Below are 72,089 nucleotides of genomic sequence, written 5' to 3'. Positions count from 1 at the left end.
TTAAGTACTTCCTTGTAGACGGATGGACTGGGATCTGGAAGTACGCGTCCTTCAAATCCAGAGTACACATGAAGTCTTGCGGTCTTACTGCTAGTCTGACCGTGTGCGCCGTCTCCATGCTGAACGGAGTTTGTTTTACAAACCTGTTCAGAGTTGAGAGGTCGATGACTGGTCTCCAGGCTCCAGGCGCCTTCTTTACAAGAAAGTCTACTGAAGCAGCCTGGAGATTCGTTGAGGACCTCTTGGAGAGCGCTCTTCTTCAACAGGGTCTGGACTTCTGCCCGAAGGGCTTGCCCCCTTGCCGATCCCATGGCAAGGGAGCTCAATGACACTGGATTCGTCGTCAGGGGAGGTAGAGATGTTATGAACGGGACGCGATATCCTTGACTGATCATGGAAATCGTCCAGGAATCGGCCCCGAGTTGCTTCCACTCGTATGAGCAACTTTGTAGGCATCCCCCCGTTGGTGGACATGCAGGGGGACTGCCTATCCTAGCGTTTACGGCCTCGGCTGCTCCCTCTAGGATTCTTGCCTCCCCTGGAGGACTTTTTGCCTTTCCTATCCTTGACAGGAAAGGGCTTAGACACCACGGTCTTCGCTGCTGTCGTCGTTTTAGCGGTCTTGGCTGGACGGGACTGCTGGGGTGCTGGAGGCTTATAGGGCTTAGATGGTAAAGCCCTATGAAGGAGGGAGTCTTGATGAGACTTCTTCCACCTCTCAGCGGCCTGTTCCACATCCTTAGGCTCAAACGGGATGGATCCCTCTAAAGAGGAATGTCTGTGCCTATTGATCTCGGTGCTAGGGACCATCTGATGGAATCTCTCACCTACCGCATCCTGAAGTTTCAGGATGGTGTTTGCCCACAACTTCGAGACTTGGTGGGCCAGAAACTCGATCGTGCGAGTACTTAAGAGAAGGAAATTCTCCATAGCTTTCCTAGTACGTTTTTTGGAAAAGTCCTCAGAACGTATCAGGATACCCAAGGTCCCCTACCAGATGTCGAGCCACGAAGTGGCTTGCATAGCACACTTCGCAACTTTCTCCTGGTTAAGGATCTCGGTTGCCGAGAATGAGACCTGCCGGTTGGAGTCTCTCCCTGGTTAGCTCTTCCAACGAGTGGTGAAGCGGAAGAGCTAAACAAGGCTCCTTAAGGATCTCGAAGTACAGTGAACCCTCGCTACTTCGCGGTTCGACCATCGTGGATTCACCACTTCGCAGATTTTTTTCATAACCCATACATATATACATATCGCGGATTTTCCGAAAATTTTGAAAATACCGCGATATCTGAAGACCCCAAATACGATATTTTGTTACCTGTAATTCCATTAATACTGTAATTAGTAATATCTGCTCTTACTGATTGTTCATTGCATTACATATGACATATAATTAAGCACAGAAAGAAATAAAACACAAAAAGAGAATGTGATCATACGATAATTCAATACTGTATACAGTACGTAGTAAAATTAAATCGAACATGAAACGCAAATCAGATGCAGTCATACCATATTAGAATGGTGTAAGGCTGCTGTTGGCTACTACTGTACTACAAATGTAATGGATGTGCTTCTTTTCCATGAATCTTTTGTATGTATACGTACGTAGTACTGCATCCAATAATATTCTTTGTTGCAAAAATCACATTTCGAATAAGCGTACGAGAGAGAGAGAGAGAGAGAGAGAGAGAGAGAGAGAGAGAGAGAGAGAGAGAGAGAGAGAGAGACACACACACACACACATCCTACAACAAAAGCGTAAAAGAGCGTGCGTAAAGCTATTATTATTATTATTAGTTATTATTATTATTAGTATTGTTGTTGTTATTAAAATTATTATTGTTATTATTATTATTATTATCATTATTATTATTATTACTATTATTACAATATCATTATCTATTATTATTATTGTTATTATTATTATTACTGTACAGTATACTGTACGCAGGGTATCTTGTACTTTGAATTGGTAACCTACGTAGCATATAAGACGGGTTGTGATTGGTTCAAGCGCTGATAGATGACGAATCAGAACCCAAGCTTTGTAATCTAGCCTGTGATTGGTGTTTTGACTGCTTCTCCAACCCGCAGCATCTCCCGCCGTATCGCTGTGTAGATGTTGCTAAGTTATTGTGAACTTTAATCTGTGCTGTGCGTGACTGTTTTAAGTTGAACTTTTTGTTGAACTTTCTCTGTTAAACCCTACTGTACAATGGCTCCCATGCGTTCTGCTTCTACTAAGGCTGGTAGTGAGCCTAAACGCCACCGAAGGATAATGACAATTGCTGAGAAGGTGACGCTTCTCGATAGGTTAAAAGACGGTAGAAGTTTTGCGTCCGCAGCCCGCCATTTTGGAATCAATGAATCCACCGTTCGCTATATCAAGAAGGACGAGGCGAACATTAGAAAGACGGCTGCAATCACCTTTAGCAGATCAGCGAAGCGAGTCGTTACCACGCGTAATAAAACGATTGTATGCATGGAAGGTGCTTTAGCTGTGTGGATTGCCGACTGCCAGAAGAAGAACAGTCTTGGATACGAACACCATCCGAACCAAGGCTTTGAGCTTGTATGAGAATTTTGCGGCAAAGGAACCTCAAGACGATGATGGCGACCATGCTGAAGAAGATGATGATGTAGATGAACCTCAACCAGGGACATCCACTGATTCCCAGCGTCAGAATTAACGTTTTTCCGCCAGCAAAGGATGGTTCGCGAAGTTTCAGAAACGCTTCGCCCTGAAAAGCATTTCCCAGCATGGCGAGGCTGCTTCCGCTGACACTGCCGCTGCTGAAACTTACGTGAACCAGACGTTCAAGAATATTATCGCTGAAGGTGGATACAAGCCGGAACAAGTCTTTAATATGGATGAGACCGGCTTGTTTTGGAAGAGAATGCCGTCGCGAACTTTCCTGTTCAAAGAAGAAGCCAAAGCCTCTGGCTTTAAAGCATTCAAGGATCGCGTTACCCTCGTGATGTGTGGCAATGCTGCTGGATTTTTGCTAAAGCCGGGGCTTATTTATAAATCGAAAAATCCTCGCGCTTTGAAAAATAAAAACAAGAATCTCCTTCCCGTGTACTGGATGCATAATCCAAAAGCATGGATTACGAAGATGCTGACCTCCAACTGGTTCCACCAGTGTTTCATCCCGCAAGTCAGCAAATATCTCGTAGAGAAGGGCTTGCCATTCAAGATCCTTCTCCTTATGGATAACGCTGGTGGACACGCAACTGATCTGTCGCATGAGGCCATTCAGGTCGAGTTCCTACCACCCAACACCACGTCATTAATTCAACCGATGGACCAGGGGGTTATCAGGGCGTTCAAGCCCTCTACACGAAGAATACCTTGGCAGACCTCGTTGCGTGTGTGGATGCTGCCCAAGATGATGAGGATGAAGATTTTAACCTGAAGGCGTACTGGCTGCAGTACACCATAGCCACGTGCCTGAAGAATATTCAGAAGGCACTGCAAGAGATGAAACCTGCAACCGTGAATGCGAGCTGGAAGAAGTTGTGGCCCCAGATTGTTTACGACGACGAGGGATTTACACCTGCTGAGATTCAACACTCTGCAATACGGAAATCTGTGCAGTTGGCTGCCATAATTGGAGGTGACGGGTTTGGCGACATGACGACTGAAGACGTCGACGAGTTGTTGGACTGCCATTCCCAGCCGCTAACTGACGCAGACCTAGAAGACCTGACGAAATCAGCAAGTGAAGAAGAGAGTGAAACGCAGGAAGAGACCCAAGAAAATGTCGAAGAAACGGGCTTAACATTAGAACGGCTTGCCAAGGCCTGCTACCATGCGAAGGAGTTGAAAGAAATGTTGCAAGAGTGGGACGAGGATATGGTTCGGTCTATGCAATTCTCCAACAAGGTCGATGACATCATGACTCCCTACAGGATGCTCTTAGAGCGAAAAAAGAAGCAGCGGCAGCAACTTCCGATCACAATGTTCTTCCAGCCTCGCAAAAAAGAGTCGGTTCCTCCTGCTACTACGCCTTCGGAAGAAATTGAAGAAGTGTCTCAGGAAGAAGTTGAAGAGGTGTCCCAGGAAAAGACACTTCCGTCTGAAGAGACGTAAAATACTACTATCATTGGCTGCACAGTAGAAGACATCATCGGCTTCATCATCATCATTTCTACTGTGCAGCAAATTCATCGCCATCATCATTCAAGTTTTTCTTGAACTTTTTTCGTGGTGAGTACAGTAACAATCTTTATTTTTTACTTTAATATTCTAACATTTTAATATTTGTGCCTGTTTTAGTTTAGTACTGTATGCATTAAGTTAAAGGGAAGGTTTTAAAAGTCTGAAGAGTATACATGTTGTAACGTATCATATTTTTTTTGTTTAAAATTTACATTTACGTACGTAAAACAATCTCTCTCTCTCTCTCTCTCTCTCTCTCTCTCTCTCTCTCTCTCTCTCTCTCTCTCTCTCTCTCTCTCTCTCTCTCATAAATTGTTTTCCTGCTTTGCTACGTACAGTATGTACTGTATGATTTTATATAGATACGGTAAATAATATTTGTAATAACATATTTTCTAAAAGCTTTTACTGTAAATATCATTATTTATCACTTTCATCATGTGCGTTAAATGCCTTCTTTGTTCTGAGCGTGGTTGTTTACTGAGCGTACTTTATGACGCCGTCGTTTCAGGCGGCGTCATAAAGAAAAACATTTCATTTGGAAGTCCTAAGAAAAATTAAGTAAAACATTGGTAATAACAAAATCAACATACTGTACTGAATAATCAATATAATCGATGCAAAAATATACATGTTAAATAAATAGGTAAATATGGTGTCACTACTTCGCGGATTTTCACCTATCGCGGCCGGGTCTGGAACCTATCTACCGCGATAAACGAGGGTTCACTGTACCTCCTCTGCTGTACGCGAGGAGGAGGAAGGAGCTTGGTGGCACTGGAACGGTTGGATGACATCTCTGAGAGCTGTACAGCGATCTTGTCCCTGGTACTCTTAACCCCCCTGAGACCAGGGCAGAGCTGCATTGGTCTTGGAGGGTTTCTGAGTACCGAATACACGGTCCAAGGCCGTGTCCTTGCCCTCTCGAGGAGGGATCTCTGGGTCGGAAAACCCGTTGAGAGCCCTCATTAGAGTCAGAACTTGCCAAAACGCATGTTCTGACTCTTTCTGTTCTCCTCCTGACGTAGGACTTGCAGCGATGTCTCCTGTCCCCATAGGCTCTTCTTGGGGAGAGTCGCAGACGTTCTCCGAGTGGCTAGTTGGCTCCGTCCTAGTCCTTATAGAGGACTTTGGTAATGTCTTAGAGTCCTTAGATTCCTTCCTGGGAAGGATGTAGGACTCTAACATTGATGAAGATGGCAAGTTCCTTCCAGTCCCAACCTGAGAAGACACCTCAGCACGAGGAGGGGGTTTCCCCCATTGGTGCGATGGGGGAAAGTCTCACCTTACGCGATTCCTCTGAGGACGGGAAATCTTCGTCCGACAGGGAAGGAGAGATAGTCTGGGGAACAGAAGGAATCTGCCTCGAAGGCTTGCGTGGAGTCAATTTAGCCCTTGGAGAAGTTACCGCGTCTGGAACTCCTCTTTTCCTCTTCAAAGGGGTAGAAACAGCCAAGGATCTGTGACCTAATTCAGAGAAAACAGAGTTGAACGCCTGTGTAACGGCTCTGATTAGTGCACCGAACCAGGGCTGTTGGCTGACAGATGCGCTGTCAGATGTACCCCTTGAAGGGGAAGGAATTGAAGGATCCCTAGGAGGAGTTCTCGTTGGTGGGTTCGCCTGGAAAGGCTTAGGGATCCTGGACCCCTTTAGATGTTTCGCTTCCGTCACAATGCGCGCTATTATGCGCTTGCGGGGAGGGAATGAGGCGATGGCGACCTTGCTGTGCGTAGCTCAGCAGTCTCGCGCGTGGGAGAATATTGACGCTCGCGCGGGGGAGCGTAATGGTGCTCGCGCAAGGGAGAATACCGAGAATCGCGAGCGGGAGACTGTCGATGCGCGCGCATGGGAGACTGTTGGCGCGTGTGCGGGAGACTATTGGGGAGCGCGCACGGGAAAGTATTCGCGAGCGTGTGGGCGCGCAGGATCAGAGCGTTTTATGCGCGTGCGAGAGTTCGCGTGAGCCTGAACCAGTTGTAGGGCGCACACGCGCAGGAGAAACACTCCTGGTGCGCAGTTGAAGCCTGTGCTGCTCGTGGGCGTGGCTCAGAATGAGGGTACGCAACTGCAGGAGAGGATGGGTGAGGGCGCGCGCGCGTATCCTCATGGGTGCGTGCAGGCGATGGCGAGCGCTGGCGCGATGGCGAAAGCTGGTGCGCAGGCGAGCGCTGGCGTGTGGGAGAAGTCAACCTAGTTGACTTCCCAATACCGCCCAGATCAGAAGATCGTGGGCACGCAGGAGAGATGACAGTTGGGAGTGGGCGCTGGAGATTGCTGGCGTGCAGGAGAGCGCTGACACACAGGTGAGGATTGGCATGCAGCTGGGCGTGGGCGTGTCTGCTCAGGCAAATCCTGGCATGCAGGAGAACATAGGCGCGTATGCTCATGAGTGCGAGCATAGCACGTAGAAGAGCTGGGCTCCTGATGGGATGTATGCACGCGTTGGCGCATACGCCATTGATGCCCTGTATTATTGTTTGTTGACGGGGCCTGACGAGCTACACGAGCGTGAAAGTCAGGTTTCGTTGGTGCGTAGCGTGTATCTGGATCCAAGAAGGGTGATGGCAGGTCGGCAGGTCTGTCGGGTGGAAGGTCGACGTGTCCTTTGAAAGGACGACCTTCCACCGAAGCATATCGCGAACGATCCGCAGAAAGGACCAGGACCACAGGAACAGTCGGTGATCGATGACGAGGCTCCTCTGCGGGGGACTGCAACAAAGATGTTGAACCAAAGAGGCGCCTCCTCCCCGCAGGTGAAGGAAGGCCTCTCTGGCGAAGAGGAAGGCGAGCCTTGCGACGAATGCGCCCTCTGGGGGCCATAGGATCAGGAAGCTGACCTTCTGCAGTCCTCCGGAGGAGTCGTCTCTGTAAGTGAACTCCCCCGAGGGGGAGAAACACCAGCAGGAGAGACTGTTGGACTTAGTTTCTCCCTCGTTGGTTGAACACGACCGGGAGAAACTAAGCCGTCAGCTACCGTAGTGTTTGAAGAGGCAGAGGTGATGGGTGATACCGCATTGGATACCTCTGACACCACAACGTCGACAATCGACAGAGGATCAACCTCTGGCGGAGGCGGCGATTGCTTGACAGCGGCAACCAATCGGATGTTGTCAAGTAAGACCTCCTTGGAGGGCGAACCCTCAAGCCCCAAGGAGGACCAAAGCTGAAAAAGAGGGATTCGCGACAAATCTCCTCCGAGGGGAGAGGTGGAGCTGCTTTGCTAGGGGAAGCAACGCCATCTCTCGAACCCCAAGTTTGATAAGCAGTACAACGGCCTACTCTACCACTCGACAGTCTCTCGAAAGAGACCGACCGAGTGGGAGCTTCGGAGGAGGTTTGTGCAATGGAAGAAGAGGCCTTGGGTTTTTCTCCTTTCAAAGAAACCTTCGAAGGAGAAATATCCCGTTTGGACTTCTTCTTCCGTCACCGCGAAAACTTCTCCCACTGGGAGGTAGACCACTCCCTACACTCACTACACCTGTTATCGCTATCACACTGTTGGCCCCTACAGGAAGGACAAAGGGCGTGAGGATCGGTCTCGACCGCCGACATGAAAGTTCCACAGGGGCGGTTGGGAAATCAAGGGCAGGTACGCATAATAGCAGAGGCCAACTTCACATACAACAGTAAAAGAAAAAGAAAAAAACCATTAATGGCTGCTAATGAAGGCGAGGATGAAAGCGGACACGTCCGACTACCATCCGAGCCGAGAGCAAAGTGAGCTCTTGCACAGGTGTGTGTGTGTGTGAGGGGGGGGGGGGGGTAGCAAGCTACCCTCCCTTACCCCCGCTAACTAGCGGTGTGGGTGTGGGTAGTAATCCCTCGTTAAATTTTAATGGCTCGTCATTTCAGCTACGCCGAAAGTAATACCCCTATTATAAATAGCATGGTTTGTATTCCAGTTACGGAACAAATGTTTTTTTATACACACAAACCATAAAGTTTTCTTAGACACAAAACCTTAGGCCTATACAGTATATTGCATTCCCCCCCATTAGCCCTCAAGCCCATCCAAAAAATGCCTCGTAACTGACAGCAACACCCCACACAAACTCTGTACATTCACGTGAAAAAAAAATTTTACCTTGCAAAAAAAATAAACTCGGTAAAAAGGTAGGATGATCAACTAAAGATTTTTTTTTCATCATCCATCCCTTCAGATACATCTCAAATTATATCAATTTACATTGGGTACAATACATTTTTTCATAACGAAAAGCAATAGGAATAGACAAACTAACAGACAATATGGAGACACCGTACTTAAAAACAAAATTTAGACAAACTAACAGACAATATGGAGACACCGTACTTAAAAACAAAATTTAGACAAACTAACAGACAATATGGAGACACAGTACTTAAAAACAAAATTTAGATTATCGTCTATTCCTCCCAACAATACTCCAATAACATACAACATAATCAATTTCATTATTTTTTACCAGACGTTTCGGTATTACAGGAATACATTCAGGATCTATCAAGAAAAAAATTACATTCATTGCAGTCTAAAATCAATTTAAAGCATACAAAACTCATTGATTTTGGACTACAGGTATTACAAGATTATAAAAATTTATTGAATATTATAACTGTCACGGTCAAAGTCAATTTACCGCGATAATTACAGAAACAGTGACTAAATAAAGATTTTCTCACACCACGTGTCCCATTCTCAGCCTTTTATCTACCCCAAGGTGGAAATTAAAACATGACTAATAAGAAAAAAAAATGAAAAATCTATTTTTGGTTGAGATGGTCATGTCGTCCTGAAGGAAGTTCCTAAAGGGTAGCTTCCTTGGGTATATTACAACTACGGCGATATTCCCAGAGAATTTACCTTAAGGTACCCAGAATTCTAACTCCTGGAGCAAATATCCCTAATAAAAGAACCAGGGATATCGCGAAATATCAAAGGACATATTCTTGACACGCCACAAAGCAAGAAAACTAAAAAACGAGAAAGAAAGGAGAGCCGCTCGTAAGGTACCTCTCCTCTCCCGTTTCATAAGCGTGCATTGCGCCGCTCACGGCGCCATCTGTATTCCTTGTAGCGATACACGAGGTGCTACAGATACTGTACGTAGGGAGGGGTCCTACAGCCCTTTTTTAGAGGAAAAAGGAAGGGCGGGTCCATCAGGACGACATGGCCATCTCACCCAAAAATAGAATTTTCGCTTCGCTCAAAATCAGTTTTTTGGGCTCAAGCCATGTCGTCCTGATGGAAGTATACCAGAGCATTACTGTATCTGTGGATTCTCAAAACGTGCCGTACTCCCAGAAGGTATTTCCTGGCCAACTAGACCTAGAGACCTAAGATGTTACAGTCATACATCTTTACATCTAACCATAGACCATGTTAGTGCTTCCTGCCCCCTACAGGGAAGAGTCATACTAGACTCTGGAAAAGTCTCGAAGAGTACATATACTAATGTATGAATAACAGACAAGCCAATATAGTGGTCTCACTCTATGTCATGTAAAGCATAGTTTGTAAAAGAACCACTGAGTCAATATGAAATATCGACCAGTTCCCCGTTCGATTACTGGATTGGACAAAGGTTTATATCCGGGTAGGAGGAAAACTTGCACATTCGCCACCATCCCCTTAGGGCATGGAGTCCTCCCGCTAGGGGGAAGCATAAACCAATGAAAGATGCTTGCATGAAGGAACAATCTATTAGAATTATCCCAGATAAATATACATAGTAAACGTAATGCTAAATCATTTCAAGTAAAATGACACAGGCGAAGGAGACGCAAGGTTCACAAGAACTAGTTTATTGACAATCAATAAAATAAAACAGGTTAAACAACAATTATACATATATAAGAAGAGGATAACCAATAAATAAGCATAAGCATGATAGTAAACAGAAAACTTGTTTATCTGAAAGAAAACATTAGCGCCACTTTTAACATACCGATGTATCGAAATCATAAAAGTCTGTATTACCAATCAGTTCCATTAGCGTTGGAAATGTGCCAAGTCTGCACTTATGCTTGGTTCACCTTTAAATATGGAACAGACAATGTGGGCACCCTTGTGCCCTAACACTTGGTTTGTAGAACAGTTCGTAACTACACACCCACCCCAGAATTAATCGTCCCAATTAAATTCACTGTTCCTCGCAGAGTTAAACAGCAGGTTTAACGACACTACCCACTGCTACCACAGTCCTCTTCAGTTGCTCCACTTGCTTCGCATAGTGACGAAAGAAAACTCTGGAAGACTTCCAGCCAGTGTATGAGCGAAGATGTTCGAAATCCATACTATTGAAGAAATCTAAGGACAAGGCCACTTTCCTCGGATCGTGACCTGCGGGTGTACTGTCTGGATCCGCTCTGCGAATAAAATAGGTGATTTTCGCCCTAAGTTGTTTCAAGGATAAATTTGACCCTGATGTTTCTCCCCTGAATAGTTGACCACCCCTGAAGTCTGAAGTTCTACGAAGATAGACCTTTAGGCATTCCACTGGACATAGAGATGCATATTCTTTCAGAAGGCAGATTCTCCAGGGACCCCACCTATTGGTGGGTAACTCGTTCTTGGCGAGAAATGTAGGATCCGGAAAAAAGTTCAGTTCTCCCCCATCCAAGAACTGAACACGACCTTCCTCTCTCGAGAGGGTTACAATTTCACTAACCCTGGCCCCCGAAGCGAGTGCAAACAGAAAAATTACTTTTTAGGTCAAATCCTTTAAAGCACACTCCTCATTGTTCAACAGCAAAGAGAAATGAAGAACTTTATCCAAAGACCATGAAATGATCTTCGGAGGTGCTGATGGTCAAGGCCTAGCACAGGCTTTCGGAATTCTATTAAAAATATCGTTAGAGAGGTCGACCTGGAAGGCATATAAAATGGGTCTTGTCAAAGCAGATTTACACGTTGATATTGTGTTGGCTGCTAACCCTTGACCATGGAGTTGATGAAGAAAGATAAGCAGAAGTCCGTCGAGATCTTTTGCGGATTCTTCGCCTTGACAAAGGCCACCCATTTTCTCCACGATGACTCATATTGCCTTCTAGTGGATTTGCACTTATATTCCTCTAGGAAGTCTATACTGTCTTTCGAAATCCCGAAACGTTTTCTCACCGCTAGGGAGAGAAAATCATGAGCTGCAGGTTCCGGGTTTTCTGTGATGAAGCGCAGACAGTCGACTTCTGAACTCGCTGGGTCAGAACTGGATCTGGTAACGGTAGACACTTCAGCCATAGTTCCAATGCCAGAGGGAACCACACGCTGTTCGGCCACTTGTGAGCCACTATTGCCGCTACTCCCTTGAAAGATCTCAGTTTGTTGAGGACCCTCAATAGAAGGTTGTGAGGAGGGAACAGGTAAATCCTGGACCATCTGTTCCAGTCGAGGGACATCGCGTTCGCTGCTTCCGCCAAGGGATCCTCGTACGGGGACACGTAAAGGGGTAACTTCTTGTTGTCTTTCATCACAAAGAGGTCTATCTGCACTTCTCGGACTTGACTCAAGATGAAGGAGAATGATCCTGCGTCTAGGGACCATTCCGACTCTATTGGTGTGAACCTGGATAGAGCGTCCGCTGTCACGTTGCGGACTCCTTGAAGGTGAACTGCCGACAGGTACCACTTCTTCTTTTCCGCCAGTCGAAAGATGGCCAACATCACCTGGTTGAGTGGTGGTGACCTCGATCCTTATCGATTCAAGCATCTCACAATCACCTCGCTGTCCAGTACCAACCTTATGTGGATCGAGCGGCGAGGGGAGACTTTCTTCAAGGTAAGGAGTACTGCCATAGCTTCCAGAAAGTTTATGTGAAACGTCTTGAATAGATTGGACCAAGTTCCTTGGGCCTTCTTCCGATGAGAAAGACCTCCCCACCCCTCCTTCGAGGCGTCTGTATGATTAGTCAACGAGGGGGGAGGTGGCTGAAGAAGCACCAACTTCTTTTGTTTCCGGACTCGGGACCAAGGCCTGAGAAGCGTACGTAGACGAAGCGGTACTGGTCTTATCAGATCTCTTCAAGCGTTTGATGCATAACTTCTCCCAAACTCCGGTTGCATCCTTTAGCTGTGCTCTTAGCACAGGGTCTGTTACTGAGGCAAACTGGAGAGAACCCAGCACTCTCTCCTGTTCGCGTCTTGATATTCTTTCGGAATCCAGAAGTCTCTTGACAGAACCAGCTATCTCCTTCCTCTTCTTCGCTGGGATGGAGAGTTGGTGTGACACTAGGTCCCAGTGGATTCCCAACCACTGGAACTTTTGAGATGGAGAAAGTTGAGACTTTTTTCTGTTGATCTTGAAGCCTAGATGCTCTAGGAACTGAATCACTAGTAGGGAAGCTTGAAAACATTTTGTCTTGGATGCTGCCCACACCAGCCAGTCGTCCAGGTAGGCTACCACCTGGATTCCCTTTAGGCGTAATTGTTTGAGAGCTGCGCTCGCAAGCTTCGTGAAGATCCTTGGGGCTATGTTTAGCCCGAATGGCATGGCTCTGAAGGCGTAGAGTCTTCGATGTAGCTTGAACCCTAGGTAGGGGAAGAGTTGGCAATTGATTGGAACGTGCCAATAGGCGTCTGACAAATCTATGGAGACAGTATATGCCCTCTTGGGCAGTAAGGTCCTTATGTGTTGCAGTGTTAGCATCTTGAAATTGCAGTTCACTATGAACTTGTTGAGTGGCAACAAGTCCAGAATGACTCTGAGTTTTTCTAAGTCCTTCTTGGGAACACAAAACAGCCTCCCTTGGAATTTGATGGACTTTACCCTTCGAATTACCTCTTTTCTCCAAGAGTTCTTGAATGTACTCCTCCAGAACGGGGGTGGAGTGTTGGAAAAATCGAGGGCACGGGGGTGGAGTGCTGTACCAGCTCCAACCCAGTCCATTCTTGAGTAGGCTGTGGGCCCAGGGATCGAAGGTCCACCGATCCCGAAAATTCTGAAGTCTCCCTCCTACCGGTATTATCTCACTTTGGCTGCTGTTGCCCTGAGGTCTTGCCTCCTTGACCGCGACCACCCTGAATCCCCTCCCCCTTGAGGGGCATCTAGACGAACCTCTGGCTGCTCCTCTAGGCTTCGCTCGAAAGGTAGTTTACTGCCCTTCGAACGCTGGGTTAAATGCCGGAGACTGCGTAGTCACGGCTTGGGGTACCCACTGGTACGTGGTCGGGGTTTATGCCACCATCAGGGGCACTGTAGGCAAAGGAAGTTGTTGCTGCTGCTATCTGAATGGCTTGGCTGGCCGAGAGGGTAGCCTAGTCTTCTTAGTCTTCCTCTTTGGTTGGGGACCTCATCCGGGGAAGACTTTCTCTTGAGAGATAGGCCCCACTTCTGGAGAAGGTTTCTATTCTCCGTGGCGGCCTTATCTACAACCTCCTTGACCGCTTCACTAGGGAAGAGGTCTTTGCCCCAAATGCTGGAGGAGATTAGTTTCCTTGGCTCGTGCCTCACCGCACCCGAGGCGAACACGAACTCCCTATAAGCCCTCCTAGCTTTAACGAAACTATAAAGGTCCTTCGTCACTGTGGCCAGGTGTGTCTTAGCCACTACCATAAACATTTCATGGACCTCGGGGTCACTTGCCATCGTCTCCAGAGTCGTTTGATGAGACATTGAGGCAGCAAGTCTTTCCTTTGTCTCAAGCTCCCTGCGCAAAAGAAAGTCAGACAGCTTCGGGAGGCTCTCACCGAACTGACGTCCGGCAATATCAGCCTCCAACTTCCCGACTGAGAAGGTAAGATGGACATTCTTCCAGTCTTTCTGGTCCAAGGGTAAGGCCAAAGATAAGAGATTTACACTCCTCCAAAGTGGGGCATGGCTTACCTGCCTCGATCGCTTTCAGCACGGCCGTAAACCCTTTCTCCATAAAGGGGAAGGCTCTAGAAGGAGAGGAAACAAAGGAAGGGTGCTTCTTACTCAAAGCAGGTATATTCGAGTTTGTGAAGCCCCTCTCTTTAATCAAGCTTGACAGTAAAGCTTGAGCCTTAGCGTGGTCCAAAACTATGACCTCCTTCGGCTCCGTTTCTTCCTTTGAGGCTGGTTCCTTCCTTAGACGGACATAACAGTCCGGATACGACTCCTTGCTGGGCCAGAATTCCACCTCCTCAAGGGGGACTGAGCCCAACTTCTCCGAAATGACGATTTTTCCCGTCCTCATGGGCATGTGCTCGGCATACCTACAAGGGTTGGCATCTGAGCACAAGGGAAGGTCTTTCACGCTGAGCTTCTTCTGGGGCCCACGTGATGCTGAAAGTCTCTGCATCTCTAACTTCATTGCAGCAGCCTTCTCATTATTTTCCCTCTGCATCTGTTGTATCATTCCAACGATGGAAGAAAGGGTCTTTCCCAGCTCCTCTGGGAGAGAGGACGATGTTGAGGGAATAGGTTCAGGGGCCTGAACCGGAGTAGCCGACACCTCGTCGAACTCTTCCTCCTCAATGTCTGGAGCCTGCTCCTCTTCCTGGTCTTCTGCCAGAAGATCTTTTTCCAAACACTCGGACACCTCCGACATCCTATCGTCCAACTGGATGTCCTGCAGGGCGTCCGCGACTTCAGCATCCACCGGGATCTGAACCAGCGGTATCTCTGCTTGAGGCTGAGGAATCACTGCCTCTGCTGACGCCTTGGGGAAAAGGTAAGCCCTCATCTTCTCACTTGGAAGATAGGGGCCAGAAGTGTTCTTCTGAAAGCCCCTTACCCAGGTATGAAGCTTCTCCCTTGCTGCGTCCCTTGACTCCGCCGTCTTAGGGGAATCAAAAGCCTCAGTAATCAGGTTTGTGCATACGGTACATACCTGCGGGTCCCAATACCGGAGATCACCTTTGGAGACCGCGCATGCTGCGTGCCTGCTACACAAGTCATGTCCACAGAAGTTCTTGCTGTGGACGTTGCAGAAAACGTTTCCACACTTCGAATGGTCCTCCTGTAAAGAGAAGAAAATTCCATGAGTATCAAGTGAACTACGTATCACTGGATATACATAGCTTAGAATCACTAACCTAGAAAGGAAAGACACACACTTGTATTTCCCGCACAGTCAATTGCTGCAACCTTCCAGATAATAAAATTGTATGGTTATTCTATTCAAGAGTGACCAATAAATAATTTCCAGAGGAAAACAGGTGTAGCTCACACCCAAATAAGTAATTTTAAAATACTGGATAGTAGACAAGAAAGAACTCGCTTCTTTATCTGTATGGTTACACCAAAGGGCTGTGCAAGACAACATGAGTATCAAGTGAACTACGTATCACTGGATATACATAGCTTAGAATCACTAACCTAGAAAGGAAAGACACACACTTGTATTTCCCGCACAGTCAATTGCTGCAACCTTCCAGATAATAAAATCGTATGGTTATTCTATTCAAGAGTGACCAATAAATAATTTCCAGAGGAAAACAGGTGTAGCTCACACCCAAATAAGTAATTTTAAAATACTGGATAGTAGACAAGAAAGAACTCGCTTTCTTTATCTGTATGGTTACACCAAAGGGCTGTGCAAGACAACACAAGCGTGTTAGAAAAACTTAGTGTTCTAACATATACTATACTATAGTTTTCTCCCTGCAGTATATACTATACTGAAAAATACTGGCTACAGTATAGAAGGTAATGTGCCGGCCGGCACACACCTTAACTAGTTCCAAAGCATACTACTTTTAGACTATAAAGCGGAAGAATACTGGTTCCAATGAGTGTTCCGCCGCACAAGATAGCACCCGGCTGCCGGCCGCCAAACGTAGCGGCCGGCAGAACCTCGGTGTGTTCCTATTGCCGGCCGGCAACTAAACAATGATAGCACCCGGCTGCCGGCTACTAATCCTAGCGGCCGGCAGAACTATGGTGTGATATTATAGCCGGCCGGCAAAGGTATAAAACCAATGCCGGCCGGTAGCAAAAGAACTAGAGAACTTCCAACTGCCCGGCTGCCGGCCACTTAGGCCGGCAGCCGGGCAAGGGTACAAACACTAGAAGAAAAACAGAATGGATGCCGGGATAAGAGACTGTACTGCCTCATAGCCCGGCAACCCAAAAGAGTGCACATAAGGAAGGGGAGAATATAACTTCAGGCTTCCTTGACCAATACCATCTGACTCTACAGACAAACATGGATGAGAGACTAAGGGAGGTCCGGGCAGCACTCAAAGCAGAAGACCCTTGCCGGCCGGCACGCACTGCCGGCCGGCAAGGGACTGAGTCAACTCCACATCCTAACCTATGCTAGGTACAGATGTAGAATGACGGACAGGAATGCAATGGCTAGGCCATCACTAAGGAAAAAGGGGGAGAGGGGGTAAGAGGGTCCTGCCAACCTTGCTCTAATAATGAATCACCCGCAGCCAAGAAAACTCATCTTAGCCTTGGGGAGATCCGGGGAGGGAGGCCAGCAGTACTTGCCAACTCCCTCGGAACCAAAGCAAGGAAGGCGTTGCTATTCACAGAAAAGGAGGATCTCATCCTCTACACTGAGAACAACAACACTGGACTAGTCTGCTAGATCACAAAAAGAAGGAATCATCTCGTACAGAAACCTTCGAAAGTGAACTAAGGAGGCTAAGCCTCCTATGACTGCTGTCAGCCTAGCAAGGGAATCTCAACCACAATGCTAGACAGAAACAGACTCAGACTAAGAACTCTGATGTCCTGCCCCTTCCTGAAGCCAGACTTACTGGAAACAGGAAAGAATAGAAACAGAAACACCCTAATATAGTTGTATCTAAAGTCAATTCAGGTAAACCATTAGGGTTAAGCCCAAGGCTTAAGCAGAGGGAAAGGGATTGCACACATTCTCCAAAGAGAAGAGAGCAACCGGGGAGTGTGAAAGTATACTATGGCCCCATAGACAACTAGCCTAGGCGCGAAGAGAATCGATTACCTAAATCACTGAAACTCACTCGTATACTATCTTGGAAGAAAATCAACATAATCTTAAATGTATAAAACTGCCTAAAGCTTCAATAAAATTTTAAAACACTCGGAAATCTGAATATCATGCAGGAAAGTACTAGGGCCAAACGACTAGGCTACAAGGTCTAGTGTAGGCCAGAATCGGCAAATCATTCGCCAAAACGAAAATACAGTACTAAAAGCATCATATAAAGAAATCCTATGTAACGCTGAATAGCTAAAATTATTAAAGCGAAACAGTCGGGAACGTCGCTCTGGCTAACTAAATAACTCATGCATAGCGAGCGACAGCGTCCAGGAGGCCTCCGGTAGGCAACAGCTCTTGTAACAAAGATATCACTATCAAATTATTTTAAAATCACCAAGAGCTTACAATTGTACATAGAGATAATACTCAACTTATCAGAAGCAGAAGAAGTTGGAGAAAGCATTATAATGTTGAAATAAACCAAGAATTGCGAGATAACACAGGGAAAAACACAGTTGTTGAGCTACGCAAAAAGGAATACAGATGGCGCCGTGAGCGGCGCAATGCACGCTTACGAAACGGGAAAGGAGAGGTACCTTACGAGCGGCTCTCCTTTCTTTCTCGTTTTTTCGTTTTCTTGCCAATTGACCCCTTCGAAGTGTTAACTCTGTTCGGGGTGCAGATTGCTATGTGGACGCTGTCGCTCGCTATGCATGAGTTATTTAGTTAGCCAGAGCGACGTTCCCGAATGTTTCGCTTTAATAATTTTAGCTATTCAGCGTTACATAGGATTTCTTTATATGATTTTAGTATTTTCGTTTTGGCGAATGATTTGCCGATTTTGGCCTACGCTAGACCTTGTAGCCTAGTCGTTTGGCCCTAGTATTTTCCTGCATGATATTCAGATTTCCGAGTGTTTTAAAATTTTATTGAAGCTTTAGGCAGTTTTATGAATTTAAGATTATGTTAATTTTCTTCCAAGATAGTACACGAGTGAGTTTTGGTGATTTAGGTAATCGATTCTCTTCGCGCCTAGGCTAGTTGTCTATGAGGCCATAGTATACTTTCTCACTCTCCCCGGTTGCTCTCTTCTCTTCGGAGAATGTGTGCAATCCCTTTCCCTTTGTTTAAGCCTTGGGCTTAACCCTAATGGTTTATCTGAATTGACTTTAGATACAACTATATTAGGGTGTTTCTGTTCTTTCATGTTTCCAGTAAGTCTGGCTTCAGGAAGGGGGAAGGACATCAGGGTTCTTAGTCTGAGTCTGTTTCTGTCTAGCTTTGTGGTTGAAATTCCCTTGCTAGGCTGATAGCAGACATAGGAGGCTTAGCCTCCTTAGTTCACTTTCGAAGGTTTCTGTACGAGATGATTCCTTCTTTTTATGATCTAGCAGACTAGTCCAGTGTTGTTGTTCTGGGTGTGGAGGATGAGATCCTCCTTTTCTGTGAATAACAACGCCTTCCTTGCTTTGGTTCCGAGGGAGTTGGCAAGTATTGCTGGCCTCCCTCCTCGGATCTCCCCTAGGCTAAGATGAGTTTTCTTGGCTGCGGGTGATTCATTATTAGAGCAAGGTTGGCAGGACCCTCTTACCCCCTCTCCCCCTCTTTCCTTAGTGATGGCCTAGCCATTGCATCCCTGTCCATCATTCTACATCTGTACCTAGTATAGGTTAGGATGTGGAGTTGACTTAGTCCCTTGCCGGCCGGCAGTGCGTGCCGGCCGGCAAGGGTCTTCTGCTTTGAGTGCTGCCCGGACCTCCCTTGGTCTCTCATCCATGTTTGTCTGTAGAGCCAGATGGCATTGGTCAAGGAAGCCTGAAGTTATATTCTCCCCTTCCTTAGGTGCACTCTTTCGGGTGTCCGGGCTATGAGGCAGTACAGTCTCTTATCCCGGCATCCATTCTGGTTTTCTTCTAGTGTTTGTACCCTAGCCCGGCTGCCGCGGGCAGTTGGAAGTTCTCTGGTTCTTTTGCTGCCGGCCAGCATTGATTGTATACCTTTGCCGGCCGGCTATAATATCACACCATAGTTCTGCCGGCCGCTACGATTAGTGGCCGGCAGCCGGGTGCTATCGTTGTTTAGTTGCCAGCCGGCAGTCCCTGCCGGCCGGCAATAGAAACACACCGAGGTTCTGCCGGCCGCTACGTTTGGCGGCTGGCAGCCGGGTGCTATCTTGTGTAGTTGCCGGCCGGCACATGCATTTGAACCAGCGTTCTTCCACCTTATAGTCTATAAGTACTATACTTTGGAACTATTAAGGTGTGTGCCGGCCGGCACATTAACTTCTATATTGTAGCCAGTATTTTTCAGTATAGTATATACTGTAGGGAGAAAACTATAGTATAGTATATGTTACAACACTAAGTTTTTCTAACACTCTTGTGTTGTCTTGCACAGCCCTTTGGTGTAACCATACAGATAAAGTAAGTGAGTTCTTTCTTATCTACTATCCAGTATTTTAAAACCACTTATTTGGGTGTGATCTACACCTGTTTTCCTCTGGAAATTTTCTTTGTCACTCTAGAACAGAATAACCATACAATTTTATTATCTGGAAGGTTGCAGCAATTGACTGTGCGGGAAATACAAGTGTGTGTCTTTCCTTTCTAGTTTAGTTATTCTAAGCTATGTATATCCAGTGTTACGTAGTTCACTTGATACTCATGGAATTTTCTTCTCTTTACAGGAGGACCATCCGAAGTGTGAAAGCGTTTTCTGCAACGTCCGCAGCAAGAACTTCTGCGGACATGACTTGTGTAGGAGGCACGCGGCATGCGCAGTCTCCAAAGGTGATCTCCGGTATTGGGACCCGCAGGTATGTACTGTATGCACAAACCTGATTACTGAGGCTTTTGATTCCCCTAAGACGGCGGAGTCAAGGGACGCAGCAAGGGAGAACCTCCGTACCTGGGTAAGGGGCTTTCAGAAGAACACTTCTGGTCCCTATCTTTCAAGTGAGAAGATGAGGGCTTACCTTTTCCCCAAGGCGTCAGCGGAGGCAGTGATTCCTCAACCTCAAGCGGAGATACCGTTGGTGCAGATCCCAGTGGATGCTGAAAGTCGCGAACGCCCTGCAGGACATCCAGTTGGACGACAAGATGTCGGAGGTGTCCGAGTGTTTGGAAAAAGATCTTCTGGCAGAAGACCTGGAAGAGGAGCAGGCTCCAGACAATGAGGAGGAAGAGTTCGACGAGGTGTCGGCTACTCCGGTTCAGGCCCCTGAACCTATTCCCTCAACATCGTCCTCTCTCCCAGATGAGCTGGGAAAGACCCTTTCCTCCATCGTTGGAATGATCCAACAGATGCAGAGGGAAAATAATGAAAAGGCTGCTGCAATGAAGCTGGAGATGCGGAGACTTGCAGCATCATGTGGGCCCCAGAAGAAGCTCAGCGTGAAAGACCTTCCCTTGTGCTCAGATGCCAACACCTTGGAGGTATGCTGAGCACATGCCTATGACAACGGGAAAAATCGTCATTTCGGAGAAGTTGGGCTCAGTCCCCCTTGAGGAGGTGGAATTCTGGCCCAGCAAGGAGTCGTATCCGGACTGTTATGTCCGTCTAAGGAAGGAACCAGCCTCAAAGGAAGAAACGGAGCCGAAGGAGGTCATAGTTTTGGACCACGCTAAGGCTCAAGCTTTACTGTCAAGCTCGATGAAAGAGAATGGCTTCGCAAACTCAAAGGTACCTGCTTTTAGTAAGAAGCACCCTTCCTTTGTGTCCTCTCCTTCTAGAGCATTCCCCTTTATGCAGAAAGGGTTTACGGCTGTGCTGAAAGCGATCGAGGCAGGTAAGCCATGCCCCTCCTTGGAGGAGTGTAAACCTCTGTCTTTGGCCCTACCCATGGACCACAAAGACTGGAAGGACATCCATCTTACCTTCTCAGTCGGGAAGTTGGAGGCTGATATTGCCGGACGTCAGTTCGGTAAGAACCTCCCCAAGCTGTCTGACTTTCTTTTGCGCAGGGAGCTTGAGACAAAAGAAAGACTTGCTGCCTCAATGTCTCATCAAACGACTCTGGAGACAATGGCAAGTGACCTCAAGGTCCATGAAATGTTTATGGTAGTGGCTAAGACACACCTAGCCACAGTGACGAAGGACCTTTATAGCTTCGTCAAAGCTAGGAGGGCTTGTAGAGAGTTCGTGTTCGCCTCGGCTGCGGTGAGGCACGAGCCAAGGAAGCTAATCTCCTCCAGCATTTGGGGCAATGACCTCTTCCCTAGTGAAGTGGTCAAGGAGGTTGTAGATAAGGCCGCCACGGAGAATAGAAACCTTCTCCAGAAGTGGGGCCTATCTCTCGAGAGAAAGTTTTCCCCGGATGAGGGTCCCCAACCAAAGAGGAAGACTAAGAAGACTAGGCTACCCTCTCGGCCAGACAAGCCATTCAGATAGCAGCAGCAACAACTTCTTTTGCCTACAGTGCCCCAGATGGTGGCACAAACCCCGACCACGTACCAGTGGGTACCCCAAGCCGTGTCTACGCAGTCTCCAGCATTTAACCCTGCGTTCTTAGAGCAGTTAACTACCTTTCGAGCGAAGCCTAGAGGAGCAGCCAGAGGTTCGTCTAGATGCCCCTCAAGGGGGAGGGGATTCAGGGTGGTCGCGGTCAAGGAGGCAAGACCTCAGGGCAACAGCAGCCAAAGTGAGATAATACCAGTAGGAGGGAGACTTCAGAATTTTCGGGATCGGTGGACCTTCGATCCCTGGGCCCACAGCCTACTCAAGAATGGACTGGGTTGGAGCTGGTACAGCACTCCACCCCCGTGCCCTCGATTTTTCCAACACTCCACCCCCGTTCTGGAGGAGTACATTCAAGAACTCTTGGAGAAAAGAGTAATCCGAAGGGTTGAGTCCATCAAATTCCAAGGGAGGCTGTTTTGTGTTCCCAAGAAGGACTCAGAAAAACTCAGAGTCATGCTAGACTTGTTGCCACTCAACAAGTTCATAGTGAACTGCAAGTTCAAGATGCTAACACTGCAACACATAAGGACCTTACTACCCAAGAGGGCATATACCGTCTCCATAGATTTGTCAGACGCCTATTGGCACGTTCCAATCAATCGCCAACTCTCCCCCTACCTAGGGTTCAAGCTACATCGAAGATTCTACGCCTTCAGAGCCATGCCATTCGGGCTAAACATAGCCCCAAGGATCTTCACGAAGCTTGTGAGCGCAGCTCTCAAACAATTACGCCTAAAGGGAATCCAGGTGGTAGCCTACCTGGACGACTGGCTGGTGTGGGCAGCATCCAAGACAGAATGTTTGCAAGCTTCCCTACAGGTGATCCAGTTCCTAGAGCATCTAGGCTTCAAGATCAACAGAAAAAAGTCTCGGCTTTCTCCATCTCAAAAGTTCCAGTGGTTGGGAATCCACTGGGACCTAGTGTCACACCAACTCTCCATCCCGGCAAGGAAGAGGAAGGAGATAGCTGGTTTTGTCAAGAGACTTCTGGATTCCGAAAGAATATCAAGACGCGAACAGGAGAGAGTACTGGGTTCTCTCCAGTTTGCTTCAGTAACAGACCCGATGCTAAGAGCACAGCTAAAGGATGCAACTGGAGTTTGGAGAAGTTATGCATCAAACGCGCGAAGAGATCTGATAATATCAATACCGCTTCGTCTACGTACGCTTCTCAGGCCTTGGTCCCAAGTCAGGCAACTAAAGAAGTCGGTGCTTCTTCAGCCACCTCCCCCCTCGTTGACTATTCATACAGACGCCTCGAAGGAGGGGTGGGGAGGTCTTTCTCATTGGAAGAAGGCCCAAGGAACTTGGTCCAATCTATTCAAGACGATTCACATAAACTTAATGGAAGCTATGGCAGTACTCCTTACCTTGAAGAAAGTCTCCCCTCGCCGCTCGATCCACATAAGGTTGGTACTGGACAGCGAGTTGATTGTGAGATGCTTGAATCAACAAGGATCGAGGTCACCACCACTCAACCAGGTGATGTTGGCCATCTTTCGACTGGCGGAAAAGAAGAAGTGGTACCTGTCGGCAGTTCACCTTCAAGGAGTCCGCAACGTGACAGCGGACGCTCTATCCAGGTTCACACCAATAGAGTCGGAATGGTCCCTAGACGCAGGATCATTCTCCTTCATCTTGAGTCAAGTCCCAGAAGTGCAGATAGACCTCTTTGTGATGAAAGACAACAAGAAGTTACCCCTTTACGTGTCCCCGTACGAGGATCCCTTGGCGGAAGCAGTGGACGCGATGTCCCTCGACTGGAACAGATGGTCCAGGATTTACCTGTTCCCTCCTCACAACCTTCTATTGAGGGTCCTCAACAAACTGAGATCTTTCAAGGGAGTAGCGGCAATAGTGGCTCACAAGTGGCCGAACAGCGTGTGGTTCCCTCTGGCATTGGAACTATGGCTGAAGTGTCTACCGTTAATATATCCAGCTCTGACCCAGCGAGTTCAGAAGTCGACTGTCTGCGCTTCATCACAGAAAACCCGGAACCTGCAGCTCATGATTTTCTCTCCCTAGCGGTGAGAAAACGTTTTGGGATTTCGAAAGACAGTATAGACTTCCTAGAGGAATATAAGTGCAAATCCACTAGAAGGCAATATGAGTCATCATGGAGAAAATGGGTGGCCTTTGTCAAGGCGAAGAATACGCAAAAGATCGCGACGGACTTCTGCTTATCTTTCTTCATCCATCTCCATGGTCAAGGGTTGGCAGCCAACAATATATCAACGTGTAAATCTACTTTGACAAGACCCATTTTGTATGCCTTCCAGGTCGACCTCTCATGATATTTTTAATAAAATTCCGAAAGCCTGTGCTAGGCCTTGACCATCAGCACCTCCGAAGCCCATTTCATGGTCTCTGGATAAAGTTCTTCATTTCGCTTCGCTGTTGAACAATGAGGAGTGTGCTTTAAAGGATTTGACCCAAAAAGTAATTTTTCTGTTTGCACTCGCTTCGGGGGCCAGGGTTAGTGAAATTGTAGCCCTCTCGAGAGAGGAAGGTCGTGTTCTGTTCTTGGATGGGGGAGAACCGAACTTGTTTCTGGATCCTACGTTTCTCGCCAAGAACGAGTTACCCACCAATAGGTGGGGTCCCTGGAGAATCTGCCTTCTGAAAGAAGATGCATCTCTATGTCCAGTGGAATGCCTAAAGGTCTATCTTCGTAGAACTTCAGACTTCAGGGGTGGTCAACTATTCAGGGGAGAAACATCAGGGTCAAATTTATCCTTGAAACAACTTAGGGCGAAAATCACCTATTTTATTCGCAGAGCGGATCCAGACAGTACACCCGCAGGTCACGATCCGAGAAAAGTTGCCTCATCCTTAAATATCTTCAATAGTATGGATTTCAAACATCTTCGCTCATACACTGGCTGGAAGTCTTCCAGAGTTTTCTTTCGTCACTATGCGAAGCAAGTGGAGCAACTGAAGAGGACTGTGGTAGCAGTGGGTAGTGTCGTTAAACCTACTGTTTAACTCTGCGAGGAACAGTGAATTTAATTGGGACGATTAATTCCGGGGTGGGTGTGTAGTTACGTACTGTTCTACAAACCAAGTGTTAGGGCACGAGGGTGCCTACATTGTCTGTTCCATATTTAAAGGTGAACCAAGCATAAGTGCAGACATGTGTGCCAAGCGTTTCCAACGCTAATGTAACTGATTGGTAATACAGACTTTTATGATTTTGATACTTCGGTATGTTAAAAGTGGCGCTAATGTTTTCTTTCAGATAAACAAGTTTTCTGTTTACTATCATGCTTATGCTTATTTATTGGTTATCCTCCTCTTATATATGTATAATTGTTGTTTAACCTGTTTTATTTTATTGATTGTCAATAAACTAGTTCTTGTGAACCTTGAGTCTCCTTCACCTGTGTCATTTTCTTGAAATGATTCAGCATAACGTTTACTATGTATATTTATCTGGGATAATTCTAATAGATTGTTCCTTTATGCAAGTATTTTTTCATTGGTTTATGCTTTCCCCTAGCGGAAGGACTCCATGCCCTAAGGGGACGGTGGCGGATGTGCAAGTTTTCCTCCTACCCGGATATAAACCTTTGTCCAATCCAGTAATCGAACGGGAACTGGTCGATATTTTATATTGACTCAGTGGTTCTTTACAAACTATGCTTTACATGATATAGGGTGAGACCACTATATTGGCTTGTCTGTTATTCATACATAAGTATATGTACTCTTGGAGACTTTTCCAGAATCTAGTATTACTCTTCCCTGTAGGGGGCAGGAAGCACTAACATGGTCTATGGTTAGATGAAAAGATGTATGACTGTAACATCTTAGGTCTCTAGGTCTAGTTGGCCGGGAAATACCTTCGGGGAGCATGGCACGTTTTGAGAATCCACAGATACAGTAATGCTCTGGTATACTTCCATCAGGACGACATGGCTTGAGCCCAAAAACCGGATTTTGAGCGAAGCGAAAAATCTATTTCTGGGCTCCGACCTGTGTCGCCCAGTAAAATGCTCCTTTAACATCATTTCTAAGATAAAAACTGCTATGAATTTACCAGAGAAAAATTTGTATAGGAATGCTAGGTTGAACCCAGTTCGCTCACCTTAATAAGGTGTCGGTATAATACTGGGGCACTGAATAAATCACAACCAGAGGCCTCGCACCATTTAGATATCTCCTGTCAACATCCCCGAACAGCGAGGTGCCGTTCAACATCCTACTACTACAGTACTAGCAATCCCACGCCAGTGATGTCACTCCTTTTAATAGCACGTTCTTTCAAACACTTATTTTGCCTTGGTGTGTGAATTTCGCTGGTTTTTCCTGGATTTACCTCAAGATGTCGGACTCTACTGTCACTCCATATAAGTTAAGTACCAGATCTGTGAGTTTTGAGAATTTGGAGGGGGCCTTGCCATTTTTTGCTTATATTATAACAGCTTTATTTTTCACGACCCCGCGTGGGTCTTTCATGGCGCCCGGCTCCCTCCTATCTCTCTCTCGTTTCGTTCTTAACGATTTTCAATGAGTCTTCCATACTGATTGTTTCTCGTTATGAACTTTATGGGTATCCACGGTTCACAAACCGTATTAATTTTTATATTGTCCCGTTATTATGATAACAGTTATTACATATACGTGTGCGTATTATCGGTAGGTTGGCATGCCTGGTAGCCTTTGGGCGTTCCTATTCCACTATATTATTACTTGGATTATTTACGTTCGCACGCCACGGACTTGCTTATCCTTTTAACGTCATTCGTTTGCTTGCATTAGCTCGAGGGGCTTTCCTGAGTCAGATATTACATATTAGTTTGCATTTTGTTAGCACTTCACTGACTCTGTGTTATGTTGGTAGCCCTGCCGCAGCACTGTCAGGCTTGGGTTTCTCCTGTCTCATGTTCGCTCCCTCGTTTGTTTTACGATTTAGTTTGTTTTACGATTGATGTATAGTTAATTTTATTATTATTATCATCCAGCATGCCTTCCTATCTTATTTTACCATGTGTTATGTTTTTTATTGTGTTATTAGTCTTTCCGCGTGATCATATCATCGTGGGTCTGGCAGGTTGGTATACCTGCTATCGCCATACTACTAGCCTCCCTCTCCGCCCAATACCCAACCCCAGGGTTCCCTCCCTCTCTCTCTCCCAATCGAGTTTAAGTCACTTTATGGCGCTATGTTCCCCTCCCGGGGGCATCCACTTTCTTTGCATGGGCGGTTCCCGTTGATCTGTGAGGCTTACTTTTATTATACATTAACGTACATTACTTACTCTTTTCACTACTCTACCCGGTCGTAGTCGTTTTCTTTCCGTCGCTCGTTTGGCCAACGATCAGCGGGAAGTTTTCTGCTCGGTCCGTGGTACCTTGTCATGTTATATTATTTATTAAATTTTGTACGTGCTACTCCCTCGGTCCCGCACGTCACGGACCCATTGAAGATCCCTTCCCCCCATCTAGTGTCACGCACCTCACGGACCTCATATACATACATATATATACATACATATATATATACATACATATATATATATATACATACATATATATATATACATACATATATATATATACATACATATATATATACATACATATATATATACATACATATATATATACATACATATATATACATATATATATATACATATATATATATATACATATATATATATACATATATATATATATATATATATATATATATATATATATATATATATATATATATATATATATATATATATATATATATATATATAGACTTTCATTACGGGATCCCCGGAAGTAGCTTTTATACATTACCATCCGGTCGAGTTGATTAGTTGCGCCTCCGGAGCCAACGTTACTCATTCTTACTTGGATTAACTTTATATATTAGTCACATATATTTATTATATATACGATCCTTGTTCTCGACCTTCCCTTCCCTCTTTTGATATGATCACGGTTACGGTCTGACTTAATTTCAATTCCTTTTACAATCAAAATAGATCTGTTATTTTGATATTGATATTTAAGCACTCCGGACCCCCGGGTCCCGAATTTGCTTACATTCAATATACTTTATGGCTATATATAAAAGATTTTTATCATGATATTGACATATATATATACATAGATATTTAAGCTCCGGGCCCTCCGGGCCCCTTATTTGCTTTCATTTAAGATACTCATGTATCTTTTGTCTTACAGACTGTACGTATATAAAACATTTTTATACATGATATTGATATATAAATCTTCTATCATGATATTGATATCATTTAAGCACCCGGGGCCCCCGAGCCCCTATTTGCTTTCCTTCAAGATTCCTAATGTATGTATAGAAAACATTTTTATCATGATATTGATATATAAATCTTTTATCATTATATTAATATCATTTAAGCACCCGGGGCCCCCAGGCCCCTATTTGCTTTCATTCAGGACTCCTGATGTATATATATATATATATATATATATATATATATATATATATATATATATATATATATATATATATATATATATATATAAAACATTTTTATCATGATATTGATATGTAAATCTTTTATCATGATATTGCTATAATTTAAGCATCCGGGGCCCCGAGCCCCTATATGCTTTCATTCAGGTTTCCTGATGAATATATATAAAACATTTTTATCATGATAGTGATATATATAATTTGCTTTCATTCAGGACTCCTGATTTATATATATATATATATATATATATATATATATATATATATATATATATATATATATATATATATATAACATTTTTATCATGATATTGATATGTAAATCTTTTATCATGCTATTGCTATAATTTAAACATCCGGGGCCCCAGAGCCCCTATTTGCTTTCATTTGCTTTTTATCATGATAGTGATATATATATACAGACGCTCCCCAAGATACGAACATCCGTGTTACGAACATCCGGAAATACGAACACAAATTGACGGAAGTCCAAACATGTTCGTAAACATCCGTAGATTTCATCGCAAGTTTAAATTCTCTCTCTCTCTCTCTCTCTCTCTCTCTCTCTCTCTCTCTCTCTCTCTCTCTCTCTCTCTCTCTCTCTCTCTCTCTCCGTATTTTGATTTTTAATGCAGTTAAATCTTCATATTTCTTTGAAAATTATTAAAAAATTCTTTATATCCTTATTCGATGTTTCAATTATGGGAATAGTAACGGATCGGAAGAAAACCACTTGATTTGCCTCTCGCCTTCCGTCAGAAGAAATATAACGTCATCAGACTTTTGGCATATTTTTTTATTTCTTAACATATTAGAAATATCTTCAAGATGAATATTACTTCAGCACCAATATGTTACAGAAAATCAGTTTCCCTACAGTTCTTATTATTAGGTATCATGCGAAATCGTTGTAGCTCTTTCTGTGTGTGTGTGTGTGTGTGTGTGCTCGCTCTGTTAATCGCATACGGGTAGTTAATTCTAAAGCTTCATACAGTATTCAATTTTTCGTTCAATATTAAGCCTTCATATTTCATTAGACATTATTGTGTTTAATTGTGGTTTATTAAAGCACGTTCATATTTTTTTTTAATTTCTTGAGCATTTCAATAATCAACAATTACTTTTGATTTACTTTTGGTTGGGAGATCAGCTGATCTCGAGGTGACGCTGCAGTATTACGATTATGCGCACATATAGTACGAATAACACTGATTTATATAATTTTCTTGATATTCGAAATCTCTTCATAGTGAATATTACAACAGCGCCAATATATTATAGGGTATCACATTTTCCATACAGTTCGTTGATATTATTATTATTATTACTATCCAAGCTACAACCCTAATTGGAAAAGCAAGATGCTATAAGCCCAGGGGCTCCAATAGGGAAAAATAGCCCAGTGAGGAAAGGAAATAAGGAAATAAATAACTGAAGAGAACAAATTAACAATAACTCATTCTATAAAAAGTAATGTCAAAAGAGATATATCATATATAAACTATTGACAACGTCAACAACAAATATGTTATATATAAACTATAAAAAGACTCGTGTCCGCCTGGTCAACAAAAAAGCATTTGCTCCAACTTTGAACTTTTGAAGTTCTACTGATTCAACAACCCGATTAGGAAGATCATTCCACAACTTGGTAACAGCTGGAATAAAACTTCTAGAGTACTGCGTAGTATTGAGTCTTATGATGGAGAAGGCCTGGGTATTAGAATTAACAGCCTGCCTAGTATTACGAACAGGATAGAATTGTCCAGGGAGATCTGAATGTAAAGGATGGTCAGAGTTATGAAAAATCTTATGCAACATGCATAATGAACTAATTGATCGACGGTGCCAGAGATTAATATCTAGATCAGGAATAAGAAATTTAATAGACCGTAAGTTTCTGTCCAACAAATTAAGATGAGAATCAGCAGCTGAAGACCAGACAGGAGAACAATACTCAAAACAAGGTAGAATAAAAGAATTAAAACACTTCTTCAGAATAGATTGATCACCGAATATCTTAAAAGACTTTCTCAATAAGCCAATTTTTTGTGCAATTGAAGAAGACACAGACCTTATATGTTTCTCAAAAGTAAATTTGCTGTCAAGAATCACGCCTAAAATTTTGAAAGAGTCATACAAATTTAAAGATACATTATCAATACTGAGATCCGGATGTTGAGGAGACACCGTCCTTGACCTACTTACAATCATACTTTGAGTTTTGTTAGGATTCAACTTCATACCCCATAATTTGCACCATGCACTAATTTTAGCTAAATCTCTATTAAGGGATTCACCAACCCCAGATCTACATTCAGGGGATGGAATTGATGCAAAGAGAGTAGCATCATCTGCATATGCAACAAGCTTATTTTCTAGGCCAAACCACATGTCATGTGTATATAGTATGAAAAGTAATGGGCCAAGAACACTACCCTGTGGAACACCGGATATCACATTCCTATACTCACTATGGTGCCCATCAACAACAACTCTTTGAGATCTACTACTTAAAAAATCAGTAATAATGCTAAGAAACGACCCACCCACTCCCAACTGTTTCAGTTTGAAAACAAGGGCCTCATGATTAACACGGTCAAAGGCAGCACTAAAATCAAGGCCAATCATACGAACTTCCCGACCACAATCAAGGGATTTCTGTACTGCATTGGAGATTGTAAGAAGGGCATCACATGCTCCAAGGCCTTTCCGAAAACCAAATTGCAAACTAGGGAATAGATGATTACCTTCAGCAAACCTATTAAGACGTTTTGCCAGAAGACGTTCAAAAACTTTAGATAATATGGGAGTTATGGAAATTGGGCGGTAATCAGTGGGACTTGAGCTACCACAAACACATTTACATAGAGGAGTAACATTACCAATTCTCCAACAAGTGCTAAAAGCTCCTCTTCTTGCTAACTTGCGTAAAATAACAGATAACTTTGGAGCTAAGAAATCTGCTGTCTTTATAAAAAACAAAGGAAAAATACCATTAGGGTCTACACCTCCATAAGCATCAAGGTCCATCAACAGAGCTTTAATCTCACGAGATCGAAAAGCTAAACTAGTTAGTTTAGCCTCAGGAAAACAGGAATGAGGAAGTTCAAGTTTTTCATTACTCTGTTTACTGTCAAAAACATCAGCCAAAAGGGTTGCCTTTTCCTTTGGACAGTGCGTGACTGAGCCATCTGGTTTAAGTAAAGGAGGAACTGTTGCATCTACACCAAAGAGTGCAGATTTAAGGGTAGACCACCATTTATGTTCCTGAGTTGTACCAGAGAGGGTTTCTTTTATGATTAAATTGTACTCCTTTTCAGTTGAGGCATAAACTCTCTGAGCAAAAGCTTGAAGCTGAGTATAGTTGTTCCAGGTCAAATCTGATCTGTTACCCTTCCAAAGGTGATAGGCCTCCTGCTTCTCCAAATAAGCACGTCTACAATCATCATTGAACCACGGTTTGTCCTTCATTCGGTACCTTAGCACACGAGAAGGGATACGCCTATCAATTATGTTGACTAGATTCTCATTCAAAGGGACAACAGGATCTACACTATTATATAATTGTGACCAATTCAAGCACAAAAGATCATGCAGAATCCCATTCCAGTCTGCTTGGGATTTCATATAAATTTTACAAGAATATGATATATCAGGGACAGGCTGCTCAGTCTTCACTAATAATGAAATCAAGGCATGATCAGAAGTCCCGACTGGAGAACCAACCTTACTAGTTATAACGCCAGGGGAGTCAGTGTATACGAGGTCCAAGCAATTACCAGACCTGTGAGTAGCTTCATTTATGATTTGCTCACAGCCTGATTCCGAGGCAAAGTCTAAAGCTCTTAAGCCATGGCGATCGGTAGGAGAGATAGAACTCAACCACTCCCTATGGTGAGCATTAAAATCACCAACAAAGACAAACGAAGCCTTTCTATCATCTTCTTGTATCTTAGCCATAATGGTAAGAAGACAATCGAAGATAGAATCATCCATGTCTGGATTCCGGTAGATTGAACACAAATAAAAGTTGTTATGCCTGCCACAAACTTTTATTACCTGAATCTCATGACATCCACATTGATAGCAGGACTTATGAGAAGCAGGGTACTCGGTCCTAATATACACCGCCATTCCCCTGGCCCTAGGAATGGAATCACGTTTCAGCATTATTGGCTTCTTAAAACCAGTTATAAGGAGCTCAGATGAGTGCCTCATATTAGAAACCAAAGTTTCTGAGCACAAAAGAATATCATACTGTCTGGACGCAACTGTAAGGTCTCGGATATTTGCATGAAGACCACGAATATTGCAATACAGAAGACGACATTGACGAAATCTAGGACGTACTGGTCCCGGATTTCGCTCAATGTCTCCAGACAGCATAAGAATTAATAGAAATAAAAAAAAGACATCATACTTAAAAACTAGATTAACAAGAATTAAAACAAAAACAATATGTACAGAATAATAAAAAAAGTGATTGATGATACCCATAGACTATAGTAAAAAGTCGGAAAAACTGGTCAACATGGAGGAGCCGATACACCATGCAAGGCTAAATACCCTCCAGGATAGCCACTTCAACTGAAGGGAGGACAGTAAGGATGGTTTTGAGAAGAAAAAATCAGAAAAAGGAAAAGACAACCTCTTGATAAACCACCAGGCATCCATGGCCCTTCTATTAAGCCTGCCCAACACACCATTTAAAAAAAACAAGAGGAAGAAAAAAAATAAGATAGAATAGTGTGCCCGAGTGTACCCTCAAGCAAGAGAACTCTAACCCAAGACAGTGGAAGACCATGGTACAGAGGCTATGGCACTACCCAAGACTAGAGGACAATGGTTTAATTTTGGAGTGTCCTTCTCCTAGAAGAGCTGCTTACCATAGCTAAAGAGTCTCTTCTACCCTTACCAAGAGGAAAGTACACTGAACAAATTGCAGTACAGTAATTAACCCCTTGGGTGAAGAAGTGTTAAGTATCTCATTGTTGTCAGATGTATGAGGAAAGACGAGAATATGTAAAGAATAGGCCAGACTATTCTGTGTAAGTGTAGGCAAAGAAAAAATAAGCCGTGACTAGAGAGAGGGGTCCAATGCAATACTGTCTGGCCAGTCAAAGTATCCAATACCTCTCTAGTGGTAGTATCTCAACGGGCGGCTGGTGCCCTGGCCAACCTACTACCATAGACCTTATTATTAGTTATAAACGGAATACGCAACCCCCCCCCCCTCTCTCTCTCTCTCTCTCTCTCTCTCTCTCTCTCTCTCTCTCTCTCTCTCTCTCTCCGTATTTTGATTTTTAAAGCAGTTAAATCTTCATATTTCTTTGAAAATTATTAAAAAATTCTTTACATCTTTATTCGATGTTTCGATTATGGGAATAGTACCGGATCGGAAGAAAATCACTTGATTAAGTTGATTTGCCTCTCGCCTTCCGCCAGAAGAAATATAACATCAGACCTTTTTTTTTCCTTAACTTTACGGTAAGTTGTACTAATCTCATAACTAATGATACAGACCACTAAAACACTTGATATCGTTACTCGGTGTTTCGATTATGGGAATGCTGTAATAAGATTACTCGGCAACATAATGAAAGGAAATCATTCAGTTTGTCAGTGCGCTTCCGCCAAATATATGACGTCACAAGATACGTGACGTATATTCTACAAAGAATGATTCCGTCGGTCAAAATTAAAATAAAACAATTAAGTAAACTAACCTTCTGCATTTTATTTAACATTACCAAAACAACCATGAAGCAGTTAAATGCACAGTACTGTTACATACAGTAAATACAGTACGGTACAAGTCAGCTGATTTGATCAGCGTGAAAAGGTAAACATTACGTACAGTACAGTACATGATGCAAATGACCGCTTGTTTACGTAAGTTTCTAGCAAAAAAAAAATGGGTAATGGAACAATAAAATAGCTCTCAGTACATTTATTTAAAAAAGAATTAATGTACAGTACTGTACTAAATGTACAGTACACTATATTTACTACGATTTTACTTTAAGTCGGCTGATTCAGAAATGCAGTGCATATGTATGGCCGATTGTTTGTGCAAGTTTCTATTATGTAGTGTGCAGTATAGAGTGCTTTCAATGACGTCACTGGGAATCGCCGGCGGCCATGCTGGAGGGCATACAAAGCAAAAACATGGCGGCTGCTACAGCGAATATGGACAATGAGAGCGACTTTGTCAAACAATTGTCAGGTGATGATAAGCAGAAACTCGATCTAATTGATGGCCTAGATCCATACCAGATGCAGAATTCATTCAGTCAAAATATTGAGGATTTTCCCAGTATTTCATACATTGATATGGTGAACTACTTGGTACTTTCGGCCAACCCAGAACATGAGGGGCATACATTTTCATTGAATAATCTGCTTCCAGAATTTGTTGTTTTTCCCTTTAATGCTTTTAAGTCCAAAATTAGATAAACACTGGGCCAATGAAGAGAGTGTTTATAATTATAAAGCTAATATTGATCATTTAGCCTAACCTTGTGCATTATAATTTTTTATTGTCAAAATGTATGTAAAAGTTTTGCATTTTTATGTCAAATCTTTATCAGTTCATGCCTAAACATTGTGTTTGTGTTTGGTTACAAATGCTATAATTTCTTATATACATATAAACACATGATGGGCAAACTCTATTGTAATGCTCTTGGATGATCGTTTTGCTTCCTTGCAATTAAATGTATTAAATGTATAAGTTTAATTATTTTTTCGATGTTTCATATATAAGCTGAAGACCCCTTCGGATTAAACCAGCTTTCAGATATTATCATTATTATTATTTATAATCAATGTTTATTCATCACATAGGCCTGTATGTCTGCACAATTTAATACACAAATTAAAATAAATATAAATATACACTTAATTATATATAGGCATGAGCACCTTGGCGAAAGAGAGACCTAGGTAAGTAGCCTTTGTTAATATAGCCAATATGGGCGCTTTTAATTTTTGTTTTGAAAATCTGAGATGCCCCTTTTGATGTTTAAAAAATGAGATGCCCCCTCCCCCACACACTGAACTGACGATGATACTTGTCAAGTCACTTATGCGATTGGATATAGCATGTTTACACGGGAATAATGATACTTTTAGGGCCTAGCCGAGACTGACCCGATATGAAATGATCAGAACAGATACGTGCTTAAGGTAGAGAGGATTCACGTATACCAGCCCGTGGTATTCTGGTCAACCACAAGTCACGTCTGCACTTGGATAATTCTTCTGTATCTTTGTCCTGATTCTGAATAACTGCCGGTATGCGGTAGAAACTCTTGTCATCTCTTCGTCCTCGATTCCCACAGCCAACAATAGCACAAAAACTGGGCATTGTGTGAATGTGAATGTGATGAAATGGCTAAATATTCAACAGTTCAACCATAGCTATTCACTGAACGCGTCTTTGTATGCCCTAAAAGATGGCGGACCGGAAGTTTGATGACGTGTATTGAAAGGACTCTATAGGATAATAAAACAACTTACTGTACTGAACTTTACAGTATTATACAGACTACTGTGATATGATAAAGTAAAATATTTTTAATAACCTATTTTATATGAAATGGGGCTATTTGTTGACCTCTACGGCTGAAAATCGTAGACATCCGAGTCAGGTTACGCCTACCCAAGACCAAAATTTAACACTAACGACTTACGAACAATCCAGCTTACGAACAGACTCTCGGTCCCTATTGTGTTCGTAAGTTGGGGACTGCCTGTATATATATTTTAAGCACCGGGGCCTCCGGGCCCCTAATTTGCTTTCCTTTGAGATACTCATGTATCTTTTATTTTACAGACTGTACGCTGTGCAATGACCACGTGCCGCTGTCATCTATTAACCCTGCGGCCATGACGTGTGTCGTTCACACGCCCACTGTTCTGTCCGAGTGGATGACTTAGCTGTTTGGCATCCAGACAATTGTGTAGTCTGCTACACAATGACCTCCACTCTAACATCTGACTCGGTGAGTGCATTTTCATTGATACAGACTTGTAGGGAGTTATGATTAATTTCAAACATTATTAATTTTAAGGCCACTAGTCCTCTGGACTTCCCGCATGCCTTTCACTTCGTGTCTACGAAGTCCTTGGACTTCTTCACTTTTCTTTGGCACAAATATCCCTCGCTAATAGTCTGTTCTCTTTCAGTGCTCCCAACTTGAGAAAGATACAGCTCGGGCTACCCTCAAGATCTGGATTGACGGGTTCGCCTGCAACGTGAAGGCCAAACAGCCTTATATCCTCTCTGAGGAATGGTGTTCCCGTCTCTACCCCCATGCTAAAACTTCAGCTGTGGTCCCCAAAGAGTTGGCGGATCCTATCATCGAGAGGTTTGAATCCCTTCTTCTGACCCCCGGACCAAGAAGAGACGGGCGGCACCCTAACTGAGGACGTCTCTACCCTCAACCTCGATGTGGAACCCATGGCTCTTGACGATCCCGACGCAGGTAGGGACGTAGATGAGTCAGGTGGTTCCCGGGCTAAGATTCCTATCCCTAGCCCGGCTTTCTCTTCTACTTCAGAACACTCTTCTTTTCGAGGTTTTCCGGGGACAACCGGGACTGGTCTCAGTCCCCAGCCTGTTATCCCCAAGATGAAGGCTCATCGTAAGACTTTATATACGACCCACAAGTTTTCCAAAGACCACAGGTCTTCGAAATTATCAGCTTCGAAGGCTAAATCTTCCTCCACCAGTCTCTCTCAAGACCCAATTGCTGTGCCTTCAACCTCTCACGAAGTAGTCTTCGTTCCGGCACCTGTTCCCCCCCGGCGGAATCATCTAACCCGGTGGATTTTTCCGAGAAGATGTTTGCTCGTTTTGAGTCAATACTATCGTCTCATACGCAGCAATCACAAGAGAAAATAGCTTCTATGGAGAGCCTGATTCAGGGACTCATGTGCTCGGGGCTGCCACCGCCACAACAGCAATACCCCATCCCCGACGCCTCCAAGCTTCCTCCTTTCAATAAGAATAACCCTTGGAGGTTGGCATTGCATGCCCCCTTCTCGGAGGGTATGTTGTCAATCGGAGATTTCGGTACCCGGCCTCTTGCAGATTATGAATTCTACCCGCTGGGTCTTGAATTCCCCTTCCCGGGCTACGCTCGCCTCACGGAAGAGGCTCTGATTCGATTGGATAAGGTCCCAAAGGAAACTGTTAATTTTCCTAAAGAACAGGCACAGTCTGTCTTGGTCCGCGTGTTCAATGAGTGGGATTGCTTGAACACAATGACTACGGCCTACAAAAGTTCATATACTATGTTTGTGGCCGACGACCAGACCCCTACCCCATGTGCGACCAAGATCATAGAGATGGTCTTTCAGGCTATCAAGGAAGAGAAGCCTTTACCTCACCTCAGGGAGACCGACTTACCCTCCCTTCTCTTTCCGGGAGACAGTGAATGTTGGCAGAACGTCCCAGCTACCTTCTCGGTAGGTAAGTTGAACCCGGACTGTGCCTCAATGCAGTTCAGCGAACGGCTTCCCAAACTCCCGGAGTCTCTCATTAAATTGGAATATGAGTCGAGGTGTAGATTCAGCAGATCCCTTAATTCAGTTGCCCTTTCTGAATTGACTGTTGCCACTTACACCGAGGAGGACCTCCTTAAGGTCCTCACTAAGTCACTTATGCAAAACTTTATGGCTGACGCCTATGATTTTGCAAATGCCAGGACCCATTGTCGACGACACGTTCTATCTGAAGCCACGATTAGGGATGAACCTAATAAGCTCATCAAAGCTCCAGTCTGGGCCCCGGATCTTTTCCCAGGGGACTTAGTTAACTCGGTCTTTAGCGAGGCAGCTAGAGCCAACCAAAACCTCAAGGTTAGGTGGGGCCTGGTTTCAAAGAGGAGATATGAGCCTACTGTTACCCCAATTCGAGGTAGGAAGAGATTGAGGCCCTTCCAATCTTCCCAATTCAGGCAACCTCAGCAAGTGGTTCAACCGGTCTCAGTCCACGGAAGAACTACGTTCCTTCACAAAAGATCTGCTACTAAAGAATGCAATCCAAAGTATACGTCGCTTAAGATTTCACGGACGCTTGTTCAGCGTGCCAAAGAAAGGCTCAGACAAACGGTGAGTAATCCGGGACCTGTCTCGTTTAAATTCCTTCACTCGTTGTGACAAATTCCACATGCTTACCGTCTCGCAGGTGTGGACCTTACTTCCCCGTGGGGCCGTCACCACCTCCATCGATCTTACAGATGCTTACTATCACGTTCCAATAGCAAGGCATTTTCGTCCTTTTCTGGGCTTCAAGCTAGGCAAACAAGCCTATGCATTCAAAGTGATGCTATTGGGGCTCAACATACCACCCAGAATCTTCACCAAACTAGCAGAAACAGTAATTCAAAAGCTTCAGACTCAGGGGATACAGGTAGTAGCCTATCTAGACGATTAGCTAATTTGGTCAGACAATGCCCAGATTTCCCGCGTAGCAACGAACAAAGTCCTCACCTTCCTTCGGCAACTGGGATTCCAAGTCAACCTCGAGAAATCCCGCCGGGTCCCACAGACCAAGTTTCAATGGCTGGGACTACAAGGGGACCTGTGCTTCCATACGCTGTGCCTCCCCAAAGTCAAAAAGAAGGTGATAGCGAGGAATACAAAACAATTTCTCAAGGAAAAGTTGACCTTCCGAAGGAGCCAAGAGTGGATCCTAGGTTCCTTACAGTTCGCCTCCGTGACAGACAACGTCCTGAGGTCCAAACTCAAGGACATAAACAGAGTGTGGCGCTCCAGAGCAACCGCAATACGCCGAGACAGACGTGCTCGCCTTTCCCCAACCCTGAGAAAAAGTCTGCTGACTTGGACGAAGATCAAGAATCTTTCCAAGTCGGTTCCTTTACAACACAAGAAAGTCCAAGGGTTATGGTCACCGGTCTTCCAACAAATGCGCGTCAACGTCCTAGAGGCCATGGCAGTCTTCCTCACTTTAAAACGTCTCAATCCAGCCAGGAATCGCCATATCAGACTGGTTCTCGACAGTGCAGTCATAGTACACTGCCTCAACAGAGAAGGCTCCAGATCAGCCAAAATAAACCACATCATGTTGAAGTTTTTCTCCATGGCGGCAATGCACAAGTGGCACCTGTCAGCAATCCATCTAGCAGGAGTCCGGAATGTGGTAGAGGACTTACTTTCCAGGACGACTCCGCTAGAGTCGGAATGGTCACTAGACAATCGATCTTTCCAGTGGATGATATCTCCAGTCCCGGGTCTCCAGGTGGATCTGTTTGCGACGAAATCCAATCGCAAAATAGATTGTTATGTAGCCCCCAACCTGGACCCTGGTAATTATAGACCTGTTTCTATCCTTCCAGTAATATCGAAAGTAATAGAAAAGATTGTATGTAATCAGTTAATGGAACATCTAGAAAAAAATAATTTGATTTCTAACACTCAGCATGGATTCCGTAAAGGTTTATCAACAGAAACAGCTTTGATGAAATTAACAGATGAAATTTCTAAAAATATTGATAGAAAAAAAGTTTCCATATTAATTTTATGTGACCTATCAAAGGCATTTGATAGTGTCAACCATGATGAATTGTGTAAATCTCTTAAGGAACATTACATTGATACGTTCTGGTTTCAGGATTACTTGAAGGATAGAAGTCAGGTAGTTAGATTAGGAGACGTAAATTCTTGCATTGAAAAGGTTGAATTTGGAGTCCCACAGGGATCTGTCCTAGGTCCAATTCTATTTTTAGTCTACGTTAATGACATGATTAAATACATAGAAAACTGCCTTCTAATTCAATATGCTGATGACACACAAGTTCTTTTGGCTGATGAAATAGAAAATATAGATGGCTTGATTAAAAGGGCTGAACTAATATTGCTCTAAATTAAGAAATATTTTCTAAGAAAAGGGCTATTATTAAATGCCACTAAAACAAGTGCATGTTTGTGGGTAGCTCACAGTATATTAGCAAAATTCCAGATGACATTATAATAAAATGCGATGGTGATGAAGTAAAGATAAGTCAACATGTAAAAAATCTAGGTCTACACATGGACAGGTACATGACATTCAGTAATCACATTGACGAGCTGAGTAGAAAAGTTAGTGGCATTCTAATGTATCTAAGTAGAGTAAAAGATTACTTTGATGATACTACTCGAGCTTTGATAGTGGAAAGTTTGGTCTTGAGTGTAATAAACTACTGTATTAAGATATGGGGGTCAACTAATGATATGCACATGGAAAAAGCTCAAAAAATCCAAAACTTTGCAGGTAGAGTAGCCGTTATTGGGGTAAAAAAACACGATCACATCACCCCAACCCTCCAGCAATTAAAGTGGATAAAATTAAAAGAAAAGTGAATGTACGATGTTTGTGTTTTTGTTTTTAAAAGTTTGAGAAAAGAATATCCCAACTGGCTATACACATTTCCTACAGTTGGTAATTGTAGGAATGTTTTAACCAGACAGAATGAAAATCTATATGTAGACAGTTATCGAACGGATTTGGGTTCACGCTCAATGGCAATAAGGGGCCCAGCTTGCTGGAACAAACTACCTCTGGAAATAAGAAAATGTATAAATGTTGGTTCTGATTTATTCAAAAAGAAACTTAAGCAATATTTTTTAGCAATATTTTTTCAATTTTACTTAAATGTATATATATATCCTAGATTTTTACAATCCAATTATTGTGATTTTTATGTAAATAATTTATATTGTTATGTAACAGAATAACCATTTTATAATGGAATAAAGGTTTTTGACTTTGACTTTGACTTTGGCTTATGACACGGACTCTATGATTCTAGATTGGAATACCTGGAAGACTATTTATCTTTTTCCTCCGGTGAACCTCCTGCTGAAAGTTCTGCACAAACTCAGATTCTTCAAAGGTCAAGTGGCTCTCGTAGCCCCCAACTGGCCCAAGAGCAATTGGTTCCCCTTGTTGCTAGAACCAGGTCTCCGCCCCCGGCGGATTCCCAATCCGGTGTTAACAAAGACAGTGCAAACTCGCAATGTGTTCGCTTCCTCAAGGATTCTGAATGCCCTAACTTTATGGACTTCATGAAGTTCGCAGCCCAACGAGGTGCAAACATCGATCCTTTGAATAATATTTTCCTGGAATCTGACAAAAGGGAATCTACCCTCCCTCAATATGACTCAGCTGTCAAGAAATTAGCTAAGTTCTTGAAAAATTCCCAAGTTGAGAAAATGACGATGAACCTAACTGTGACATTCTTCAGAACTCTCTTTGAATCTGGCCTGTCAGCCAATACCATTACTACAATCAAGTCAGCCTTGAAAATGATCTTCCATATTGGTTTTGACATTGATCTTACGGATTCATATTTCTCATCCATTCCGAGAGCTTGTGCCAGACTAAAACCTTCAACTTGCCCTAACGCAGTTTCCTGGTTTTTGAACGATGTTCTTAAGCTAGCCTCTGACACCCCAAATGAATCCTGTAACTATATGGCATTGTTAAGAAAGTCACTTTTTCTTTTGAGCCTTGCCTCGGGTTCCAGAATCTCAGAATTGTCAGCCTTATCTAGAGACCCTGATCATATAGAGTTTCTCTCTTCGGGTGAGGTTCTTCTCTCTCCTAACAAAGTTTTCCTGGCTTAAAATGAAGACCCCTAAAACAGGTGGTCTCCCTGGAAGATTGTTCCACTTCCTCGGGATCCATCCCTGTGTCCAGTTACCACCCTGAAAGCCTACTTAGGTAGAACTTCCACTACAACCACAGGGCCCTTATCTATTAGAGAACACAGAGGAACTATTACCCTTAAGGGAATCAGACAACAAATTCTTTATTTTATTAAACAAGCTAATCCTGCATCATTCCCACATGTCCATGATATTAGAGCTGTGGCAACCTCAATTAATTTTTTTCCACCATATGAAATTTGATGAGCTCTCAAAATATACGGGTTGGAATTCCCCTTAAGTTTTCAAGCGCCACTACCTAAAACCTTTAGAAGCTCTTAGATTTGCCACAGTAGCTGCAGGGAATATAGTTCCTCCTGAAGGTACTGAGCCCTAATCACAACGTCTTGCTCTGTCCTCTTTCCCTCCTGCCTGGCTTACCTGTTGTTCCTACCTGTTTTGTTACTATACACCCTTATGGTGTATTATTTTATTATTCAATTGTTCAATTTCACAAATTGTTTTCATTACACTTATTCTTGAATCCCCGAGCTGATTTTATTTTGCTTTTTTGATTACAAAGTTGGATTCCCACTATTCATATCTGTTGAATTCTACCTACGGGTTTCATTATTGATTGTTTACCATGTCCATTTATCACTGTCATATACATGTTGATCTAATTTTACGGGTTTCCACATCCCTCTTTTTTTATATTAAACTCATCAGCTCTGTTATTTTGTGTTATTCCCTCTTCAGGTAGTTAGCCATATTGGGTCCCAATTCTCTGGTACGATTTCACTGGGCGGCACGGGTCGGAGCCCAGAAAAGGGATTTTGACGAAGGAAAAATCTATTTCTGGGCGAGAGACGCGTGCCGCCCAGTGAACCCACCCGTCCCTCCCTGATTGGGCCCCAATCTGGGGTGCTATAAGGAGTGACGTCACTGGCGTGGGATTGCTAGTAGTAGTAGGATGTTGAACGGCACCTCGCTGTTCGGGGATGTTGACAGGAGATATCTAAATTGTGCGAGGCCTCTGGTTGTTATTTATTCAGCGCCCCAGTATTATACCGACACCTTATTAAGGTGAGCGAACTGGGTTCAACCTAGCATTCCTATACAAATTTTTCTCTGGTAAATTCATAGCAGTTTTTACCTTAGAAATGATGTTAAAGGAGCATTTCACTGGGCGGCACGGGTCTGTCACCCAGAAATAGATTTTTCCTTCGTCAAAATCCCTTTTTTGGGTGAGATGGCCATGTCGTCCTGATGGACCCGCCCTTCCCTTTTCCTCTAAAAAGGGCTGTAGATCCCCTCCCTACATACAGTATCTGTAGCACCTCGTGTATCGCTACAAGGAATACAGATGGCGCCGTGAGCGGCGCAATGCACGCTTATGAAACGGGAGAGGAGAGATACCTTACGAGCGGCTCTCCTTTCTTTCTCGTTTTTCGTTTTCTTGCTAATTGACCCTTTCGAAGTGTTAACTCTGTTCGGGGTGCAAATTGCTATGTGGCGTGTCAAGAATACGTCCTCTGATATTTCGCGATATCCCTGGTTCTTTTATTAGGGATATTCGCTCCAGGAGTTAGAATTCTGGGTACCTTAACCCTGGATAGGTACGCTCCTCAGACACCCCTTTAAGGGTATACTCGGTCGCGCACGACCCCGACTCCGAAAAAAATTCAGGAAAAATTTAGTTATGCATCAATCTGTATTGTTTGACTTGCTAAAAATACTTCAAAGAATGCTAAAAACTACTGAAAATATAAATGATACCCATCTACAAAATAACTATTTATTGGAAATATATTAAAAATTTAAGCATACAAAAAAAAGACTTGACGTAAATATTCACAAAAAATAAATATACATATACACATAAATCCCTCTAGGGACTCCTTCTTAGATGGCAAAGCAACAGCGTGTAATTGCTGTAAATGAGTTGGACCCATAGAAGTCAAGATCTGAAATGAGAAAAAAGGGTAACTTTTTTTGGCCAAAAAAATTTGTCCAAATTTCATGAATTTTTTGGGGTACCCAAATGAAATAGGAAGAGGCTAATTTTTTTATAGAATAAACTCATATTATCCTAGAACAGAAATACATAATAAGATGTGCACTAAGATGTAATTTACTGTTATAACAGGGGCAAAATCTAAAGGTCATTTTTGACGGCCTAGTTTCACAATGTAAATTTCTTATGAAAATCATTGTATCTCCTATAAAATATGATATTTATGCATTAAAATATACCAAAATATCACGAATTCTTTACAGAACAAGAATATATAGAGATATGCTAACTTACCTTTCGGGTATGTCAACAAAATGGCCGCAGATCGCAACAACTCTTACAGCCCAATCTACCACTTGAAATGAAGAATGGGGTTGCAAGCTCCATATTATCATCAACATCTCTTTTTAACTCCATGAGAAGAGTGTTGATGACATCCATGCCGAGGGAATACTGCCTGCTGGCCATTATTGAAGATAAAATCAAAATAAATAGAAAAAAATCAAATTTGCAAAAAATAAGAAAAATTCAGAAATTAGCATTTGAGGGAAAATGGACCTCATGGCAATATATGGCATCTAAGCCAAAACCAATGTCATGCAAGTGGTAGACACACTATCCATCCACACTTTCCAACTATAAAGAACCCAACAAGTATCAACACTGTTCAACAATTTATAATTATGTAATAACTTTGCTGTTTGATCACTTACCCCTATAAAGGTATGTCAGGGTCGAGGTCGACCCCTGGGGGGGGGGGGGTAAAAAAACGGGGAAGGAGGGAAGTTAGACGAAAATCAGTCCTAAAGCAGACAATGGCACGTAGACTTAGTCACCCCTTGCAGGTCGATCACTTCCATATTCGAGACAGCTGATGATTTATGGGGAAAAACAGGTTTTGAAAATGCTGTAGGGGTCGCAAACGACCCATCATACCTTTCCAGGGTTAAGGTAAATTCTCTGGGAATATCGCCGTAGTTATATATACCCAAGGAAGCTACCCTTTAGGAACTTCCATCAGGACGACATGGCCATCTCACCCAAAAATAGATTTTTCGCTTCGCTCAAAATCCGTTATTCGCTCCAGGAGTTAGAATTCTGGGTACCTTAAGGTAAATTCTCTGGGAATATCGCCGTAGTTATTTATACCCAAGGAAGCTACCCTTTAGGAACTTCCATCAGGACGACATGGCTTGAGCCCAAAAAAGGGTAATTATCAAAACTTCCTTTAAAAACTGTACAAAGATTAATTCAGTGGGAGATTTATAGTTCTCCCGAGTCTCTATATTCTGTCTCGGGACAGGCGGCAGGATTCAGAAATCTGCTGGCGAGCCATATTAATTTCTCGCAGCACTGGAGACAGGCTAAGCCGGCGACTCTCCAGGTACAAGCTGGGTGTCTTTAATCGATCGATAACCTTGCATAACAGTTGGTATCTGTGGGTGATCAACATTCTTTGAGGTAAACCAGAGACAGAATCCGTAGACCCAGAAGAGGACAATAAAAATCCCAAAAAATTAGGTGATGACTTGGGGCAAAGTTGTGTTTCGGGCGACCCAAACAGTGTTGTAGCGTTCAGGTTAGATGCACCTGACTGTGCCACTTCAGCCTCGAGCTCTGACCGGTGTTTTAATCTGCCATCAGAATTCTGAGGTGACTTAGGAATGGAGGATGGTTCCCTCTCTATAATATTCGTCTGGTCAGTGAGACGAGGTCTCCACTCCAAGACTTGAGGCTGAACTAAAGGTAGGTCAAGAACAGGACCTTTTAACCTAGTCCATGGGGGACTAAATCCACAAGAGGTCGGATTTTCAGGCGACAGTCGGTCGTCACAATCGCGTGGCACAAAGCCAATAAAGTCATAACCAGGATGAATAGACACTGCCAATTCAGAAACATGGTTTTTTAAACATAAAACTTACCCGCTGGTTATATAAGAATGGCTAATGTCCTTGACGCCCCGCCAGAACTATTCAAAACTCGCGGCTATTGCAGATATGCTAGGTGTACATTAGCGCCCTGGTGGACTACAGGTAGAACTAATCCAACCACTTCAGATTTTCTCTGCCGGCCATACTGGCCTGAACGTTGAAAATTCACACGCTATTTACATTCAATTGGACGGTTTATTTGGTGATGTACTCTGTCTTTTTGTTTTTGGCTTTTGCTTTAGTAATTTCCTTTTCATTTTTTCTTGAAATCTTTATTATTTTGGGGTTATTTACTTGTTTTGACCTTTGTTATTGTTTAATTCTCTCTCGTCACTTTTCAATATGGCCGACCCCTCCCCTGTACAGTGAGCCCTCGCTACTTCGCGGTTCGACTATCGCGGATTCACGACTTTGCGGATTTTTTTCATAGCGCATGTATATACGTACATATATCGCGGATTTTCCGGAAATTTTGAGAATAACCGCGATATATGAAGACCGCAAGTATTTCGTTAATTCCATTAATAATTAGTAATATCTGCTCTTACTGATGGTTCATTGCATTACATATGACACACAATTCAGTACAGAAAGAAATAAAACAAGAAAAGAGAATGTGATCATACGATAATTCAGTATACGTAGTAAAATTAAATCGAACATGAAACGCAAATCAGATGCAGTCTGACTTTGTCATATTTGAATGGTGTAAGGCTGCTGATGGCTACTACTACAAATGTAATGGATGTGCATCTTTTCCATGAATCTTTTGTTTCTATACGTACATAGTACTGCATCCAATAATATTCTTTGTTGCAAAAATCACATCTTGAATAAGCTTATATATCTTACAACAAAACAAGCGTAAAATAGCGTACGTAAAGCATACTGTATATAGTACCTTGTATTTGAATTTGTAACTACTACGTAGCATGTAAGACTGACTGTGATTGGTTCCAGTGCTGATAGATGACGAATCAGCTCCCAAGTTTTGTAATCTAGCCTGTGATTGGTGTTTTGACCACTTCTCCGATCTGCAGCATCTTCTCCGATCTGCAGCATCTTCTCGCAGCCACTTTGTTTGCCGCTCTCTCGCCGGGTAGATGCTGCTACGCTACTGTGTAACTTTAATCTGTGCTGTGCGTGACTGTTTGAAGTTGAACTTTTTGTTGAACTTTCTGTTTAACCCCTACAGTGGCTCCCAAGTGTTCAATGGCTCCCAAGCGTTCTGCTTCTACTAAAGCTGGTAGCGAGCATAAACGCCACAGAAAAATGATGATTGCTGAGAATGTGACACTTTTCGATATGTTGAAAGAAGGCAGAAGTTACGCGGCCGCAGCCCGCCATTTTAGAGTGAACGAATCCACCATTCGCTACATTAAGAAAGACGAGGCAAACATTAGAAAGACGGCTGCCATCACCCTTAGCAGGTCAGCGAAGCGAGTTGTTACCGCTCGTAATAAAACTATCGTCCGTATGGAAGGTGCTTTAGCAGTCTGGATTGCTGACTGCCGGAAGAAGAACATAGCCTTGGATACGAACACCATCCGAACCAAGGCTTATGGTTTGTATGAGAATTTTGCGGCAAAGGAACCTCAAGACGACGATGAACGACCATGCTGAAGAAGACGAAGATGATGTACTAAATGAACCTCAAGCAAGGACATCCACTGATTCCCAGCCTCAGAAACAACGTTTTTCCGCCAGCAAAGGATGGTTTGTGAAGTTTCAGAAACGCTTCGGCCTGAAAAGTGTTTCCCTGCATGGCGAGGCTGCTTCCGCTGACACTACCGCTGCTGAAACTTACACGAATGAGACATTTAAGAACATTATCACTGAAGGTGGATACAAGCCCGAACAAGTGTTTAATATGGATGAAACCGGCTTGTTTTGGAAGAGAATGCCGTCGCAAACTTTCCTGTTCAAAGAAGAAGCCAAAGCCTCTGGCTTTAAAGCATTCAAAGATCGTGTTACCCTCGTGATGTGTGACAATGCTGCTGGAGTTTTGCTAAAGCCGGGGCTCATTTACAAATCGAAAGACCCTCGCGCTTTGAAAAATAAAAATAAGAATCTCCTTCCCGTGTACTGGATGCATAATCCAAAAGCATGGATTACGAAGAAGCTGACCTCCAACTGGTTCCACCAGTGTTTTATTCCACAAGTCAGTAAATATCTCTTGGAGAAGGGCTTGCCATTTAAGATCCTTCTCCTTATGGATAACGCTGGTGGACACGCAACTGATCTGTCGCATGAGGGCATTCAGGTTGAGTTCCTGCCACCCAACACCACGTCATTAATTCAACCGATGGACCAGGGGGTTATCAGGGCGTTCAAGGCCCTCTACACGAAGAATACCTTGGCGGACCTCGTTGCGTGTGTGGATGCTGCCCAAGATGATGAGGATGAAACATTCAATTTGAAGGCATACTGGCGGAAGTACACAATAGCCACGTGTCTGCAGAACATCCAGAAGGCACTGAAAGAAATGAAACCTACTACTGTTAATGCGAGCTGGAAGAAGTTGTGGCCCCAGATTGTTTACGATGACGAGGGATTTACACCTGCTGAGATTCAACACTCAGCAATACGGAAATCTGTGCAGTTGGCTGCGATAATTGGAGGTGACGGGTTTGGTGACATGACGACTGAAGACGTCGACGAGTTGTTGGACTGCCATTCCCAGCCGCTAACTGACGCAGACCTCGAAGAGCTGACGAAATCGGCCAGTGAAGAAGACAGTGAAACACAGGAAGAGACCCAAGGAAATGTCGAAGAAACGGGCTTAACATTAGACCAGCTTGCCAAGCTCTGCAACCTTGCGAAGGAGTTGAGAGAATTGACACAAGAGTGGGACGAGGATATGGTTCGTTCTATGCAATTCTGCAACAGAATTGATGAACACATGACTCCCTACAGGATGCTCTTAGAGCGAAAAAAGAAGCAGCGGCAGCAACTTCCGATCACAATGTTCTTCCAGCCTCGCAAAAAAGAGCCAGTTCCTCCTGCTACTATGCCTTCGGAAGAAATTGAAGAAGTGTCCCAGGAAGAAGTTGAAAAGGTGTCCCAGGAAAAGACACCTCCTTCCGAAGAGACGTAAAATACTATCATTGGCTGCACAGTAGAAGACATCATCAGCTTCATCATCATCATTTCTACTGTGCAGCAAATTCATCGCCATCATCATTCAAGTTTTTCTTGAACTTCTTTCATGGTGAGTACAGTAACAATCTTTATTTTTTTATACTATAATATTCTAACATTTTAATATTTGTGCCTGTTTTAGTTTAGGGTACTGTAGTACATGCATTAAGTGTTCTGTACATTAAAGGGTAGTTTGTTAACAGTACTACGTAAAGGGAAGGTTTTAAAAGTCTGAATATACATGTTAAATAAATACGTAAATATGGTGTCCCTACTTCGCGGATTTTCAGCTATCGCGGTCGGGTTTGGAACCTATCTACCGCGATAAACGAGGGTTCACTGTATATAGGAAGTGTAGTAAGGGTTGTCACACTCTCCTTCCTAAGGGTTCTGTTGATCCGCATACAGTTTGTGTTAAATGTAGGGGAAAATCGTGTTCTTTTGGGGATCGGTGTGAAGAATGTTCTTCGTTAACTGAAAGTCAGTGGGTACCTTATGAGCGTTATAATCAGAAATTAGAGAGATAGGATTAGACGTAGTTCTTCCCGTTCTGTGGATGTACCTGTGTCTGATATCATTAATCCTATTCCTTCCCCCATAGTGGTAGATCAAGAGCCGAATGAATCTACGATGAGGGAGATGTCCGCGATTCAAGCTCTCGGTGTGAGAGTCGAATCTTTAGCTGCTGTGCTTAGAACACATCAAGAGAAGAGAGGAGGGACCATAGTGCTGCACCACATGACCTCAGCCCTCTGGACAGAGTCCGAAAGTACCTTCACTTAAATCTCTTAAGAGATGAAGGCTAACTTTCCGGTCCTTCAGCAGCCTCATCCGTGAGACCACTCAGTGATGTGATGGACGACAACACCACACACCCCAGAGGCTTACATCGGCAAGAAAGAAGGAACTTGCTCATAGCCTTTTTCCCATCTAACAGTATAAACACTAAGATGGGGCAAAGTCCATTCAGTACCACTATCAGCTCGCTTCATTCCAGACTAGAAGAATGTGCTCGCCGACAATCTGTGCACAGCATCTCATATAAGGTACAGTATACCGAATGGTCTTTGGATCGCCTTGTAGCCGACAAAGTCCCAACTTTATGGGGTCCTCCAACTAGGGATCTGTTCACAACACTCCAGAACCTCAGGCTGCCGTTGCTCCCCAACCCTAGACTCCAAGGCTCTCTGGCAACAACGGTGGGTACAACAATGACGTTTACGTCTCGTCCCTGTTTTGTCTGGAGAAGGGCACTCGAGAAGGCTAGAACATCGGTCAGCCTCTCAAGGACTCTCCTAGTTCCGCTATGGTATTACGCAGAATGGTTTCCAAACCTTTTGCAGCTCCTGATAGTCTCTCCAAGAGAACCCTCTCCACATCACAGACAACCCACTTCGACACCTACCACAAGCTATAGCTTTGCTAAGATTGTACGCCTGGAGACTATCCAGTACCTCTTTTGCGAAAAGGTTGTCTAGATATCTTCTAGATATGAGGAATTCCTCAGCATCAGTCTACCAGGCAGTATAACGTCTTGTGTGGTTGGTGTCATGTGAAAGTGTCTCTCTCCACTCGATACCTCTTTTCCAGCAATAGCGGAATCTTTGAGTATATACAAGAGGAAAAGACCCCCTATTCAGTTTTGACAGGTAAAGATGATCACTCAACCTTGATCCTTCACCTTCAAACTGAAAGGAAGGGACATCCTCTCATCGATAGACCTTTCCTAACTCATACGGACTTACAGCTTGCCTTTCTCCATTCGGAATTGAGTCCTTCCTCTCAGAACATGGTTCAAATTCTCTGATCTCTAAAGAGACCTCATGTTCCACTTCACCTGGCAACAAATTTTCTCCTGATTTAAGAAGACAATGTTCCTACACACACTGACAGCAACCATATGAGTCAAGGAACTTCATGGTCTCTCTTTCGACATCGCCCATTAATGAGAAGGGCGAAAGGCAATGTTCAGTTACGTTCCGGAGTATGTCGCCAGACACAGTCTCCAGAAGTGACGGATTCTACACAAGTCTCCATTCGGTAACAGACGATCCAGGTCATCCTTTACTGTACCCAGGGTAAGGTATGAGACTTTACCTTAAGAAAATGGCAACAGCCTACCCGGATCCCTTCTCTTGTCATCAATACTGGGAGAGACTAGAGGAGGATCACCAAAACATCTCGACAGGGCAACTCACGATGTCAGGGGCATAGCTATGCCCCTGGTCCTTCTTAGCAGACTACTCTGTGACGCAAGTTTTACAAGAAAGGATGTGAATGCTCCAGGTGACTTTCACAACCTTTCTCTTGCAAGACGTGACCCACAGTAACTCGATACGATCTCTATCGGTCCAGTGGTGGCTGCACAACAGCTGGTTGTATACCTCAAGCTCCTTATTGGACAAGTAGCAGAAGGTTGAGGGCACTGTTACCCGGTTTTAGTCTGCGTGAATGAAAAGATTTGACTGGCTCTTATTCTTTTCTTCAAACCACTGCAGCTAAACCATGCTCCCTTGTGTACTTAGTATTAAGCTAATACTGTTGCGTCCCCATACCCTGGCAAGGTGGTATTGGGAAAGTCTTAGTTACATCAGGTTTTTCCTACAATAGACTCTGAATAACTTTGCCTAGACAGTCACACTTCTGCAAGTCTTAACACACAGCTTGCGTAGGCCACGGACCTGTGTAGCAAGGTTTTAGCGAGGGCAGGGACTCCTTATTTTTTAGTACTAACATACTCAGATAAGGAGCCCCCGGGTAAAGCCAAAAGCCAGATTGGCAGGGATGTCCACCCTTCTTAATGGGTGAGTCACCCCTAATAAATAGTGTGGTTTGTATTCCAGTTAAGGAACAAATGACAAATTCATATATAGTTTGTATTTTTCCTAACTATACAAACCATAGCTATTTATACAAACTTACCCGCCAGCCCTATCCCCCTTGAAGTCCTACCTCCAAGCAAAGTGACTAAATCACAGGTGTGTGTGAACGGGAGTGGTAGCAAGCTACCCCCCACTAACTAGCGGTGTGGGTAGTTAACCCTCGCTAAATTTCAATGACTCGTCATTTCAGCTCCGCCGAAAGTATAACCCCTAATAAAAAGCTAAGGTTTGTATAGTTTTGAAAAATACAAATTATCTACGAATTTGTCATCTTTATTAGGGAAGAAGAGATTGACAGCCTTGTCTTAAGTTGCATTTACTTCCTTAACTACTTTCTCAAGACGAATATTAATTTCAGCGAATGATGATCGAAATTGGAAGATGGCCCAGTGAGAGAATGCTTCCCATAACAAGCAAATGCCAGATACACAATAATGTTTCACTCGGATGAGAAAGGCACACTCCAAAGTTGTCATGGTAGTCACACTGGGATTGTAAAACTACTGTATTGGTATGCTGGTAAGAAAGGCATCAAGGGAATGGTTCTTAGTACCAGCAAAATCTGTTCTTTATGGTCAGCACCTTTTAAACTGTATTTGATAAAAGTAAGTTAAAATTTTGTTATTAATTTAACTTTTACCTGAGAATTTTATATATGTTATTATATTTTGTACAATGGGAAATAAAAATTGAAGTTAATGTTCTAGAGTTTATTAGTCTTCCCATTATGTTCTTTACACATGTTTACTTTAATTACGGCAATTTGAATGTACTTGATATAAAGATAACATTTACATAATTGCCGTATGCTGAAATAAACCCAGAGAAGTGTACTCATAATACCAAGTATAGTCATGCAAGTTATTTATGAACATCACAGTTACAATGAAAAATAAAAGTCTTTCAGAACTCACCCATTTTGGCATAATCCATACTATAAATTTGCTTATATTGAAAGTGAACCAGGAAAATTATGTGTGTGTCATTCAGTTGCCTAAGTTAAGGGCATAATAATTTTTATTCTCTTTTAGCACAGCCACGAGGGTTCATGTTGATCTAAAATTAATGTAAAATCTTATGATGCTTAAAAGTACTATCATTAGATTATTTGCAATATCTCCAATGAAATAATCTAGTTTTTAAAGAAATTTTCTTAAGAAATATTCATCACTTCTGCAGTACACTACAGTACTTTACCTCCATTAACCAGTTGAGAAAGTCATTCCATTGACTAATCTCCATTTAAACATTTGAAAATACAGTTGCACTTTCAAATAGTTAAACACATTAGTCAATGGAATTACATTGAGTGACTTTCTAAAAGAAGTTAATGTAAGTAATATTTCTAACGAAATCATTCAAAAATTAGTTGATTTCATTGGAGATGTTATTTATGTCTAATGTCAGTACTTTTTCATATAATTTTACGTTAATTTTGTATCAATATGAACCCCTGTGACTGGGCTAAAAGCGAGTGTATAGAAATTATTATGTCTTGAACTTGGGCAAGTCATTCAAATATACCCAAGTTCACTTCGATTCTGATCAAAATTTACATAATGATCTAAATATAAATACTGTAACCCTGTTGTGTGGCTTTCATATAATGTATAGTTATGTGCAACATTATCAAATAAAAAGTACAGATTTTGAGCAACATTCACAGAAAATACCAAGAGGCTCACAGTGTATTTTGGAATTACAGTTCTGAAAATTAGGACAAAGTTAAACAAACTTTTCATCAAGATTCTGTAGCAAATAAGGATTAAAAGATTCAGGTGGAGTTTGTTCACACAGAAATGATTTTGCAACTCAACACCAAGATTTCAGCGTCAAGTTCTAGGAATTTAAGGACATACAATATAAAATTATTTCAAAAGATTGGTATTAGAGTTGAAGACAAAAACAACAGTATTTACTATTATATTTTAAAGTCGATCAAGGTATATTTCAGGAGATTAAAAAGCTTTCCAAGAGGAATTGCTTCTACTTGGAAAGAAAATTAGATCAAGGCCCTGAAGAAACATTGCAGAACAAAATATTAATGTCCTATTGTCTGAATTGTGGTAGAAGTTGACAAATTCAAAGTCCGGGAAATCTGACAAAGTTAATTAGAACCAAACAAAGAAATTTGGAGCACTGTGTAATATAAACCTTGGGAAGAAATGTACCCAAGAGCTAAAGGTCTACTTGAATTGGATTTGATTTATGAATTTATGTCAGAAGGTCCAGCACTGGGACTGGGGGCCATTCAACTAGGAAAAAACGGCAGTTGCAGTATGAAGGAAAAGCTAAAGGCTGGACAGCAACATGGAAGATAAGAAGTGGCTAAGAAGGCAATAAAATTGTACTTCAAAAAACCTTTGATATGGTCTTTCAAAGAGATGAGTAAGCAACACCAAATGACCCAATCCCAGACACTCCTATATACTCATAAGGTATCATATGAGAAAATTGGAAAAAATCCATCTCATGGTAGGTGAAAAAAAAATTTTAGGTTTAGGGAATCTATAACAGAAGGAGAAAATGCACCAAGATTTCACTACTAGCCAGAATGAGCAATTGCTGTGAAAACTAGCCAACTGGCTAGTACAATGGTAACGTATTTGCCTAGCATTAGTACGACAGTAGAGCGATCCCCGTCCGGGAGGGTAAGTTTAAGCTGTTTACTGGGAGGGCCACTGCTGTGCTTGGGCACCACAGGGGGGGGGGGGGGGAGGGGGGGCTTACCCGGTGATCATCTATTCTGATGAACCTGAAACTAAAACCAGACACCTTTAACTTTGCTTTCTAGAATAAGGAAAACTCTACAATTGTACTAAAGTCAAGATGGAAGAAAGGAAGCAGAAATAAAGAGATGAGGTAGAAAGTTTAATTTTGGATGCAGTTAGGAGCATTAGAAAATGTCCAAAGACTTGAGTAATCAATTGTGATGACACTGTGCCTCCTTTACGGGAACCAGTAAGCTTGGGTCTTGGGAAGAGGGCATAATGTGATAAAATTTAGAATTAGAGCTAACGAGAGCAAGCAAACAGCCTTACTGCTACCAATATGGGTGATGAAATAAAATGAGGAAAAATAGCAAAAGAAAGGAATAGATATTGCTGGCCTAAAAAGCCACAAAACTGGGATAAAATTTTGCAAGAGAAGTAACTGAAGAATACAAAACTGAAAAGATAAAAAATTAACAAACAAGTTATGTAAAGAACAAACCAAAACCAGACAATGCATAAGTAAACAAAGTTATCTATCTTTACCTAAAAACTAGAGATTCAACAATACAACATAAGATGCAACCCTTATGAAAATGAAGGAAGGCATCCAACCAAAGAGCATGACATCCTACTTAAGACTTAGAAATCATGAAATATTACGTCGCATCTACAACTCAAGACACAGATATCCTGAATCTGTCTTCTGGAAATGTTTGTAAAGGCAACGATGAGTGATGACCTTTTTTTCCTCTTGAAAGTTATGTCTAAAGATCAAAAGATGCACTAACATGTTCTAAATGTTCGTATTCTCGAATATATTCTCCCATCTTGACAATGAAATCCAGCAGCACATTCAGTCAAGATAACAATGGGAAACTGGTGCTATAATGCAAAATGACCCAATGCTAATCATGCATAACCACAGTAGTTTTGCATTACACTGGTAATATGATAGAAAAGGGGTCTCATGTTCCTAATATGACGAATAAAGACAAAATTAAGTAATGCAATGTACAAAGACATTTTAACTAAATTACTGTGCAACTACAATAACACCTAGACTTTCTTGCAATAACAATTATTTTTTACTGCACTAATTGAAGTAACTGGTTTACCCCCACTCTTCGCCCCCCACCTACGAAGATGAAAAAGGCACCAAAAAAAAAAAAACAATCATCCGACATAAACAATGCCCTTCCAATTGTGGGATCAAATGACCTTGCTTGTAGCTACATATACTAATGCAAGATTATACTTTTCAGGATTTTCTTCATTTACTGTAGTTTTATTTAGTTCTTAGTTACACTTAAAATAATTGCATAAAAATATTTTTGTTCCATTTTCCATAGGCAAATGTTACTCTACAGAGGCCTGATACACAAAATTATGAGCTCACTTTATTACATGTATCTACTCATGATAAACGGGTATAATTAGTTTAAATTTTCACCATGGGCGAAATTGCATTCGTCTTTCTTTGTTATTGAATCTTCTCAATTTGAATATGACAAACATAATATATGTTGGAATTTAACTAGAGAAGTATAAAGTATAGTGCTAATTAAAGGGATATTTTTTTCTAAGTTCCAGCATATTCATCCTGATAAAATTCTGAAAATATTGTTATACGCAAATCTACAACTCTAATTTGAAGAATAGTAGCCTACTACTAGCCCAAGGGCTCCAACAAGGAAAGCACCCCAGATAGAGAGAAGCAACGAATAACCTATAAATGTGAAATAAAAAAAAAATATTTCTAGATAAAAAACAGCGTTTAATAGATAAGTCTTACATAAGCTATGAAAAAGATAAATATCAACCTGTTCAACAAAAAAGCATTTGCAATAAGTTTTGAACTTCTGAAATTCCATCAATTTAAAACCATATAAGAATGCTCATTCCACAATCTGGTCACTGCTGGAATAAAACTTCTAAAATACGATGTAATATGAAGCTTTATGATGGAGAATGTAAGACTGTTAGAATTATCTGCATACCTACTACAACATACTAGTGTTTCGGAAGATCTGAATGCGAAAGATGGTCTGAATTATGAGAAATTTTCTCTGCAAGTTGAAGACACCAACTAATGCAAATATGTATGTGCATATATATGTCCCCTAAGTGACACAAGGCAAAAGATTTTGAAATTTTGACCACATGAACAGATGATGCATGAAGACCTTATCTTATTCTGCTTTTAGGTGTCGAGGCAGTGAAGATATCGCTTCTGTTTTTCAGGGTTGAGTGCAGCTGCAAAGGCTTTTCTCAAAGCGGGAAGCAGATTATTATTATTATTATTATTATTATTATTATTATTATTTGCTAAGCTACAACCCTATATGGAAAAGCAGGATGCTATAAGCCCAGGGGCACCAACAGGGAAAATAGCCCAGTGAGGAAAGGATAAAGTGAAAAATAAAATATTTTAAGAAGAGTAACATCATTAAAATAAATATCTGCTATATAAACTATATAATCTTTAACAAAACAAAAGGAAGAGAAATTAGAATAGTATGCCCGAGTGTACTCTCAAGCAAGAGAACTCTAACCTAAGACAGTGGAAGACCATGGTACAGAGGCTATGGCACTACCCAAGACTAAAGAACAATTATTTGATTTTGGAGTGTTCTCCTCCTAGAAGAGCTGCTTACCATACCTAAACAGTCTCTTCTACCCTTACCTAGAGGAAAGTGGCTACTGAACAATGACAGTGCAGTAATCCGAGTGAAGAAGAATTGTTGGGTAGTCTCAGTGTTGTCAGGTGTATGAGGACAGAGGAGAGTATGTAAAGAATAGGCCAGAATATTCGTTGTATGTGTAAGCAAAGGGAAAATTAACCATAACCAGAGAGAAGGATCTAATGTAGTACCGCCTGGCCAGTCAAAAGATGCCATAACTCTCTAGTGGTAGTATCTCACAGTGTGGCTAGTGCCCTGGCCAACCTACTACCTACATGAATATCAAGTAAAACACAAATTGGATTTTGTATAAAAGGAGAAAATATAGGATGTACAACTATGAAAGAGTTCTCATTAATCTTTTACTTTCAAATAATCATTAAAATAACATCATCATTTGAGCTGTGAGATTATCCTCATGCTACTTTTCAGGTTTAATTTCTCATCCACTCAAAAAAAATCTGCTAATATATAAAATATAGGATTTATTATGAATGAATTGTCTATTTCACTAGAAAAAAAAATAAAGTTGGATATATCAAATTTTCTCTCTCTCTCTCTCTCTCTCTCTCTCTCTCTCTCTCTCTCTCTCTCTCTCTCTCTCTCTCTGTGCCGGTGAGTGAATACACTTGTGCGTCCCTAAAAATATCCTGATATAACGCGGATAACAGAAGGCTATCGAGTGCAATATAGCTACAAGTTTTCGTGAATAGTCGGTGATTAGTTTGAGGGCAGAAAGTGGGATAAAATGTCGGCATAGGATAGTTATCTTGTGAATTAATAAAAATCTGATCGAGATGGCTCTCTACAATACAGACAACTCTTGGAGAGACATCGCTGCAGTCAGCAAAAGTAAACTCCATGAGTTGGCGAAACAAGAACTCGACCGTCTGATAACAGAGGTCACTAGTAACTCCAACCAGTGTGACGGAAAAATATTCGCAGACATATCGAGACAATATGATCCAATAAACTGGAGCAAATCTGCAGAAAACATCAGCAAAATAATAGAAGAAATTCCAAAGAAGATCCAAGTGATAAAGAAACTTATAAAGAAAGTTTACATCAATCAACACATTCCATCAAAGAACAATAAAAAGTCCAATATGGTGAATATGCTGATTGATGCATTAGGAAAAAGAATGTCAAAATGGTGTAATACATGTACGATATGGTATTCCATTAATAATCCTCAACAACTGATTAGAAAATATGATGCCTTCCATGTTCCAACACACCCTACATGTGCTGAAATACAGCAAAAAATAAAAAATACACACACAAAGGTATTCTGCTCAACATGCTTAGTCTGGATAGAAAATATAATCAAGTCGAGACTAAATCTACAAATAGTTGAAGATAAAGAAGAGGAAGAAGAAGAGGAAGAAGAAGAGGAAGAAGAAGAAGAAGAAGGAGAAGAGAAAAATGAACAGGATATGTGTAAGGATGCAGAGGAAATCATTGATATAACTTATGATGCCATCCAACAACATACTTATGAAGAAATAAATTATCAGATGGAAACAAATAATAGACCCAAGAGAGACTACCCGGACCTACATACTTTTAGGGAAGAGCAAGAACAAGAAAAAAAAGAAAAGATATAGTCTGAAATTTGCTGGAAAGAGGGAATTGCAGATTTGGCGAAAGATGCTACTACAAGCATCCAAAGATATGCCATAATTATGAAATATATGGTAAATGTGCGTATTTAGACGGATACGGAGACTAATGCAGAGATCTCCATCCAAAAATATGCGAAAACCTAAAAGAAGGAAAAGGATGCAGTTTCAACAAAAAATGTCGATATATGCATCCTGCAACCATGAATGAGAGTAAGGAAACTCAGTAAACTGAAAAGAAAAGTGAAAGCAAAAATAAAAAAAAAAGAAACAAAAAAGCAGGCCGCATATATACCGCGCTAGCCACCAAAAGCCCCAAGATACGAGGCCTTTCAACCCAAATCTGCACATTTAGAGCCCAACTACAAAGAATGCATCTATAAAGCCAGGGGTTGGTGCAGATATGGGGATAATTGCAGGTATACACACAAAAATAAATATGAAGGCGAAAGAGCAAATATAATAGAAAAGTTGGAAATGAAGAAAAGAACATATCAGAACAGGAAGGAAGCATGGGAGAATCCATATTATTACCAATATTAAATAAGGGGGATGAAACACAGACCATAATAGTGATGAACGCACAGGGTTTAGTCATGAGTAACTCTAAAAGGAAAATAGAGTTCTTAGAAGAACTAACCCAAATTGAAAAAAAAAAAGAGATATATTAAATAAAAGTGAAACATGGTATTCCCAAGAGACTGGCAGTGATGACCAGATAAAGGGTTTCCAAACTTATAGATCTGACAGAACAAATAGCAATAAAGGGGGAACCGCAATATATGGAAGAGACATAAATCAAGGAAAAGTCTGTGAAAAATACAGCAACACAGAATGTGAATTGATTGCGGTAGAATTTGAATCTGAAAAACTAGTGAATATTGTAGTTTACAGACCCCCAAATACCAAGGAGTTTGACATAATAATAGAAAAAATAGATGATATATGTAGAAACCATAAAGACTGGAATATACTCCTATCCGGAGATTTTAATTTTCCTTTCTTGGATTGGAAAGAATGGATAGAAGAAAGTGGTTGTATGTATACATATAAAAAAGAGAGTAATAGTAGCGCAGAAGATAAGAGGCAATTTGAAAAGCTTCAAGATATGCTATTAGAACATAATATGCAACAAATAAACCACATTCCAGCAAGAAAGGAAAATGTCCTAGATCTAGTATTTGTGAATGAGGTGAATTATGTTAAAGAAATAATAGTGTATAACACGGGAATTTCAGACCATAATGTCATAGAATTAATAGTCCATTCCAAAGCAAGTGATCACAGAATTAATCAAGCACAAAACGTTGGGAAGGATATGGAAAATATAATTTTTATAGTAAGAATATAAAATGGTCAGAAATAAATGAAGAACTGAATAAAGAATGGAAAAATGTGTTTTTAAGTGATAATATACATGTAAATACGGACATACTGTACAAAATACTGGAGAAAATTGTTGAAAAATATGTACCGAAGAAAAACAATAAACAAAAGACATGCATACCAAGAAAAAGAAGGATCTTATTTCAGAAAATTAGAAAGTGGAAGAAAAATCTTGCAAAAGGAAAAAATGTGTGGAAAATGATGGAAATAAAATGTAAGATAGAAAATGCAGAACAAAAGATTATACAGTCAAAAGAAAATGAAAAAAAGGGACTTAGAAGAAGGGACACTTCAAAATATATATATAAAAAAACAAAGTACTTTACTCCTATGCAAAAAAAAATGAATAAAGGGAGAGATTAGAAGTAGGCCCTCTAAGAATTGAAGGATGGCTAACGAATGAAAAAAAGGAAATATGCAACATATTAGCAGAAAAATTTAAGAGTGAGTTCACGCCAAGAATTGCGAATGAGAATAATGAAACAGAAATGAGAGAAGAAAATGTTGAATACCTAACAGATATAGATATTAATGAAGCAGATATTGTCAAGGCTATAAACGAAATTAAAAATGGATCAGCAGCCAGACCAGATGGAGTTCCAGCGATTTCGTTAAAAAAAACTCCAAACACTATCGCGAAGCCGCTTGCAATACTGCTAAGACAAAGTGTAGATATGAGCGAGATATATGTTAAACATAAATTAGCTTATATAACCCCTATCTTCAAAAATGGATCAAGACTAGAGGCAAGCAATTATAGACCTGTTAGTCTAACATCACATATTATGAAAGTGTATGAGAGGGTAATAAAAAAGAAAATAATGGATCATTTGGTTAAAAATAATTTGTTTAATATAGGTCAACATAGTTTTGTGCCCGGAAAAAGTAAACAAACCCAACTGATAGCACACTATGAAAACATATACAAAAATATGATAAATGAAAAAGACACATATGTGATCTATCTAGATTTTGCAAAAGCCTTTGACAAGGTAGACCATAATATATTAGAGAAAAAAAATGAGAAAGCATAATATTGTGGGAAAGATAGGAAAATGGGTAAAAGAATTCCAGAAAACAGATAGTGGTTGCAAATAATGAGAAATCGGATGAAGCTCGGATAATATCTGGCGTGCCACAAGGTACGGTATTAGCTGCACTGCTGTTTGTAATTATGACCTCAGACATAGACTGTGATGTTGAAAACTCTGTAGTGAGAAGTTTCGCCGATGACACAAGAATAAGTAGAGAAATTACTTGTGATGAAGATAGGAACTCACTACAAAGAGATCTAAACAAAATATATGAATGGGCGGAGATAAATAGGATGGTATTTAACTCCGATAAATTCGAATCAATGAATTATGGAAACAGAGAAGGAATGGTATATGCATACAAGGGACCTAATAACGAGACAATCACAAACAAGGAAGCAATTAAAGACCTTGGTGTAATGTTAAATAGGAATATGTTATGCAACGACCAAATAGCAACACTGTTGGCTAAATGTAAAGCAAAAATGGGAATGTTATTCAGACACTTTAAAACAAGAAAAGCTGAACACATGATTATGCTTCACAAAACTTATGTACGTAGTACACTTGAGTACTGCAATGTGATATGGTACCCACACTACCAAAAGGATATTGCACAAAGAGAGTGTACAAAGGTCCTATACTGCTAGAATAGAAGAAGTTAAGGACCTTGACTACTGGGAAAGACTGCAAATTTTAAAATTATACAGTCTAGAAAGGAGAAGAGAATGCTACATGATAATACAAGCTTGGAAGCAAATAGAAGGAATTACTGAAAACATCATGGAGCTAAAAATATCAGAAAGAGCAAGCCGAGGTAGATTAATAGTGCCAAAAAATATACCAGGAAAACTAAGGAAGGCGCACAGGACATTAATCCACTACGCACCAGCATCGATAATGCAGCGACTATTTAATGTGCTGACAGCTCATCTAAGAAACATATCAGGAGTGAGCGTAGATATGTTTAAGAATAAGCTCGATAAATACCTAAGATGCATCCCAGACCATCCAAGACTGGAAGATGCAAAATTCACCGGAAGATACATTAGCAACTCTCTGGTGGATATAAGAGGTGCCTCACACTGAGGGACCTGGGGGAACCCAAACAAAAAACAAGGTAATAAGGAAAGGTAAGGCTCTCTCTCTCTCATATATATATATATATATATATATATATATATATATATATATATATATATATATATATATATATGTGTGTGTGTGTGTGTGTGTGTGTGTGTGTCCTAATTCGTGTATGTAGATGTCTTTTATATCAAGGTAAATGAACTCAATATTCATGAGTATTCCACAAAAGCTGTGTGTCTGCATGTTGTGCAATGGCTGCATTTTGATAATGAAGGCAGTAGTTAGTTGCCGGTGAGTAATCGATTTGACAAGACTCTCACCTGAGAGGGTATTTGTGTAATGGGTACTTACGAAAGAACCTTTTATAATAGATGAAGAAAACCCATATGCCGACGTCTCATTATCCGTCTGCACGGGTCATATTGGTATCAGGTGTAAAAAATACGTCTGTTGTGTATGCTGTGAGTGAAGTTATTCTTTGAGCCGGTGAAATAAAAGTTCAAGATGCCGAGATACACAAGGACTAACATAGCAGACACGGCTGCTGCTGAAGATGAGAATATAGGAGCAGTGGGATATAGCATTCCTGATGAAGAATATAGACAGGAAATTAGAATGCAAGAATTGGAAAATAAGTTAGATCATTTACAACAGTTAATAAACAGACAGTTGGTGGAACGAAAATAGGAGCGGCGTGCAAGCACAGCATATCCGACGTGCATAAACGAAGTTCAAACGCACTCAAGTGAAAGTACACATGCACAGCCGAGTGAAGATACGCAAATTGTAGTTCGAAAGTTGCCAGAACTCCAGGTAAATGTTAGGCCTTTCGATGATCAAAGGCCTAAATAAGGTTTTCAATCAATTGAAGTGTTTTTGAGAGACTTTGAAGTAGCCACATATGGGTGGTCGGAAAAAGAAAAAGCTATTCAAATAATTAGATTGCTGAAAGATGCTCCGGCAATGGAGGTAATGTGTTGGCCACAAGAAAGTTTAAGAAGTTGTACTGAAATAAAATGACGTTTGAGAAGTATGCCTTGCCTGATGCGAGAAAGGGAGACCTAAAAGAAAATTACCAACCCGAAATGCGGGAAGGTGAATCCGTTCTTAGTTTTGCAACTCGCATTTTTCGGGATTGCGATTCGTTTGCTACCCGGAGTGCCAATCTCCCAGAAGGTGATAAAAAGGCAATTTCCCGTAAACATATTCGCAGATTAGTAAACCCGTATTTATGTGGTTATTTGTTCGATGACAATCGCTCTAGCAGACGTAGTGAGTGCAATACAAAACATTTTAGACAGTTTGCCAGAAGAAAAAAGGACTGGGAAAAATGGGGCCGATTCCGAGAAGTTGGCAGCCATGAGAGGAAGTCGACCCCCGAAGAGAGGTAAGGGGGAATGCAGTCAGCAGATTAGCAGTGTCTTCAGATGTTGGCACTGTGGGGGAGAGGGGCACCGACGAGTGGAATGCCCCACCCAAGGATCCCCCGCTGTTACACTTGTCAGGCCTACGGTCATTTATCTCGAGAGTACCCAGCAAAAAACGCCCAGGGCGGGCGGGCGGGCTGGGGCGCATGCACAACTCCCCCCGCCCAACGTCCAAGGAAAAGGGAAAACAGGAAGGGGGTGACGAGGGAGTTCGATGCCCCCTCTGCATGACATCACAAGAAGTGACGAGACGTGACAGAGCAGGCACTGGGACCTCCATCGGTACCCCCCAACCTCACTCCCACAGCACTAGAGAGAAGACCAGGGAGCAGCGACGTGGCAGCGGAGATCGTTAGCCCATGCTCCATATCTCGTAATGGCCATCTTGGAATGTTAGCAGTTAGGATCGACCTGCAAGATAAATCCATCCAAGCACTGATTGACACGGGAGCCAGTGTTTCATTGATTGAAAAAAAATTCTCCTCAAATCCACTACAGCCAGTGGCATCCATTGTTCTTGACACGCCAGGAGGAAATAAACTACACATAAACCATACATCAATCGTCCAGTTTAAGGTGGGGTCTGTGAAGTTTACACATGATTTTTTTGTCTTGCCCACCTTGGGAATTCCAGGAATAGAGGCTATCCTTGGAATAGACTTTATATCTAATAATCAAATTTGCATTTTTGGGGGAAAAGATACAATAACAGTAAAAGCAGGAGGGTACATTTTGCCGATAGAAAGTCATGAGACAGTAAGTGCGTGTGTTAGATCGGAGAGACATTTAAGTAAGGTATCAGCTATACCCGAGAGAGGAGAAGTGTTGTCCCCCCAGACCATTACGAGCATATCTGTAACCCCGTGTCGCCCTCTTGCGGAGGGAACTAAAGCAGTTGTTAAACCCCATGACAATTGGGCCATATGATATTAGAGGGCTTGACAGAAATTAAAGAGAACAAAGCTGATATAACGATAGTTAATTTGTCAAATAAAAGAATTGTTTTAGGAAGTTATTCTGTGTGTGAATTAGTTATGTGAAATTGCTTATAATGGGATGTTGGGAGCCAAAACACCAGCCCACACAGACGAACGCACTCAGAATTTGATTATGCAAGCGCGAAAATTATCTCTCTGAATATCAGCCTGTAGTTAGTGATATTGTCAATAATTATTCCGATGTACAGTAATTACAATTGGAGATGAGCCACCAGGGAGGATTGATCGATTTCCCTTTAGCATTGAAACTGGGCAGGGAGAGCTGATCAGGCCAAGGCCTTATAAGGTATCCATTCATTTCCAGGTGAGAGATAGAAAGGGAAATTAATAAATCAAGGGAACAAGGGATAATCGAGGAGAGCGAATCCCCCTGGGCTTCTCCAATTGTAACTCTTAGGAAAAAGGATGGCTCGGTAAGATTGTGTGTTGATTATAGGAAATTGAATGCAATCATTAAGGATAATGCATTCTCATTGCCCTCAATCGAAGAATTACTTGTGAAAGTACGGGATAGAAACTATTCTACAACTGTTGATTTAAAATCTGGATACTATCAAATACCCATTCAGGAAGACAGTAAATGTAAAACGGCATTTATAGCTAACGATCAATTATTTCAGTTTAATTTTCTTCCTTTCAGTGTTAAAAATGCTCCAAGTCATTTTTCTAGAGTAATGAGGGCGGTTTTGTCGCCCTTAATTGGCCATAATGTTCTTGTTTATTTAGATGATATCATAATTACAGGGAAAATGGCTGAAGAACATAAAAATAATATTCTTAAAGTTTTAGAAGCATTGAGACGTAATGGTATGAAAATAAATTTGTCAAAGTGCAAATTTTTCTGTAAACAGGTCGAATTTTTAGGTCATCTAACCCCAGAAGGTGTCCAACCCTACCCCAGTAAAGTAGCAGCTATTACACATTTCCCCAGGCCACGTAACTCTAAGGAAGTAGCTGGGTTCCTTGGGCTCGCTGAGTATTACCGTAAATTCATAAGAGGTTTTGGTGAGATAGCGAGACCCTTAGACAGAAAAAAAGAGGAATGGATGGAAAGAGTGCGAGCAGTGATTAAAGTGGAATCGGACAGTTATCCGTAATTTCTGAATGTGCCTCGTTTGAAATTTTTTATTGAAAATGATGTCTTATATTGTGCTTACGAGAAGAGGGGAGGGGAATTTTGTGCATGGGTAGTTCTTCCTTCCTCTTTAATAAAGCGAGCAATCCACATTGTACATGCAAGTCAGTATGCAGGGCATTTAGGGATTGCTAGAACATTAAGGAGAGCACGTGAATCCTTCTTTTGGTTAAGAATGAAAAAGTCTATAGAGAATTATATAAAAGGTTGTCATGCTTGTAACTGTTTCAATGAACATAAAAACACTCTACCGGAAGCCAGAAAGTGGCCGATAGTCCCCATTAAATTCTATAGTGTGCATATGGATGTAGTAGGACCATTTCCTACTGGGTTAACACAACATAAGTATACATGTGTATTTTTGGATGCATTTACTCGGTACACTCATACTTACGCAATGTTGGATAAATCTGCATATTCATTAGCCCAGGCGCTGTGCTCTTTCATTACTAGGTTTGGTTGCCCCAAAATTTTGATAAGTGATAATGGTCTTGGTCTTGAGTTTATAAAGAAGGTGGTGAAATTGGTCACGGACTTGATGAAAATTTAACACTTTTCAGTGACCGCATATAGGCCTTCGGCAAATGGCTTAGTAGAGTCATATAATAGGAAAGTAGTGCGAATTTTGCGTTACTTAGTGGCTGATGACCCTCTACATTGGCACGCCATGCTTCCTACAGCTGAGCTAGCTTTGAACATTGCATATAATTCTTCGCTCAAGGACATGCCTTTCTTTTTAGTGTATGGACAGGATCCTGTGTTACCATATACGGTTCTCATTAATTCGCAACAATTGCCAAATTATTCAACTGAGCAATACCGTGTATATTTATTAAATTTATTGAGGAGAGTAATGAACACCACTGAAATGTTTTTGAAAAGAGCTAATGAAAATCACAGCTCAAAGTATGATGGTCGGTTCAAAACCGCACCAGTAAAAGTATTTGTCGGCGATCATGTGTATTTGAAACAATTACAACCTAAGAAACACAAACTAGAGCCAGCGTATTTGGGTCCTTACCGAGTAAAGATGGTCAAGTCTAACACAGTTGTAATACAAAGCATTTTTAATGGCGCAATGTCTGAACATCATCAGGCACACATACATGTGGTACCTGAAGAGGTAGTTTTAAAAAGTGTTCCTCCTTACCCCTGCATAGGCTACGTGGCGTCCCTCAAGTTGACGAGTAGAATTTTTTTTTTTCCCTTGCTGTTGTTGTTGTTTGAACAGACCTCATTTCTTCTTTCGACGTGTTTAAAGTAAACGTGATGATAACAATGTCTTATGTTGATGCTAAATTTATACATAAAATGTTGTGGTAATTTTGCTGAGTGTGTTAATACGTATAACATTGTTGAGTGAACCTAAAAACAATCAGAGGTTAAATGAGTTAAGTGAGATCCGTCAGGCGGATGCTGTATTATTCATGTATTTATATGATTCCTGGTTGCTGGGGCTAAGGCAGTTCCCGAAAGGCAAGTGGCTATGGGATTAAAGTTCAGCCTTGAGGATAGGCAGTGTTAGAGAATGTGTAGATGTGAATACCTTATACTTAATGTTATAAGAGAATGGCGGGAAGATGAATGATTTTCTCGGGAAAACGGCTAGTGGCCACCAGTTGAAAGTTGCAAGTGCAAGTGTTGTAGTGATTTAAATAAATGGTGAAACAGTGGTAGTGAGATGTGTTGCGAAATTGTGCCGTAAACCCGGACAAGTAAAATCGAGGGATGAAGGAATATCTATTCCTACCCCTGTCCCGACCAAGAAGCCCATATTGCCCGCAACCAGAGGGAGGTTATTGATGAGGTTACGTAGACCTGGTATTATTATTATTTTTTTTTTTCACTTTGGGTATTCTGTGTTTTGGTTGCAGAAGTCTTAAGAAGATACGAGTGGAATTATTTATGTTGTTTTGTGTACATTTTTACATGCAATATTTCATTTTTTTTATTTATTGGCGGATGTTTTTTTTGGGGAAGGTGATCTCTATATATATATATTTTATGTTGAATTTCTACTTAGTACATGCCATGCCCATTCCAGGTTGGATTTCCTCCATATATCATTGACTAGTGAGGGCGAGTGCGCACCTCCTCCCGGAGTGAGGAGCTTGAGGAAGGAGTAATGTCCTAATTCGTGTATGTAGATGTCTTGTATATCAAGGTACATGAACTCAATATTCAAGAGTATTCCACAAAAACCTGTGTCTGCATGTTTTGCAATGACTGCATTTTGATAATGAAAGCAGTAAATGAAGAAAACCCATATGCCGACGTCTCATTATCCGTCTGCACGGGTCATGTACATGTATGTGTGTGTGTGTGTGTGTGTGTGTATATATATATATATATATATATATATATATATATATATATATATATATATATATATATATATACATATATATATATATATATATATATATATATATATATATATATATATATATATATATATATATATATATATATACACACGGGTCATGTATATGTATGTGTTTGTGTATGTATATATATATATATATATATATATATATATATATATATATATATTTTTATATATATATATATATATATATATATATATATATATATATATATATATATATATATATATATATATATATATATATATATACACGGGTCATGTATGTGTGTTTGTGTATGTTTGTGTATATATATATATATATATATATATATATATATATATATATATATATATATATATATATATATATACATATATATATACAAGGGTCATGTATATGTATATGTATGTGTGTGTGTGTGTATATATATATATATATATATATATATATATATATATATATATATATATATATATATATATATATATATATATATATATATATATATAGCCCAGCGGCATAGTAAGAAATATGAAACCAATTGTTCAAATTGTTCTAAAAGCACCAAAATTGGCACACATGTGGATTAATACATTCTGAACAATTTTGGATATGGAGGCATTCAAGATTCTCCCCGTAGCACATTTGGCGGCCATTTTTCAAAATGGCCGCTATTTACCGTTAGCGTCATTGAATATGTACCATAATTTGTCTTTTTGTGGATGCTAAAGGTGATAAGTGTGCTAGAGGTGATAAGTATTGTACAATTACACATACTTCTGTGCTTACCAAATAATTTGGCTACCATTTCACAAGAAAATGAATTTTACTTTGCAGCGGCAGCGTTGGTGGCAGTGACGGCGGCTGCAGTAATAGTATAGTGTTGATAGTCATGGTGCTTGTAGTAGTAACTTGTGGTAACATGGTGGTGTTTTGTGTCTTTGCAGGTGAGGCAGCAGCAGCACCACCTGACATCAGAGACGCGTTGTTCCAGACTGCAGCCATGGCAAAGAAGTTCCAACTTGTCGATACTTTTGAGCAACGTACTCCCACAACACCTCCTGAGACAAACTGGAAGCTGTGTCTTGTATGTCAAGAGGAGACAACAGAGTCACTTGTCTGCCCAGTACTGTCTAAACGCCGAGACCCTGGGAGTGGATACACGACAATGGCTGCAAACTTGGTCAAATTTGATGAACTCGGAGAACTGCCAAGAACTGTTCAGTTACAGAGACTAGATGAAGGACAAGGTGTTGAGGCGACAATGGTTGCCCACCAGGCCAAGTGGCATAAAACATGTATGCTCAAATACAATAACACAATGCTACGAAGAGCAGAGAAGACACACATCGCAAGCAGCTCAGCATTTGATAGTACTGACAATGTCCAGGCCAAGCGCGCCAGAACACACTCTTCAGAAGCCACTACCAGCGGCACCTCCTGCTTTTTCTGTGGAAAGTCTGGCACAGAGACCCTACATGAAGTAACAACCTTCCAGGTGGACACACGCGTACGGAAGTGTGCAGCGCAAGTTGGGGACAATGAACTCATAGCCAGGCTCAGCATGGGTGATATGGTGGCTCTGGAGGCCAAGTACCATTCCAAGTGTTTGTTGGCTCTTTACTATCGTGCAAAGACCACTGTAGAAGCCGAGCAGAAAACTGACCATGAAGGTGTAATGTCAAGAATCGTACTGGCTGAACTGGTCCTGTATATCGAGGAAACCCACCTAGAAGAGGGCACCACCCCAGTCTTCAGACTCGCAGAACTTGTAAAGCTATACACAACAAGAATGGAACAGCTCGGGGTTGTTTTGTGCCAGAAAGTTAATAGCACAAGGCTGAAAGAGCGCCTGTTAGCCCAGATACCAGGCCTGAGATCCCACAGCAAAGGCCGAGATGTTTTACTAGCGTTTGATGAAGACATTGGTGAAGCGCTAGGCAAAGCCTGCGAGCAAGACTGTGACACTGAGGCAGTTCACCTTGCGCGTGCTGCACAGATAGTTCGTCGATATATGTTTGAAGACACTTACCAATTCCGTGGATCATTCCCGGGCGGCTGTCAGGAGGACTCTGTGCCAAACGTACTAGTTGCAATGGTAAATATGGTGCTGGATGGCCCCACCATCAAGAATCAAAGCCATTCCTCTTCAACACAAGCAGCTCTTTCCATTGCGCAGCTTCTCAAGTTCAACAGTGTCAAGCAAAGTCGGAAGCAGGGAGCAACCAAGACACAGGAGCCTCCAGCTGTCAGACACAGTACGTCTCAAGAAACTCCTCTTCCAACCTATGTTGGGCTGATGCTGTATGCTGAAACACGCAAGAGAGGACTTGTGGACAAGCTCTTCTCTCTGGGCCTAAGCATCTCATATGACAGAGTCCTACGTCTTTCTGCCCAGATGGGAAACAGCGTGTGTCAGTTGTACCGCATAGAGGAAGTGGTCTGCCCGCCTACCCTGCATAGCAATGTGTTCACAACTGCGGCTGTGGACAACATTGACCACAACCCAAGTGCCACCACAGCCAAGAATTCATTCCATGGAACAGGAATCTCGCTTTTTCAACACCCAACGTGTGCAGATGAGGGAGTGGATCGTAGCATTGCTCTCACTGGGCGTGATACTGGATCAAAGACGGTTGAGCCTCTACCAGAATATTACACGGATGTACGTCCTGTTGCTTCTTCTGTCAAAGGCAAATGATCCCAGCTACTTCTGTGACCTCTCTTAGACGCCACAACTGTGAGCAGCACATAGAAGATGAGTATATGTGGCTGGAGAACACGAGAAGTGTTCTCAAAGATGATGTTGAGGCCTGTGAAAACACATCATGGGCTGCATACCATGCAAGGCACCAAGATCCAAAGCAACCAGTCATCACACCAACGTCCCTGCTTGTTCCAGGAGTGCTCACACTGTGGCAATGATCAGACACTCTATTGATGTAGTCAGGAGTGCAGTTAAACATCTCAACCCAGGCCAAACTCCAGTTCTGACTTGCGACCAGCCACTATTCACTCTAGCAAAACAGATCCAGTGGAAGTGGCCAAACACATATGGAGAAGACCAACTGGTGGTGATGTTTGGGGGGTTGCATATTGAGATGACGGCACTGAAGACCCTGGGTGACTGGTTGCAGGGAAGTGGGTGGACCCAAGCACTGGTACAAGCAGAGATCACAACTGAAGGAATAGCAGACTCATTTCTTCGAGCAGCTCACGTCACACGCACCAGAAGAGCACACCAAGTCACAGCGGCTGCGTTGTATAATCTCCAACGGCGTGCCTATGACAAGTACAGCACCACCAATACAGAAGATGATGAGCACCCTGAAAGCTTCGAAGACTGGTGCAGTCAGAGAGAACAGAGTTATCCGCAGTTTCAGTACTGGTCAACAGTCTTGGCACTGGAGCTGTCCACTCTGATCTATGTGCGATCTCTGAGAGAAGCCAATTTTAGCATGTACGTGGATGCTCTGACAGAACTGGCTCCGTGGTTCTTCGCACTAAACCACACGAACTATGCCCGATGGATACCAGTGCATCTACGGGACATGGCAGAACTGGCAAACAAACATCCAGACGTCTTCACAGAGTTTAGCAAGGGACACTTCACAGTCCAGAAGACCAAGAGGATCTTTTCAGCAATCCCTCTTGACCAAGGACATGAGCAGAACAACGCGTATGTCAAGGGTGATGGAGGAGCCATCGGCCTCACAGACAATCCAACTGCACTGAGGCGCTGGATGGTTGCCGGACCGGAGGTTGCGAGAGTGATTGTGGAATTTGACGACTTCAATCTGCATCCACACGATCAAGAGGAGACACGTCACCACGAAGAGACACCAAGTGTGCAGAACACTTTTGCCAGAGATGTGCGCTCACTCGTGGCCGTCATTGAAGAGCTGGGCAACCCTTTCGAGGAGGACAGTCAGGACTTGCTGGTGCTCGACACAAAGGAGATCGCAGACCCTGCAGTCATAGAAACAGTCCGTAACGCCAAGCAGATTGGCCAAGACCAGTTTGAAGCATTCTCAAAGGAATGCATCGTGGACAGAACCAAGTC

Source organism: Palaemon carinicauda, chromosome 13 (assembly GCF_036898095.1).
Source record: "Palaemon carinicauda isolate YSFRI2023 chromosome 13, ASM3689809v2, whole genome shotgun sequence".
Classification (NCBI taxonomy): Eukaryota; Metazoa; Arthropoda; class Malacostraca; order Decapoda; family Palaemonidae; genus Palaemon; species Palaemon carinicauda.
Note: the sequence above shows the minus strand (reverse complement) of the source record.